Source organism: Aquarana catesbeiana, linkage group LG11, assembly GCF_042186555.1.
Source record: "Aquarana catesbeiana isolate 2022-GZ linkage group LG11, ASM4218655v1, whole genome shotgun sequence".
NCBI classification, from domain to species: domain Eukaryota; kingdom Metazoa; phylum Chordata; class Amphibia; order Anura; family Ranidae; genus Aquarana; species Aquarana catesbeiana.
Window position 1 is genome coordinate 212,200,339 of NC_133334.1, and position 72,089 is coordinate 212,272,427.

At 43.4% G+C, this 72,089-nt stretch overlaps 1 protein-coding gene across 1 annotated transcript; it reads right to left on the minus strand.

The window, feature by feature from the left end:
- Window positions 1-18,504: 18,504 nt before the first annotated feature.
- On the minus strand, window positions 18,505-32,931 carry FOSL1 (FOS like 1, AP-1 transcription factor subunit). The gene is made up of 4 exons (XM_073605268.1): window positions 32,711-32,931; window positions 21,760-21,954; window positions 20,529-20,636; window positions 18,505-19,435 (listed from the first exon to the last, which is right to left on the minus strand). Exons 1-4 carry the CDS (start codon window positions 32,864-32,866, stop codon window positions 18,995-18,997), a joined length of 900 nt encoding a protein of 299 aa, XP_073461369.1. The 5' UTR covers window positions 32,867-32,931; the 3' UTR covers window positions 18,505-18,994.
- Window positions 32,932-72,089: the final 39,158 nt, after the last annotated feature.

Consider the following 72,089-nt stretch of genomic DNA (forward strand, 5'->3'; position numbering starts at 1 on the left):
TGAGAGTTCCAGGGAAGCATGGGAGGACGAACTTGTTTGGGACTATCTTCATGTTCCTAAGCCAAAAAGGACACCTGACAGTGAGGTTTGGGTCCGATTTAAAGACATCCACCGCGAATGGAGACTTGGAAGAGCGATTCACAAAGATAGAGTGTTGGTGGTAAAGGCCGGACAAAACACCCGTAGTTATTCTATCTCAGTGAGAGGACCAGGGGACAGTCGGAAAAGGTTGCCTGACCCGAGGTACTATTTGTGAGCAGTATTGTAGGAAGTGCATTCACAAATGTATTTCACTACCCAGATTGACTGCAGATCAAAAGAAGGGGCGAGAACAGGGTGGTGGGACTTTAAATGAAGCATATGATGACGATAAAGTACAAATGGTGAAGTAATTGGAAGGATTTTTAATAATTGTCATGAGGTACAGTCAAATATAGAACATGTAAAATATACAATACATAGCATTTATAGCATAATAATGTAAAACATAAAATGTTACAAGTTCATTGTCACATTGTATAATAGGCTATAACTTCCAAAATCTCACCAAGAAAGGTAAGGGTAGAAGTTGGTAATACATAGTAATCCTTGCACGGCCTATGACCACAAGATCCAAACCAGAAAGGGTAAAGAGGGTAAACATAATATCATGGGTACTAATTGGTAATCAAAACGTGTGGCAGCTCAACGCGTTTCGTGACTAGGCGGTCACTCGTCAGGAGCAAGCACATGATGAATCTGGGGGTAAGAGGATTGGTTCAATTTAATAGGTTGTAAACATATATAAAATAGCGGGGTAAAACCCCCTATCTAAATGCCAATAGACTCACTAGGTTCGTATGGTGGCGGTATGGTGCCGTGAAGCAAAGCCATCTGGAATGGCACTCCCACCCGTGAGCCGCGGCGGACATCTCCCCCGGAGCGCCCCCCGAGGCGACAACCATGGCAGGCAAAGGAACAAGGCAACCTGGACGAAAGAATGGGTGAAGGGGTGGGGCAATTAGTACCGGGGGAAAAAAGTGTGAGGAAGAGGGTGAAAGACCCAATTGGGGAGTGAAGGTGTGAGTAAAGTGAACAGCGAAAGGGGGCTGGATGCAGAGTGGAGTGCAGCTGGGGGTGAACCAAAAGGGGGTAGTGGGTGACAGTGAGAGGAGTGAGAGTAGAGACCAGAGATAGTGGTAAAAGTGACTGCACCTGAGTATTGGGAAGGGGTGTCAGCGAGGCAGAGCCTGGACTGGCGTGCGAACAAGTGTACAGGGAGCCTTGAGTGACAGAACCTGCCCAGAAGACGCTCAAGTAGGCGCCACGGCGAGGACGCCGCCGACGTCACGCCAGCGTAACAGGATGACGGGGGGGAGGGGGGAGGAGGCAGGGCGGGCATGGACCGCTCCACCCCCCAACCGCCGCCGCCCCCCTGAACTGCTCGCGAGCGTGACTACCACGCGCCGGGCGCCGAAGTATCAGGCGTCCAGCACGGGATGCGTGACGTTGACGTGCAGTGACGGCGCCACCACCCCTCCAAGCATGAGGAAGGCAGAGGGTGGGAGGAGGCCCATCAGGCACGTCACAGCTCCCGGGAAAGGAGAACGCCCGGACGGCAAGCAGCACGGCCCAACCCACAACCAAGACGGACCAGCGCATGGCAATATTGACACTCGGTGGTATAAAGTACAAAACCAGAATAAAAAATGTGATAAAGCTGGAATTAGATAAAAAATATATATATGTAAGGAGTTGGGTAGTTAAATAACTATGATGTACACTATGGACTAGTAAAGATGAATCAAGGGAAATTGGTCATAGGATCAGGGTTGCAAAAAAGAGGGGAAAAAGGGTAATTACATGCTTCCATCCCTATATCTAGTATTTCAGCAAAGGCAAGGGGGTAGGGACTTTAAGGACATCTGGCCTGGTGAGGCTGATAGTCCATCCCTTGGGACTTTAATTGAAATTGTGGCCTGGTAAGGTCACATATTTCCATCCCTATTGTATATCAAAAGAAGGGGCGAGAACAGGGTGGTGGGACTTTAAATGAAGCATATGATGACGATAAAGTACAAATGGTGAAGTAATTGGAAGGATTTTTAATAATTGTCATGAGGTACAGTCAAATATAGAACATGTAAAATATACAATACATAGCATTTATAGCATAATAATGTAAAACATAAAATGTTACAAGTTCATTGTCACATTGTATAATAGGCTATAACTTCCAAAATTTCACCAAGAAAGGTAAGGGTAGAAGTTGGTAATACATAGTAATCCTTGCACGGCCTATGACCACAAGATCCAAACCAGAAAGGGTAAAGAGGGTAAACATAATATCATGGGTACTAATTGGTAATCAAAACGTGTGGCAGCTCAACGCGTTTCGTGACTAGGCGGTCACTCGTCAGGAGCAAGCACATGATGAATCTGGGGGTAAGAGGATTGGTTCAATTTAATAGGTTGTAAACATGTCCTTAAAGTCCCTACCCCCTTGCCTTTGCTGAAATACCAGATTGACTGCAGGATGGCAGATGGGTTAGGGTGGGTTTTCCCCAAATACTTTGCATAACAGGAGACTCACATTCATGGTGCCTAACAAGGACAAAGTTATGGACACTAGAGTGTGCTGTTTCTGCTAAGTCCCTTTGCTATACAAGTACTCCTACAAGGACTCTTGTTTAAGAGCCAAACAGAAAGTTTATTTGCCAACGGGCCAAACGGATTTAAACTGTTGAGCATGTCTGTTTAGGGTGTACTCTACAGGAGTACTGCTGGACTCCTTTTGAGGGAGCGATTATTCTAACGGAAGCGTACATGCCATAAAGAATTGTACATATCTAATTGATTACCCAATAGAGGATGATAACCCCCTCTGTTTGGTAATGTGTGTGTGTAGAAGTTAGTATTAGTTAGAAATGTTTTGTGTCTTCTTTTAGGTATATTGAAGATGTGATGGCTGTCTATCTCACAGATGAAGGCCTGTAGTAAGCAGAGTATTCCTCCTGCGGGAGCAATGCTTTGGTTCCGCTTGTATGGAATGTTAGCTACAGTCAGGCCATGTAAATTGTATAAGGAAATATGTTATGTTGCTATTGTGTACAGTAATATTGACGTTATGGTTTTTCAAGTTCATTTTCCTTTTCCCCATTCCATTTGATGTAATGAGATGCTCTTTCCTCCTTAAAACTAAGGAGGTACTCTAAATTCATTCCCCACAACTGGGGACAGTTGTGATTCAAGTGGGGGGTGTATGTAGGGGGCACCTACTTTTTAAGTATGTGACCCTTTTTGTTAGCTTCCAATTTCAGGTAAATTTAGGCAGGCTTGTACCATTACAGCAGGCCTGTTTGTTCATTTGGGATTTGAGTGGCAGGTGGTTTGTATGCGAGTCTCGGCCAATCATTAATTTGTTTGGTAATGCCCCGGGACTCTCATATAAAAGCCGGGTCACATGGTGAGTCAGGAGTTTCCTGTTCGAGCTTGGAGAAGCCAGCCTGGTTCCTGGAGGGGAGAGGTCCAACCTCCGGGGAGCCAACGGAGCCCCCCCTGCGAGGAGGGTGGGGAACCGGTCTCCACAGAGGAAGGGATGGCACCGTACAGCATGTAGTCACTGGTGTCGTTAGCCGCCCCTGCGGGGAAGGGAGCGTGCCAGACAGGAGAAAAGGGAACAAAGAATCATTGCGGAAGAAGTAGCAACTAAGCGGGGACAACTGGGCGATCGATCGTTTATGAGTGGCACATGGACTATTGATCACGTGAGTGAAAGCCCAAGGGAAGGGTACTGCCAGAGGCTGAGGGATGTTGGTACGCAAGTCAGTGAGACAGGCGGTGATGGCCTGTGACTTTGGGTTCAGCAATGCCCCGGGATTCCAATCAGTCAAGCGGGAGGAGTCATTTAGAGTGACTTTTCTTTAGCTCAACTTGAAAGTACCATGCAGATGGGAAGTAGTGGTAAAAAGGTAGCGGTAAATCTGTAAGCACACATATAGAGATACAAACTGTTCTTAAAAGTTCTGCAGATGAAGAAGTTATTCAGAGTGACTTTATCGATTATTCTCTATCAAATCTACTTCCATCTTCCCTGATTTAAGAAATTGCACAAAGTGATTTCCTATTATCCGCAATGATTCTAGTTCTTTGCAAGAGCGGCAAGTAAAAAGATGGTAAAGCAACAAAAGAGCATCTCAAAAGAAACCCTTCCCCTATCCCAGTTCATGTTACTTAATAAAGCAAAGAGAAAATTCAATATGGACTGTGTTTCTGAATTATGGGCTGCGATGGGTTAGGTGGTAAATGTGAATTACGGATATAACAATTAATCAGCTGCTCCTTCGGGGGTAAGCGATATATATATATATATATATATATATATATATATATATATATATATATATATATATATATATATATATATATATACATAAAATGTGTGTGTGTATATATATATATATATATATATATATATATTATGTAGGGGACTATTTATTTTATTAACATGAGGTGGGCTGTCTGTCCGTGTACTGAGCAGTGATAATTTATTATTGTTTCAGTATTAGTGTTAGTGAATTCCTGGTACTGTAATCTCGCTATGTCTCACGAGATTCCAGTATCAAGGGGGGCGTTCTCCACTGTTTGAAGCATTTGCAGATCACTTCACTTCACAAATGGAGAAGCGATCTACACCGCTTCATAAACTGGCACTCTGTGAATGCCGGGGAAAGGAGCAGTGAATATTTTTCACTGCTTCATAAACAGACACCTTAGCTTAGTAAATAAGGTGAAGCTGAATTCACTTTGAATAATTAAATAATGTAAAAGGTATTAAAGTGGACTCAGCTTTATCAAATTGATTAGGTTAGTAAATGTACACTTTTTAAAGGCTCATGCTAGTCTTCTGGAGAAAAATCTGACAAAGTTGCGATCCGAGGTGGATCACCTTTCAGAGGGCAGTAGAGCGGTGGCTTCAAGGCGTTCAGGAGGCATTTCCTCTCCTGAACGCCTTTGTTTTGGCCATATTTCTTTTGCTGTAGGGGGATTTTACATGTGATTACATAGCTCCCAACTGTCCCTGATTTTGAGGGACTGTCCCTGATTTGGAACAAAGTCCCTCTGTCCCTCCTCATTTGTCCCTCATTTTGGTCTGATCTTTATAGTTGTATAAAAAATGCACTATTCAGCTTTTAAAAAGTGTTTCTTAGTGCTAAACCTTTCATCCAAATTCAAAATTGCTGCATTTGTAAGTTTCAAAGGCCAGTATAAAGGAAGAGTGGCGATGAAAAAAGCACTTGTGTGTTTAATTAATCTTTTTTTCGTTAAAGCGGACCTTCAGTCATTTTTTCATCTTTCCATCTATTAAATCTTCTGCCCTTGTTGTTTTAACTTTGGATAGTAAAACACTTTTTGTCTGTCAGTAAATATCTTATACAGCCCACTTCCTGTTTCTTGTCTGGTCATTAGCCTAGGCTTATGACATCATGCAGAGCTCTCTGTCACTCTTGTGAGAGTTTGCTAGGAAGGGAGGGGGGGTGAGTCATAAGAGGGCCAATGAGAGTTGTGTGTGTCTGTGTAAATCCAGGAAGCGAACAGGCAGCAGCTTCAGCTGTCCACAGTTAAAGTGGATGCAGCCAGACTTAGTAGAGGGAGATTTCTGTAGCATATTTGGCAAGTACAGAATCACAGTATATATGAAATAATATACAAAGTGGTTGGAGGGAAGCTTCAGAACGGCAAAGATGTTTTTATTACAAATTATGTGAGCAGACTGCAGTTTCTCTCTAACCACTTCTCGCCCAGCCTATAGCAGAATGACAGCTAGGCGGTGGTTCTGTTATCCTGACTCGGCATCATATGATGTCCAGCAGGATAAGCTACGATCGCGTGCCCATGGGGGCATGCAACACAATGATCGGTGGGGTGGTGTGTCAATCTGAAACACCGCAACTCCAATCTAGGTAAAGAGCCTCTGACGGAGGCTCTTTACTACGTGATCAGCTGTGACCAATCACAGCTGATCACAGCGTGTAACCAGGAAATGCCGGTAAATGGCTTTCCTCGGTTCACGCTGACAGGGAGAGCTGATTGGCAGCTCTTCTGTCAGAGCGGGGGGGGGGGGGGGGGGGCGGGCAGCGGATTGATTATCAGCTCAGCCCCCATCAGAGGTGCCCATCACATCTGCCAATCACTGCCTATCAGCTGCCAGTCAGTGCCCACCAAAGTGCCCATTAGTGCCCATCAAAGTTCCAATCAGTGCCCATTAAAGTGCCAATCAGTGCCCTTCACAGATGCCAATCAGTGCCCATAAGTAAAGGCTGTCAGTACCTCATCATCATCGTGCTGGCTATCTTTGCCATCTATTAGTGCCCATCAGTGCCGCCTGCCAGTGCCCATCAGTGCCGCCTATTACTGCCCATCAGTGCTGCCTAATAGTGCCCATCAGTGCTGCCTATTAGTGCCCATCAGTGCCTGTCAGTGCCACCTATCATTACCCATCAGTGCTGCATATCAGTGCCGCCTACCGGTGCCCATCAGTGCTGCATATTAGTGCCTCCTCATCAGTGCCCATCAGTGCAGAGTTATCAGTGCCAACTCATCAGTGTCCATCAGTGCCGCCTCATAGGTGCCCATCAGTGAAGGAGAAAACAAAACTTTATAACAGAAACGAAGAAAAACTTTTTTTTTCAAAAATTTCGGTCCTTTTTTAGTTTGTTTAGCAAAAAATAAAAACCTCAGTGGTGATCAAATACCACCAAAAGAAAGTTCTATCTGTGGGAAGTAAATGTTAAAAATGTATTTTGAGTACAGTGTTGCTTGACCGCGAAATTGTCATTCAAAGTGTGACAGCGCTGAAAGCTGAAAATTGTCCTGGGCAGGAAGGCGGGAAAGTGCCCTGTATTGAAGTGGTTAAAGTCTCCTTTAAGGGGGCGTGGCATGGGGTGTGTCTTATGCCTACATACTTTTGCTAATATGTGTTCCTCTTTCTGACCTCAAATAGTTGGGATGTATGTGATTACCATGGATCAACCCTGAGCCAAGCGTTTGCAGTGTGGTCACCTTGACTTCAGTGGGCGTGTTTGTCAGACAGTGCCGCATGTCAAACTCCACATGCAGAGATTCATTTGCCACGGCCTCAAAACAAAGCATCAAGCCCCCTCTGGCTGCATGTTTAAGGTGGGCTGTCAAGGGGTGATAAAACCACTCCTCAACCACCTGTTTTTACCACTCCCTTGCGACCCGTGTAAATGTGGCCTAAGAGGGGAAAAAATTGCATTTTGCATGAAACATTCTCCTTAGTGCTAGGCCTACTTTAAGTTGCAGGTTGAAACTAAGTTCAGACTTCCTAAATGACAGCACATGAATATGTCTCAGCATGATTGGAAGACACTAATAGATCTAGGGAGCCATATAGTATTCATTCTAACTGATTACTATGTCTCATTTTGATGTGAGTGGCTGGGGAGGCAGCATTACAAATTTTGTACTTTGTACTTATTCCCAGTGCTGGAGTATCTCCAGTATTGTGAGTCATTAACGTTCATTGTACATTCATCTGCCACTTTACAACCGCTTTTGGCATCTATTTGTTATAATGACAGCCTCACATTTTCATCCTCTTTTTTTAAAACTTGACCAAGCTTCTTTAGAGATTACTCGTTATCTGAGATAGAGTTCTCCAGGATGTGGCTAATTTACAGCATAGAAAGTTCAGGTTTGTATTTGTAGTATTGATCCGTTTCTTTACTAATCCCTATTGTTTGTTGTAATATGCACATTGTGCATGGAAACAAGCTGTAACTGGTTACAATAAGCAGAGACAGAAAGGCTGTGGTTTAGGACCTGTTCCCACTACTCACATTTCCAAGCATTTTGCAGCTATTTGAAATCTGGCTTGTATATGTAGCCCTTACCCCTGCAGGGACCGCTGAGAGTATGCCCAGGTCTTCCTTGCCACTATAGAGGCCACCAGTCACACGCACAATCTCACGCACATCGACAATGTCTAGGAGATGCCTCTTTACTATTTATTACTGAAGAACGTTAACAGGAGAGGTTTTTAGGGTCACAGGATACTCCAAAATGGAATTAGCAATCAATGGGAGGACAATCTTCACACTAAATTGTTACCATTCCAGTCACACATGAAAGTTCAACATCAAGTCTTACAGTGTCCCCAGGAGCTGACCACCCCCTAGCTTCCACCAGGAAGGAGGTTCTCAATGAGGGAGATAAAAGATCCTTCTGCAGACCAGCACTTCATACAGTGCCTTCCTGCAAAAATCATTTAGGCTTCATGTACAAACAGCCTACTTTGATCGCTGGCTGCGGGAAAATGCGAAATGTGGTAAAATCGCTGCAAAATCGTGCCATGGTTTTGTGGCGGTTTAAGTTTTCCAGTAGTCAAATCTTTCCTATCCTGAACGTGATTTTTTCCACGTTCAGGAGGGGGAGGTTAAGGGAGGTTGAAGCTCCCCTAACTGCAGCAGCTCCTGAACTCTGATAAAAGCTTATGTGTACATTGACACATAAGCCTTTATGGAGTTAAATTTAGAAGCTTTGGCAAAGAAAAGCCAAAAGCTCCTAAACGCAAGTTTACGAGCTGGAGTGTACACGAAGCCTAAACAGTCTTCCCCAGGCCCTCAGCCCAACTTCTGCTGAAGCTCAGACTATAGCAAAGATCCTCTATTGCAGTCTTCTCCAGACCCTCAGCCTAATTCCTGCTGAGACCTAGACTGCAATCTTTGGCTTAGTAAAGCTGCCTACAGGAGCAGCAGCCCAGAGAGAACTGAAAAAGCTCCTTGGAGAGAAAAGAACACTCTCAAGGCCCCCAAACATTTATGGGGCATGATAAATTGGTCATTTGAATCTTGCTGCCCTATATTCTGTAAACTTCCAGAAGCAGGTGAGAGGAATCAAACACCCAGCTTTGCAAACCCTGGACAGACAAAACCTATAGATCAATCCAATAGAATATAGTGTAGCGCAACTCCCTTAAAAATACATGTCTCACTCAAAATAATCAATATCAAATTATAACGAATATAGTTTCAGGCCTACTTAAGAAGCGCAATCACGGGGCGCAACACGTCTAGGGATGAGCCGAGCCCATGACATCATGCCGTTCTCGTGCCCGGGTGCTGAGTCGGCTGATGATCATTATATGTATTATATATATCATTATATATATTATAGCCCTGCTATGGATGTGTGAGCTGTTCGGTGGCGTTAGAAGAATCCATCCAGAGCAAGGGGAGGAGGATTAAAGAGCTGGTCTCTGTTCATTGAAGCTTTGGGCAATATACATTGTATGCATGTTCCTTGTTCCTTTGAGGCGAGCAGGTTTTACACTTGATGAAGGATGAGCACGGAAGCATAAATATATATTGAAGACACTTGAGTTTTCGTTTTATCTTCACTAACATTGACACTATTTTATTACAGACACTGCACCGTGGATATTATTGAAAATTGGACTTTTGTGGTTTAAAATTTATTTTATGCACTTTATATATTCGTTATAATTTGATATTGATTATTTTGAGTGAGACATTTATTTTTAAGGGAGTTGCACTACACTATTCTATTGGATTAAGCTGTTTCATACAGTGGGTGAAATCACTGTTTTGGTGTTTTAGCGAGCAACTTGGGGTAAGGATAATTTGTAGACAATAATTATTTACTTTGAATGTGCTCATTGATTCTGTTCACTCAAAAAACCTATAGATCACTGCTCCACTCAATACAGTTAGGCCAAAAACTAAATTTAGCCTATCAGCCTGATTGGGAAGGGCACTGTATACACAAGGCATTGCATTGTTTTCAGTTGTGAGTGTTCACACTAGTGTGTTATACCCGATTGTGTTCATAAAAATCCTCTGCATGCAGCAATTTTCTAGCACAGTGTTTGCAGCTCCAATAAAATGCTTATTATATACCTATAAACTCTTGTTACAAGTGTTTTAATAAGGCAAAACACCATAAACTAAACTTAACTCCATAAAGCTTCAAAATGCTTTGAAATATGCTTAATATGTTTCTTGGACTCTCATTAATGATACAAAAGCTCTAAAATATCCATGAATGCCCTTAACTCAGTGTTAGTGTATGTTTAGCATTTTTAAGTGTTGTTGCCTAAAAATGTTTCCTAAACTTACTATGCCATTTTTAAAAATATAGGGGCGGTTAAGAGAGACAGGATAAACAAAAGTATTCTCAGTTTTGATTGGCTGTCTCCACTTGTGGTGACAGAGCACTTTTAGGCTGCATTCACACCTGGGCATTTTGAATCGCGGGCAGAATCGCCATGATTCTGCCCTCGATTTCAAAGCGTTCTGCTAAAATGACTAATTGCACAACGTGAATTTCATATGCCATTCATTTTAATGGCACCCAAAAAAAAGCAGTGCGGTTCTGCCACGATTGTCATGTGATAAATTGTGCGGCAAACTGCATCACGCAAGGCTTGTCCCCCGAAAGAAGCTCCTGATCCATTTTTGGGCTACAAGATTCACGCAATGCTGTTTACCGCGATTGCAGCGCAATTTATCCCATGACAATTGCGGCAGAACCACCATTAAGGTGCCATTAAAATGAATAGCATCTACAATTCACATTGTGTGATTTTTCATTTTAGCAGAGCCTTTTGAAAATGTGGGCAGAATCACGGCGATTCTGCCCGTGATTTAAACCACCCAGGTGGGAATCCAGCCTAAAAGTGTATTTATAGACAAACCTTTGTTTTTTTAGTTTTGAATATAGAGGGGAAGGCTTAGCACCCTTGTCATGTTTTACTGCTGTCTAGGGCTCCATTAGAGAAATTTCCCATTGCTCATTGTCCTGAGGACAAACTTTTCCCCAGATAGGAAGGGAAGTAAACTCTTCAACAGCAACACAGGCAATTCAGCAAAATTCACCAATTTCAAAGAGTAAAACCAACTTTATTGTTCAGTACAGCACAGACGCTCCACCAAGGATCCTCACTTTAAGGCTACATGCCCACGGACATTTTTACAGCCGCTTTCATGAGCGTTTTTTGCAGCTTAAAAATGCTTCTCCATGTTAGCCTATGGCCTCATGCCCACCAAGGCGTTTTTTAGCTGCAAGTGGCATATGCGTTTTTAAGCTCCAAAAAAAACACAGGACCAGTGCGCTCTGAGGCTCCAGCGCTAGCGCTGTAAAAACGGCAGTAAAAGGTGTTAAACACGATTTAACGAGGTGTAACGCTGTATATCCAGCGTTTCTCTGTCTCTATTCAAAATCAATGGACATTGATTTGAATAGAAGTCACACCAGAAGTCAGATCCAGATGATCCGACTTGCGGTGCGACTTGTATGCTCAGACTCTTGAAGGGGAACCCGCTGGCCTGCAGACCCCGACAACCACCGGGCAAGGGTTGTTGGGAAGAGGCCCTTGTCCTCATCAACATGGGAACAAGGTGCTTTGGGGTGGGGGGGCGCAGGGGCTTCCTCTGCCCCAAAGCACCAACCCCCCCATGTTGAGGACATGTGGCCTGGTATGGTCCAGGAGGGGGCGCTCGTTCATCCCCCCCCCTTTCCCGACCTGCCAGGCTGCGTGCTCAGATAACGGTCTGCTATGGATCTTGGGGGAACCTCACGCAAAATTTTGTCGGGGTTCCCCTTCAAGATTCTCAGCACGCAAGTCGGATCATCTTGATCCGACTTCTGGTGCGACTTCTGTAAAAATCAATAGGCTCCCTTAGGGAACCATTGATTTTGAATAGAGACAGAGAAACGCGGCTGAAAGCTAGCGTGGCTAAATGCACATTAGCGCCAATGCAAAACACGAAAATAATTGCATTTTTAACGCCGCTTTTTTTCTGGCTTCGGTACTAGCTTTGCAGCTCGTTGTTTAAAACGTCCATGGGCATGAGGCCTAAAGCATTTGACCCCTTACTTGTGCTTAATCTTAGCAGTCTAGGGACTCTCAAAAGTGGCTTTGGGCCAAATAACTTCACAAGGAATCCCCAGACATACTGGCCTGACCTAATAGCAGAGTCCTGTGCAAACTGGATGGGAGGGGTTGCCACCAACAACTGCAGGACCATTGCAGAGAGTACACCAGTATGCTTAATAAACTGGAAAAGCCTGCGCTTGTTGGCTACTGTAGAGATTTCCAGGATTTTAGTATCTACCAGTAGCTGTTGATAGTGGAAAAATCTTCCAAATGAACAGAAAAACAGCACAGCTGAAGAAAACACATTCACTCTTGTGAGGATGCTGAGCAGGTGCCAGAGATGGGAGGGGTTACATCCCTAAAAGGTGGCAGCCTTCAGTTTGCTATGTGCCTAGTGTCCATTTCTTCTGTAGGTAGCATTAAAACTCTAGGTTCCTTGCTATGAAGCTGTATCCCTAAGTAGACGATAGAGAAAAAATGTTTTGGCTATATAAACACTTTAAGTTCCTTTATGAAATGCATTTCAGTTGATGGCTTTTTACAAACATGCATTTTTATATTTTTGGGCTTATTTTTCTTTTAAAAGCTTTTTGATCATTAAAGCAGAGTTCCACCCAAAAGTGGAACTTCCTCTTTAAAGTGGATATAAACCCGAATTTTTTTTTTTGGATGTCATATTGTAGAGTATAAGATTTCCTATCATTTGAGCCCAGTCTTGCCACAAAGAGTTAATCCAGCTCTGAGCAATCCTCTTTTATTGTTCAGTGAGATAAATCTTGACAAACAGAGAAAAACTTTGTCAAATCCTCCCCCTTGCTGTGAGTGACAGGTGATTTACATATCTCGTGCACTAGCCTAAGACATGCAGTATTTTTTAATTCCCATGCCCACTCCTTTCTTTAGCAGCTCTGCTAGGATTGGCTGTTCCACACCTCAGCATGATTTGGCATACTGAAGTCATGTGGTTACTTTCCTGTCTTTTCACTGGATGTTAGAGATCATAGCAGAAGTTCAGTGTAAGAAACACACAGGAGAAAATGCATATTGACAAGGGGAGTGTAGAGGTGGGCGGGGAGTCTACTGACATCATGACTCCACCCACCGAGCTCCAGACAACAGACCCACCCACAGAATCTGCAGTTTTTGGGTTCTCATAACAGAGGGGAGACATTTGACAGGTAAAGATACATGCAGGAGGCATGTATATCCTTATAGATAACCCCTATGGCAGTAGTTTAGAAAGGATGACATTGGGTTTACATCCACTTTAAGCACTCCCTGCTCCCCTACATTCCACATTTGGCATGTAATTTTTTTTTTGGGGGGGGGGGGGGAGTGAGTACCTGATTTTCACAGGTACTTCCTGTCCCACTTTCTTTTTCCACCGTCTCGCCGCCTAGGCGACTCCTCTTCTCCCCCTAGGTTGCCCCTCCCTCTCTGCAATCTTCTGGGACATGTCACAGGTCCCAGAAGATTGCCTGGCCACTAGAAGAGCTGTCACAGCTGGGTGCCCACAGTAGTAATGACAGCGGAGCAGAGAGGAGGGGGAGAGGAGCGAGGCTTCGGGCGCCCGCATCACTGGACCGTGGGACAGGTCAGTGTCTGTTTATAAAAAGTCAGCAGGTACACTTTTTGTAGCTGCTGACTTTTAATAAACTTACAAAACAATGGAACTCCACTTTAATGTTATCCCTTGTAATAGAAGTGTGGACACAACAGAACATGCAGCCATCAAGAGTAGCTTAGGACCCTTGACCAAGGGGTTCTTTATTGAAGGCTTTGGAAAACAGAGGGGTTTATCAAAAGAGACAGTCCACAGGGTATCAATCCAGGTACAGCAAGGGATAAGCCCAGGGTAACAGGCCAACAATCCAGGCACAGCAAGGGACAGGCAATTTGGTACAGCAATGATTAGGTTGGATAACAGGACAAAGGTCCAGGCGCAGCAAGGGGTAAGCATCATTAGGATAGATTAAGTCCAGGGTCACAGGCAGAGATCTGGGCACAGCAAGAGACAAGCAGCAACAAGTAACATAGAGAATTGTGTCCAGCGTTACAAGCTTGAGTACCTCACACTGAGAGCGTTTGGCACAGCCTTGGTGGGGTAGGGGGGATCCATGCAGGATGGTCAGCAGAGGAGAAGAATTTATAAGCAGGCACAGTAGGACAACAGACTGCCTGGCACCTGCATGTAGGTGGTGAGGAAGCAGTGAGTTTCTATCTATGGGCGCTGGGGGACAGGATGGGCAGAAGTGTGACCTGTCACATCTTGCAATTATATCTATTTTATTTTCCTAATGTTGCATACATTAATTTTGATGACAAAGAAGAAAATGTAAGGAAAACAGAAAATACTGTTAGAAGGATTTTATGTTGCTAAAATCAAGATATAAGCTATAACGCCTACTCCCATAAAGATGTTTGTCTGGCAGACTGAAACTGCACTCATATATTCCCCCCAGCTGTGCATTGTTTCTCTCCTCCCTTATTAATGATCATTTACATGGTGTTCCCTCCTCCCCTGAAGACCCCTCACAAACCTTTGGCTTGGTTCACACCTAAACCGGCCACGGATCGCACAGCAATGCTGTCCCTCCCTGTTCTTCGTTTCAGGGACAAATCAGGGCAGAATCTTTGCCTGAATTCAGCCCTGCAACGGAGTCAAAGACGCACAGCGTTTCTGTGCAGTGCGCTCCGCAGCCGCAACAGAGATATGTGAACCGACTCCATAGGGAGCCAGTCACATTCTCCTGCTATGCAAATTAGATGCGGGGAAACCCGCATCTAATTCGCATAGGTGTAAACCCGGCCTCAAGAGACCAAGGGATTCCACTTTCAAGCACATCCAAACCCAAAAACCAAAATTAAAATTTATACAGGTATATTGTAGCTTACCATTTCTTAGATTTAGTGGCCATGATAGTTTTCTTTTTTCAGCCTCTTTTTCCCTTTATTTTCACCTGTTAATTCTGCAAATAACACACTTCATACCAGCCATGACTTTAAACATGACTGTGCTTGGTAATTATATCAGGGATGGGGAGATTAGTAGTACAGAGGGAAGATAACATTGTTGCATGCTTCCAGTTCAGCTCACCCATTGTCTTCATTGGATGTGAACTGTGCAATAAAGTCTTTTAATTGGTCTACACTGGTAGACCAGTTCACTTCCTGGTGCTATCTATGTGAATCCCAACATTCATCCTGCTTTTAGCAAGTGAATTAGTTGATTGGCTATGCTCTCTTTAAGTCATTAATGCGTTCAATCTCACTGCCTACCTGTCATCAATTTTACACTAATCCTGGACACTGGCAGGGGGAAATTTAGCTTGTAGCTACATATTAAAACCCATTTTATAAGGTAGTGCGAGGTGCACTGACTTTTGTACAAAGTGCAGTAACTCACAGCTACCGTTCAGATGAGGAAATATAGGATACGGTTACCATAGAATACTACACTTTGTACATAATCATTGCCTTTGTACTTTGGTTTAAATAAGCCTGAAAGAATAGCACATCAATAGGTTTTGCTTAAGATATCGACTATGTTCCTAATACTAGGCTGAGCTTTCGTTGGATACTGGTCAAAGATTTTTTAGTGTAAGAGTAACACTCTATTAGAAACAAGCCCTTCTGAATGAGTTGAGTATCGCCACTGCCTGTACTATGTACAACCCCTGGCAAAAATGATGGAATCACCAGTCCCTGAGGATGTTCCTTCAGTTGTTTATTGTTGTAGAAAAAAGCAGATCACAGACATGGCCAAAAACTAAAGGCATTTCAAATGGCAACTTTCTGCTTTAAGAAACACTAAAAGAAATCAAGAAAAATAATTGTGGTGGCCAGTAACAGTTAGATTTATAGAACAAGCACAGGGAATAAATTATGGAATCACTCAATTCTGAGGAAAAAATTATGGAATCACCCAGTAAATTTTCATTACAAACACTAACACCTGCATCAGATTAAATCTGCTTGTTAGTATGTAGGTAAAAAGGAGTGATCTCACACTGGAGAGCTGTTGCAACAAGTGGACTGACATGAAGCATGGCTCCAACACCAGAGATGTCAATTGAAAAAAAGGAGAGGATTATCAAACTCCTTAAAGAGGGTAAATCATCACACAGTGTTGCACAAGATGTTGGTTGTTCACAGTCGGCTGTGTCTAAAACATGGACCAAATACAAACAACATGGGAAGGTGGTTAAAGGCAAGCATACTGGTAGACCAAGGAAGACATCAAAGTGTCAAGACAGAAAACATAAAGCAATATGCCTTGAAAACAGAAAATATACAACAAAACAAATGAGGAACAAATGGGAGGAAACTGGAGTCAACATCTGTGACTGAACTGTAAGAAACCACCTAAAGGAAATGGGATTTACATACAGAAAAGCTAAAAGAAAGCCATCTCTAACACCTAAACACAAAAAAACAAGGTTACAATGGGCTAAGGAAAGGCAATCGTGGACTGTGGATGAAAGTCATATTCAGTGATGAATCTCGAATCTGCATTGGGCAAGGTGAATATGCTGGAACTTTTGTTTGGTGCCGTTCTAATGAGATTTATGCAGACGACTGTCTGAAGAAAACATGCAAATTTCCACAGTCAATTATGATATGGGGCTGCATGTCAGGTAAAGGCACTGGGGAGATGGCTGTCATTAAATCTTCAATAAATGCACAAGTTTACATTGAAATTTTGGACACTTTTCTTATCCCATCTATTGAAAGTATGTTTGGGGATAATGAAATCATTTATCAAGATGATAATGCATCTTGCCATAGAGCAAAAACTGCGAAAAAATTCCTTGAAGAAAGACACATAAGGTCAATGTCATGGCCTGCAAACAGTCCGGATCTCAATCCAATTGAAAATCTGTGGTGGAAGTTAAAGAAAATGGTCCATGACAAGGCTCCAACCTGCAAAGATGATTTGGCAACAGCAATCAGAGAAGGCTGGAGCCAGATTGATGAAGAGTACTGTTTATCACTCATTAAGTCAATGCCACAGAGACTGCAAGCAGTTATAAAAGCCAGAGGTGGTGCAACAAAGTACTAGTGATGTGTTGGAGTGTTATTTTGTTTGTTTGTTTTTCATGATTCCATAATTTTTTCCTCAGAGTTGAGTGATTCCATAATTTATTCCCTGTGCTTGTTCTATAAATCTAACTGTTACTGGCCACCACAATTATTTTTCTTGATTTCTTTTAGTGTTTCTTAAAGCCAGAAAGTTGCCATTTGAAATGCCTTTAGTTTTTGGCCATGTCTGTGATCTGCTTTTTTTCTACAACAATAAACAACTGAAGGAACATCCTCAGGGACTGGTGATTCCATAATTTTTGCCAGTGGTTGTATTACTTTACCTGGCCCAACAAGTTTAATGTGCTACTCACAGAGAGAAGGAAAAGCACTAAACCATAGTTTAGGGCCCAAGGAAGAAAGTATGTGTGCTGATCGTTACCATTCCGAAAAAACAGCCAACGCTTTTTTGGGGTCCCAAAAATTCCCCTTCATCAGGGCTGCAGGTTATTAAAGAGCACATAATTTGAACTGCAGTGCTTGGATAGATCTGAATAGTTTAAAGAATTATAACCATCACTTCAGCAGCTGGTTATATCTTCCATCCATACACTGTAGTCTGAATTATATTCTTGTTTTAAAAACTAAAGTCTGCATTTAGTTGGGTGGGCTTTTGCCATAATATGTGAGCATGCACAGCATACTTTCAGATTATGATACATTTTTCTTTCTGAAGTGCCTCCTTTAGAGATGTAATGTCCAGGATTTCCCTTATTGCCACCACTGATATATTTGCCTGGTCTTTTTTGGGGTTCGGCATTTTCGGCAATCTTGATTGGCTGGCTTGATTTATGAATGATGTAACTCATGCACATGAATTAATTCATCCTAGCACCCAAGGCAGGCCAATTACAACAACAGTGCTGGTAGGTAGAAAATGAGCTTTTACGGCAGAGGAGATTCCCACTTCTGCATTAAAGGCCTACATACCAGCAACTGTTTTGAAACAGCCTTTGTTCCACCTAAAGAACCTACAGCCCTGAAGAAAAAGGTTTTTCTGTGGCTCCTGAAAGGAGTTGGATTTTTAGTGTGATGGTAATGATTAATAAATAGACTTCCTTATTTGAACCCTGAACTATAGTTTGGTATTCTATTTTCTGTACAGTTACTGCATGTCTGCCTTAAGTGTCATATCCTGGTTATTCCAGGAGTAAAGCTGCCTCACCCAAGAGTCAACATACCATAATATTTGATTACAAAATCACATTAAACGCTAATGATTTCCTGAGATCCAGCAGTACTCAATCTGTATGTTTAAGTATTAGGAAAAGGAGAAGAATGAAGTACAAAACTACTAGGTTCCCGAATAAACCAATATTTTGTGTGGAGTTTTTCTGTATCCTGTCTTTAATTGTTCCAAAAACCCATGCAAACCATGCATTACTTTACTAAAATATGCATATTTTTTTTTCTGATACGTGTTGTTTATTTTATCCTCTAACACATGCTGATTTGAGAATTTACCACCAACAAATTGTACAGTAAGTCAAAAATATGAAATAAAAAATGAATTTATTTGGGATGTGCTTTATTACTATTTGATTATCAAAATGTATATGCTTTACCCCAAACAATAATCATACAAAAATATACTTTAATAAATACAAAGTAGACCGGCTCTGCCGTTACTTTTTTCCCAAATGCTTACTACGCAGTAACATAGTATAATTTCGGCTCTGCCGCTAACTTTTCTATTGACCATACCACAGTGGACATGCAGTTTTATGTTGGCTCTGCCTTTAACTGTGACCCTGTGCTCTTATATAGCTCTATTTCTGACTAAACTTGTGACCTTATATAAAAGAAGGCCACGCATCTAACAAATTATAATGAAACAAATATATTCATAACAAACAAATGTTTGGAAAAGTGATAGCATGCTTTACTGTCAAGGTGAATCTGATCCTATATAGGGGATCTACAACAAATTTTAAGACTGGCATAGGTCTACCTGAAATCAGTTTAGACATAATGTAATACTCCTGAAGGCACCCTCCTCTCTCCAAGATCATTTTAAAGAGTCAATAAAGTCGGCGAGCTAAGGGACCCTGGACTTTGATCCCCGCTGCTATTGCTACTACTAGTGCTGAGCTTGCGATGAGCTGTGGAACAAGATTCTTGAGGTCCAGGATAAGTGAACATCAAGCTTGGTGTAAAGGGTGTAATTGATGGTGTCTTCATCAAGGTAGGAGTGTGAAGAGCCTCTGGTTCAAGAAGCGTGTCGCTAATCTCTATTCTTGGAAGTTTGACTTTGGAACCTCGTGCTGGTTCTTCATGTGGCTCCTCTTTAACAAATTTAGGAGAGCCCCCTTGCTGGCTATTTTGTTGAGAGTGGGCCACTTTGCAGATTGGCTGGTGTGCTTCAAGAATCAGTTCAAGCTTATCTTTCTGTTTCTGCAGCTCTGCTATATCCTTTTGTAGAGATGACTTTTCTTCTTCCAGCTTGTCCGTTTCCTGAAAATGGTGAAAAAAATGTGTTGAGTTTGATTTTCTACAATTCCAATTTAAATACACATTCTTTCTTCTCTCTCTCTCTCTCTATACAGTATATGCAGTGCTCTCTACAGGACCTGGTTAGAACCTCTTTAAGACAAATGTACATGAGGATGCTTGTGATGGGGAGTATGGCAATTACATAAACTATTTTGCACTTCAAGGTCAAAACTCCAAATTAAAGCACCCTTTTCTGTGTATCCAAGACTATGAAAATTACTTATATGTGCCAGCATAGGGCACTGGAGTGAGTAGGAATAAATTGCATTTCCAATCAGAGAAAATTTTATTTTTAATGTATTCCTAAATGCATTAGAAAAATCAATTCTAACGTACAGTGGTACAGGATCTTTAAGTGAAATAAAGATGGGAGACTTAATTTGGACTTTAAAAACAGTATTTGTCATATCCATATAGGAAAACCTCTGTGACGCCAAGTCTAGCAGGACTGTAATTTCACCTGTGATTAGGTCTAAAAGAGAACAAGTGTAGAACCATTGCTCCTACACCCCTAACTCACAGACTGTACTTAGCTTGGCACAACTCCTCTTTGTCACCCGTAAGCCAGGGACCGTACAGAAAATATACAGGTCAATTTATAAAGCATTGCTATGGCATAACTGTGGCTATACACATTTCTAAAGCACGGATGTGTGCTTTACAAATGTGCTTTTTGCTTTGCTTGCTTGCGCACCCAAAGCAATCAAAGCCCTATGTATTCTTTTGAAAAGGTGGAAAAGTTTCAGGAGGAGGAAACTCGTCATAATACTTTAACAGGTGATGTAACCAGACTCTACCTGGGAGTGTTTTCTGCCATGATATGGCACAGGGCATCAGAGGTACCACACAGCTCTGCATTTTATAAGTAAAAATGTAAAATGCCATCGCAGTATGGGGTAATTGGAGTGATGTCCTGCAGTGTGCGAGGAGCAGATACCAATCTTTGTTTTAAAGGTATGTGTATCTACAGTTCCTGAAAGATGGCTAAAGGGAAAAGCATGACCCACACTGCTGACCACATCGCATTCCCCCCAGTCAGGCTCTCCTCACTTACCGCTTGAAGATAATCAGTTAGCTCTTTACGACGGTTTCTGCACTTGGCAGCTGCAACCTTATTCCTCTCTCTTCGTACTCTTCTCCTCTCCTCTTCTTCGGGTGATATCTGAATTAAATATCAATAAAAAACAATGCACGTGAGTAAAGCATGCACACCTAAAAGTAATTGGGAAAATTAACAAAAAGTAGATAGCTAATTGTCTGAGTAACATCTGATTCATGCATTTATAAAGATATCCTGTTGTGTTGCAATAAGAAGATTGCTCAGCTTAAATACCTATATTGCAGCTGTTCCACTATATTGAAGTATGATGGTGTCAGAAGCTGGCAGTGCCACTGCTTACCCTGTGCTTTTACTATGTACATAGGTCACAGAGTATTAAGGGATGAATGAAGTGTATTTTCTTTATGAATGGAAGGATTGGCAGTGTGTGTGACCCAATGACTCAGTCATTAATGTTTATCCCGCTCCAATCTGTGGTTTGACACTCACATCCCAGCTTTTTTTCCCCATGACTCACCCCCTACTTGGACTATGAGTCGCCCATCAACTGTTTCCGCGACATGTGCAATGCTTCTTACTGCAGGCACACACACCATTTTTTAACTCTTCAAGGGCTCGCCCATAGACAACAATACCATCAACTTTGACAATGAAAATACCTTGTCAATTTAGCAAAATGGTGAACATTACAAAGGCATGGGCTGTCATTTAACACAGGACTAGCTAAAATGTACCCATTTACTACACTAGAGAAATGTAAGAGAGATTCTATAAAGTGCTGTATATAAGAAGGTAGGGCCTATTACAGTATTGCAGTATAAAGGTAAGGCATATTACAATATTAAAAAAAAAAAAGTTTTTGCAAACTAATTCTCATTTTTAAGTATATATGAATAAAGACTTGGCCTCTTACTTGGAATAGCATAACTGGAAAGTACTGACAGCATGTAGTATTGGTAGTTTTTACTTGTTTTGGTATGGCTATACCCTCATTTGGCACTTGTCAAAGATGTCACAAGAACCATATTACCATGGTGTTCATACAGGAGCAACACCAATCAATAAGGTAATATTAGAAAAAAAATCAACCCCCCCCCCCTTAAGTTGATTACAATTTTTACTAGAATACATATCTGGTTGTTCATTATAACAGTGCTAATTTCATTAAGACCACAGTAGTCTTTGCTAATGCAAATAAAAAGTTAACAGACATGAGAATACTTACATGTTCACCACCACGTCTTCTTGCCATATTCAAGACTCCGCTCATGCTTCTGATGACACCATGACGAGGGCTAGGGTATGGCGGTAAGGCTAATGATCGAACACTAGGCTGGACCATCCAGTTGAGATCTTGACTTGAGGTTATTGCATTTAATGTTGGGATGAAAGGACTGGAAGATGTGTGAGTTGTGTATTTCTGTAAATGAGAAAGAAAATATATTAGTATATTATATACCGTATATACACATAGAACAAATGCATCAACACAGCTATGGTAGTGTGAATAGAATTCTTAGTATGTCGCCGCTATTGACAACCTGTGGCATTGTTAAAGAAACATGGAAGATACCACTGCTGACCATCTCCTTATAAAAATGGTAGCTGCCTTGCTGCCAAGCTGATCAAGGGACTTTTATACTTTTTAAGTCCTTGTCCAGTTGCAAGTATTCAGACAAGGCATTCTAACTTTATTTTGAATATACTCGTAACAGGTCACTTTGATAGTACTGAAGCCAGCCAGGAAACTAGCATTTTCAGAAGATCAGCAATGGCAAAACCCATGTTACTCCTTGTTCATGTTATGGAATGATTTATGTTAGTAAATGGGCTGACTTACTAAAGGAGTTGAGCATCTTCACACAATAAACTGTAAGAATATTCACTTTAATGTTCCAGTTATGTAAAAAGCAAATTCCTGTCTGCTTTTAATAGCCAATCATGTGCAGATGCAAGCAAAAATTTGCTTTTCACATAACTAGATAACTGAAGTGACCCCAAAATCAGTGAACTATTTTACAGGACTCCATACAATTTGTAATTACATATTTAAAGTAAAATGGTCATCCATATTTTGATTTCTGGTCAACAAATCATTCATGAGGGCCTGTGTTTCTACGTTTTCTGTGTTTCCCTTTTCACAAAAACATTCTGCTTTATTTTTTCAAAGAAATTCACAATACTCCTCAATCCTCTCACGTTTTACATTTACACAAGAGGTTAACGATGCTGCTCAAACAGTTTCCTTCACCCCTAAAACCCCTATTTCTTTTTCTCCTAAACTCCCCACTTCCTAAACTCCCCACATTTTCCCCTTCTTGGAATCATTTACTAATGTATATCTAATTATTATTTAATGTTTAGGTAAAAAATAGTAATAGCGATTTAGACTTGATATTCACTAGTAAATGATCCAGTTTTTTAACATATTGCTATGATTTATAGCATTACTTAGTAGCACTGTGCCTAAATATGTGACATTTTTTTAATGTGTATATGGATGTTTGTATGCATGCATGTGTATTTATATTTGTCTGTAATAATGTAGATATGGATGTATATATTTTTATGAATCCATTTATGAATACATATTATGGATTTATATATTTATATTTTATTATTACTACTAAATGTGTCTATAATTAGCCCTGATGAATGAAATGTAGATCCCTAAAGCGTGTCGGCTCTTCTGGAACCTTCATGACATATTCCTACTATGTAAAACTTGTCGTGGTATAGAACATTTCTTTGGACATGGGCATTGCCCATTTTAATGGTGTGAAGCCCTCGCATTCCCATTGTGTGTGTATATATATATATATATATATATATATATATATATATATATATATATATATATATATATATATATATATATATATATATATATATATATATATACACACACACACACACACACACACATACACATGGGATGCTGTGCTATATCTACATAGTGAGCAGCTTACTATTCCTACTCCAAACCGACTATAGTCAGTGCCCATAAGCACCTCATATCATCAAGGTTTTACATTAAACAGTGTAAAAAAAAAAAATCTGAATCCTCACTATAAGCAGAGAGCTTGCTATTCATTTTTTCCAATGAAAACATATTTTCCAAGTTGCTAAGAAAAACGACCCTAAAATGAATCTACAATGATGTAAATGGCTCCTTATGTAATACAAATCTCAAACAGAAAAATGTCATAACTATAAATAGGTATAGAATGTTCTGGGTGAATTTTTCAGTTATATAAAGATATTGTTAAAGTAAACTTTTCCTTTCATTGTAATATATCAGTCTAAATACAATGCCATACTTAGGTGCCTACAGATACCCTTAAATAGCATATCAAAGGCCCCGGAAGCCTTTAAACCTGGGGCATTCTAACAAGCAAATCTTGACTTTTGCAGGGAAAGACTATGGCTGCCTTTCTACTCTGACCTCTCATAGCATGTCGCTGAATATTGAGATCGCATATCACATTCAAGGGCCCATAAAGAGTTACAGAAGACTGGAGAGTGAAGACCAGCCGTCAACTTTCTTGGTTAAAGTCAACATTCACAAAGTAGAGTTCCTCTGGGTTGGAGGTTAGGGTGCCCAAGGTGCTGTTTAAAAGTATGTGCAGACACCTGAGGATTTATATTGCATTTACGTCTCTATAGCAGTGTTTCTCAACCTTTTTTCAGTCAAGGAACCCTATAAAATTCTACACAATATTGAGGCAACCCATTCTAAAATGTAAAAAATGTAAGTTTTTACATAATGCAGCAGCATTCACACATGTAGGACACCCAATGTTAGATGTGATTTATTCTTCCAGAGCAAACACACCTTTGCACACTGGTACTGACTAGTATTCTAGTGTTTCTCTTCTTTTTCAGTTTCTTTCCCTCACTCGGCTAATGTGACCCCAGTGTTGATGGGGAGGGGCAAACAAGGATGCTGTGCAGGGCCCAACGTCTCCCGTACACACCAATGAAGTCAAGCAGGCCTGATCCACCCACTGGCTTGAATACAATTTTTGGGCAATTTTTAGGCATTATTCCAAGGCACCCCTGATGAAACCTGAAGGTACCCCAGGGTGCCTGGGCACCCTTGTTGAAAAAGGCTGCTCTTTATTTAGAAAAAGGAAATATTCTTGCTAAGAAAAATATTACAATTATTAACCTAAGTATATGTTTGTGTGCGTACATGCATTCTACATTCCGTTTTAGGTTCATTCCCTTATGCTGGTCTTACGTTAAAAAAAGATTTGATAAGATAGTGAAACAAGGGGCAGTCTGATGCCTCAGTCCTCTGCCTATGTTGCCAATCTTCAATAAGTTTTGGTATGGTTAATAAAAAAAATCATGATTGTACAGTAACCCATAGTAAATAGGAGAGTTGCCTGATTGCCAGAACAGGCCTGAGTATGGAGGCAGGCTTATTAACGCACCAGAGTATGTGTATTAATCTGATTGAGTACTATATGGCAATCCTGTGTATGGATACTCGGGATGACACGTAGGATCAGCAACAGAAGACTTATGGAAAATTACTAAAACATACTGAAAATCAAGAACATGTCTTCTGATCGCGTTGTAAATTCTTATTTTGTGAGTCGCATATGTATGCAGATAATGCAGATAATGTATTTAGGACATTCTGTACAAAATGTTTATGTCACCAGCAATGAGTCATGAACAGTATGTATCACCTTGGGCTGGGAGGAAGACCCTAGTCATAAGAACATTACACATGAAAATAATAGTGTTCAAGTTGCTATAGAATCAGATATGGATCCACCAAATTTATTACAGACCATATTCCAATCAACAATAAAAAAACCCAGAATTTAACCTTAAAGGAGAAGTATGGCCAAAACTTTTTTGGCCATACTTCTCGTGTGGGTCACAGAAGTGCACTTAGTTCTGCACTCCTGTGACCCAGATTCAGCCAACAGCTGTCCGCTGACTTCACAGAGACAGTCTAGGCTCTGCAGGGATCCCGACAATAATGTCAGGATCCACTCTGTTTCCTGACCAGCAGCTGGCACAGCCTCTCAGCCCACCCCTGGGAGCCTGAGCCTGCCAATCCCACCCCCTCCACAGCCAGGCGCTCCAGTGAGCACTGGAAAGGGTGGAGTAGAGAGCTGGTGACTGACAGTCACCGCTCTTTGGTTACTGAAGGACAAGAACTGAGTGATAAGTGATCTTTGATTGCTCGGTTCTGAGTCTTAGCCCATGTTCACATGGGCTGATTTGGCATGCGATTTATGTCAAATTGCCTGCCAAAATTGTCGGCTATTGCCGGCAATGACACCATCTGAATCGGGGCAACGCCGCACCAATTCCCAACAGTAGTTCCTGAACTACTTTTGGTGACTTCAGGGGGCATTTTGAATAGATATCTGTGCATGAACCTGCACAGATGTCTGTCAAATAGTTCCCAAAGTCAGACTGCATTGCCTGTTTGAAATCGTGCAAGGTCAGCTGAACTCGTATGATTTCTAACCCACATCAGTGTGAACCTGGGCTCAGAGGTGGCGGGGGATAGATGCAGCATCGCTCTGAAGCTGCATCTACCCCCCCCTGCCTCTAAAACTGCTGTGAGTAGGATTTTTTTTTTTTTTTTAACCCGCACTTCTCTTTTAATATTTTATGAAAAGGATACACTGGACAGCATCATTCTGGTTTTAATAGTGTCCAGAGAACATTTTGCAAGCAGTTTACAAACATAATTATTTATGTAATATACAGTATATTTTCTACTTTAATAAATAAAAGAATCTGAAAGGAATTTAACGACCAGCACCACCAAATGAGTGCCGTCATATGGCCGCTGGAACTCTATGGTGAGCTCTATAATCATTTGTACCTTACAGCATTCTCATATAGCCCATTTGTATTTAATACTACACATATTCAGTTGCGGCTGTTTTTTTTTGTGGGGGGGGGCGGCGGCAAACAACCACCCCCCTCAGTCGAACGGCACCCCCCCAACACTCCCCTCCCTGCGGTCGGTTGGGTCACCCGCACATCCCCTACCCCCCCACTGGGTCAATTGGTAGGTCATCCAGCTCTGCACTTACCCCATCTAGGTCACCGGCAGGCAGTGTGCTTCTACAAGCGGTGGCTTCGATTGCTTCTCATCCTCCTCTGCATCACAGCGGCTTCCGATGTGCATCTCCTCCCTCCTCCTCCTCCTAGGGGTCCAATAGGATCGTCTGTCCTTTCAGCCAAACGGGTGACGGGTCTCAGGACCCGCTTTCTGATTAACGGGGAGGAGAATTAGCGTGACAACAGCGAATATTCATTCACTATTGTCACACAAGTGGACCTGCTCTGGGCGCAGTGCTCTGCGCCCCGAGTCCACCCTTTTTTGAAGCCTATTAGAGCCTCTGGCTCTAATCACATGCTTAAAAAAAAACCATTGGAATCCATGCGTCTGGCGCCCCGCATGTAGATAAGGGGCCGGACGCATGGATGGGGGGGCACCCCTACACCCCTTATGGAAGGGCTGCCGCTGCATATATTTATGTGTAAAGGAAATCCTATGAGCCTGATTTATTAGAATGTGTGAAATAAACCCTTTGTGTAACCTTACAACAGCCAATCAGGATTGACATAATGAAGTATTTAACCACTTTCTAACGTGGCAATTTTATCATTTTTCACCCACATGTTAAAATCTCCATTTGTTGCTAAAAAATGTTTTTTAACCCCAAACAAATCTATATTTTCTGAAAGCGGAAGCCCTGTAGAATAAAATGGTGGCAGTTGCATTTTTTTATGTTGCAGATACTTGCAAAACTGTTTACTTAAATGCATACATTTAGAAAAACCCCACTAAAATTAGTTTTAGTACACATAAACACAATATAATACCCATTTTATTTAGCAAAATATAAAATATGGGTTGGGATGAGTAAATAGATACCATACATCTCAAACCTTACAATTGTACAAACCTGTTATATGGTGACTAATTATGCTACCCAAAATTGTCCAATGGTAAATAAATACCATTACAGGTTATCAATTTAGAGTTAACCACAAATTATGGAGATGGGGTAGCATCTCCTTGGAACTGTTTTAACTCCTTGAACACTAGGACATTTATAAATGTACCTTAGTAGACAGGGGGTATAATGCCACCAAAATAAAAAAAATACAAACTATTACACTGTTGAATGTTAAAAACATAGTATTAGGAGGGAAGACTTCCTTAAAGAAAATCTGTTCTGTCTACTAGCAAATGTATAAGGGGTTTAATGAAGGAATCAGTCATTATTTATGCACTATGTAATATGAATCTTCTAGATTGTAAGCTCTAACGAGCAGGGCCCTCTGATCCCTCCTGTATTGATTTGTATTGTAACTGTACTGTCTGCCCTCACGTTGTAAAGTGCTGTGCAAACTGTTGGCGCTATATAAATCTTGTATAATAATATAATAATAATAGGAATACAAACCTAAAATATCCATTCAATTTGTATGAAATTAGGCAGTCCCCAATAGTAGAGCTAAAGGAGATTATACAATCAAATGGTATAGTATTGTCAGCTCCACAATGAAGCTGGGTCAGACCACCCACAATTAATTTCATCCAATAAATATCCAATTCCTAGTGTAATCACTTGGAAATTCCAGACATGTGATCACCCATCAAAGGTTCTCACACTGCCCTCCTACTAAGACATTATAAGACTAAACGAACAAAGGGGACCCAATACTGGAAAAGAATCCCAGTATAATGGCTACATTGGGTCATCCCAGTTATACATTCAGTGCAGTGATCTTCAATGTATTTTTAAGTGATGTATGAAGCCAGGGGTAACTCAGCCTAGCAGTATCCACACAAAACTGAAATATCATCTTATATAAAAAGATTGCTAAAAGCCTTCTGAACTCTGATAAATTTAAATTTAAATCAGCAATTATCTTATTATTTGTATTAAATACTTTTAAATTGGGGTTAAGAAGGTTTTGTAACTGTTGGCTGAGTGTGATACTCTGTGAATGTAATCCCGTCTGGAAAATCATATGTATAGTTCGGGTTGATTTAAGTTACACCTCAGTATTACATTTTGAAACACAACTGACACTTGTTATAAACATATTGATATGAATGCTTTTCATAGTTAAGAATGTCTCTATTTATTTCTGTCCAGATGACTGTAACCCAATGGGATTTGTTCTGTGGGCTTCAGCTATAATTTAAAGGGCATGAGTGGAATTCAACATGCTTGGTGCAGCTTGATTCTCACTGTATATATAAATTTATAATCCCTTACCAATCATCATTAAGTGGCTAACCACATATGTAAATGGATAACAGTGTTAAGGTGATTGGAGTGTGCATTGTTAATGACACTTCCCTTAGCACTACACAGTTATAAGCATACATATGCCATTTTTTTTATTAGCAAGGCCATCCCACCAACAGCAGATTTATAAATGATTTGACTTTATGAATTAATAAAGGTCAACTTCAGCCCACCCCCCCTTAACTTTTTAAGCTGAGTAATCCACAAAAAAAATGCTCACATGCCCAGCGATCCAGAGGTATTCTATAGATATTTGACATTTTGCTGCACACTGATTCTCACAACGCCTTCTACTTCTGTGACGTCGTCAGAGGGCGAGCTGTCTATTCCAGGTTCTTGCAGCTGGCCTCCTGATGACGGGCAAAGGGAAGTTGGCCTTCGGATGACACAGCACATGTGCAGAAGAATAACCTGTGACCTACTGGGCTGTGTGGATATCTCAATATGCTGTGCCAGAAAAACTTCATTCTTGCCCAAGTGAGAATCCAAAAAATGTTGGGTGAGAGAATAAAAAAAAATAAAAATATGATTTTGATTTTGAGATGAGATGGCAGAAGTCCACTTTAAGGGAAGCTTACCCCAAAAGGGTATCCCAATTTTTAGTTATATTCCTGTAAATTATATCACCCACCATCTTCCTCATGGTCTCCCACTGGATGCTGGCATCACAAGGGGATCACCCTTTTGTTAATTGTATCCATAGGAGTACATAACAAGAGAAGCTAGATCAGGCTTTCTCAACCAGGGTTCCTTCAGAGCAGTGGCGTAGCGTGGATTGCCAGCACCCGGGGCAAGGCAAGTAATTTGCGCCCCCTAACCTGCGGACAATTCGCACTCCCTGAGTCCCTTCCCTTCCTACAATAATACTGACCTACCTGACCACTAATATGATTCCTATACTGACCACTACACTATACTACTACACTATACAATACACTGACCTATCTCATTCCTATACTGACCCTTACACTGACCTACCCGATTCCTACAAGGACCACTACACTACACACTGACCTACCTGATTCCTATACTGACCACTACACACCCCACCAACCTACACGATTCCTACATCGACCACTACACTACACACTGACCACTACACTATACAATCCAGTACACAATCGACTATACACTGACCACTACACTACACACCACACCAACCTACCTGATTCCTATACTGACCACTACACTATACTACTACACTACCCACTACACAATACACTATCCACTGACCACTACACACCACACTAACCACTACACTAAACACCACACACTGACCTACCTGATTCCTATACTGACCACTACACTATACTACTACACAATACACTACACTATCCACTGACCACTACACTACACACCACTAAACACTGACCACTACACACCACTAACCACTACACACTGACCACTACACACCACTAACCACTACACACTGACCACTACACACCACTAACCACTACACACTGACCACTAACCACTACACACCACTAACCACTACACACTGACCACTACACACCACTAACCACTACACACTGACCACTACACACTGACCACACTACACACTGACCACTACACACTGACCACTACACACCACACTGACTACTACACTACACACTGACCACTACACGCTGACCACACACCACACTGACCACTACACTACACCCTGACCACTACACTACACACTGACCACTACACTACACACTGACCACTAACCACTACACACTGACCACTACACACAACACTGACCACTACACACCACACTGACCACCACTAACCACTACACACCACTAACCACTACACACCACACTGACCACTACACTACACACCACACTGACCACTACACTACACTACACACTGACCACTACACTACACACCAACCACACACCACTACACTACACACTGACCACTACACTACACTACACACCAACCACACACCACACTGACCACTACACACCACTACACTACACACTGACCACTACACTACACACTGACCACTACACAATACACTAGACACAGACCACTACTACTCAATACACTACATACTGACTGCTACACAACACTCTACCCACAGACCAATACACTACACACAATACATTATACACTACCTACAACACTATACATTACACTATACGCTAACTTTCTGGCTGCTCACTCTCCTCAGACCATATCTACTCCCCCCCGGGCCGAGTGAGTCTCTTACCTTTTTTTCTTCCATCTGCTGTGCCTCTGCCCCGCCGACTGTCACACTGCCTGCCCCGGCGGGGACATGATGATCAGTGACCCGGGCCAGAGAGGAGGAGAGGAGGAGAAGACAGCGGCCACAGACTGCCTGCCGCGACGGCCGACAGGGTCATGATGTTCAGTGACCCGGGCCGGAGAGGAGGAGGAGAGGAGGAGAAGACGGCGGCCACAGACTGCCTTCCGCAACGGCCGTCATGATTGGTGACCCGGGCTGGAGAGGAGGAGCAGGAGAAGACGGCGGCCACAACAAAGGCCAGCCCCGCCCCCCCCCCCCCATTGAGTACAGGCCAGCCCCACCTGCCGCACATGACCCCTTTCGCCCAATCACAGGGCGCCAGGGGCCGGCCTGAGAATTATCATGGCGGCCGGAGCGCGGGGTCACAGAACAGAATTTAGCTGTATGGAGAGAGGGTGACACATACTGGAGCAGGATGTCGCCCCCCCCAAATGTTGCGCCCGGGGCCTATGCCCCCCTCGCACCCCCCACGCTACGCCACTGCTTCAGAGTTTGCTAGGGGTTCTTTGAGTAATTTTTGCTGCTCAAATAAGTAACCACTGACACCAATTATCTTTTTATCTATCTGTAAGGTGGGATTCTTCCCAATGACCACCAATGTAAGGAGTTTTCTCCCTGGTGACCATTACACTAATGTACTGTAAGCTTTAGATATAACAATTATTAGCAGGGGCTCCCTGACTCCAGTAACGTTAGTTCAAGGGTTCCTCCATGTGAAAAAGGTTAGGAAAGGCAGAGCTAGACCCTTCTGCTGGATGAGGACTGAGACTCCAAAATGTGTCAGAGCGGGGTCATAAGAAATGGGGGCTGGACTAAGAAATACATCCGGGAGAACAAACTGTGGATGAATGTAGTTTTAGGAATCTGCCAAAAACTTGGGTGGAGTGATCCTTTAAGTGCAAGTCATTCCTCGTCAGTGCAACAAAACTATTAGTCTGTAAACTATATATAGTATATAAACTAGATAGACTATAGAACATATATAATATATAAACTATAATAAATAGACTATATATATAGTATATAAACAATAATATTTAGACTATATATAGTATATAAACTATAATATATAGACTATATATAATATATAAACTATATTATATCGACTATAGACCTTAATATATAAGCTTTATTATGTAGACTACAATATAGACTATATATAATATATAAACTATAATGTATAGACTAGAAATTATATATATTTAAACTATAATATCCAGACAATCAACTATAAATCACATATAAACTATAATATATAGTCTAAACTAAATATAATATATAAACTATAATATATAAACTATAATATATAGACTATAAACTTTAATATATATATATATATATATATATATATATATATATATTACACATAGTATCATATAAAAGTGTAAAAAAGGATAAAAATATCTTAGTAATGTATAATAAATAACGTGTAGATAGCCATGATCAGTTCATTATAATAGTGACAGCTTAGAATCATCACCATCATTTACTATAATCATCTAAATTGCTCTAAACCAAACACATAGAAATTTCTGAACTAGAATAATAATAATAGAATATATATCTGTATATAATATTGTATCCATTGTACATATGGAGGTAGAAGTTACCTGCTGCTGGTGGTGGTGGTCCTGTGGAGGTGTGGCTCTCATGCTGTGCCCCATACTGGCAGCCCCGTAGTGTGAGCTCCCAGAGTCCGGGCTGTGACTGCCGCTGCTGCACCCTAAGTCCTGCTGAGGGTAAGTCCCGGAGAAATCCCTGTACATGGTCCGCACAGCCAGCCTTCTCCTGATCACACTGACTCAGACATCAGCGCCGCTTCATTTTATCAATGGGAACCTGGAAATCCAAAGCGATAGGGGAGCCTTTCACCCCGAACACTTTCACACTTGTGTATTATGGCAGCGACAAGCCCCTGTTTATGACAGCGCCCATTACTGTAAAAATCGATCCAGTTTGAAGTTTTATTGGTCTGGAAGTTTTCTTTTATTTGTGTTAAAAGCAAAGGAAGAATAAAGCAATCCACCCTTTTACTGGTGTCTTAGTTGGTACGATCCGGGTTTACCATCAGGCAGTGACGCAGATGCCCTTATATGGTTCGTGTACTTCCTCCGAGAGGAAAGCCCTGTATCTAGCGCTGAGTGTTTTTTTTAACTCTGCTCTTTCCAGTGTGGAACGGAAAGTCGAGGTGACCTGATACAGGAGACACCGAGACACACCGACTTCGGGGAAATGATGCTTGTTTACTTATCAATCAGCCTATTTATCCTCTTTATTATTTCTAACCGGTCGGTTTATGGGAAACATGTCTCCGTCCTATAGAGAATATTGATACAATTCTGGTATAGAACATTCAGTCATTCCACTGTTCAGGGATGGTGTTTGTTTATCTTTCTTACATCTATTACTGTTACATGTATTATTGTTACATCTATTACTGTTACATGTATTATTGTTGCATCTATTACTGTTACATTTATGATTGTTACTATTCCTGACTTTGTTTTAGGTTAAAGTGTAACTAAAGGCAAAACATTTTTATTTTGGTTTGGTACAGAGCAGAGAGGGATTAGAACCCATCAGGTTTCATGCCTAGTACACACAATGACAAAATGGGACATAAAATACCGCTTTCTCAGCGATCTTCCAATAATCGTATCATTAGTACACAGCTTTCGAGAGCCGATCATGACAGTTCATGCAAAATTATCCGAAAGGACAAACACATAAAATTTTCTCGAAGGATAACAGAATGTTACAATTTTAGTTTAATCAGCACAGTATTTATCTAAAAAAAAACATAAATCAGAAGACCAAGACTACGCATGCTTAAAAACATCAGAATACATTACAATACGATACAACACATTACATCACTTTTGAAGTTGTATTCTGTCCTACGAGAATTTTTGTAGCTTTAGTAATCTCTTCATTTTCGATATGCCACTAACCTAGTCTCAAAATACCAACCAAATCGTTCTCTTTGCTCCCCCCAACACCTCCTGCTCTCTAGCTCCCTTGTCACCTCATCCCATGCTCGCTTCCAGGACTTCTCCAGAGCCTCTCCCATCCTCTGGAATGCTCTACCCCAATCTGTCCGACTTTCTCCTACTTTATCCACTTTCAGACAATTCCTGAAAACTCATCTCTTTAGAAAAGCCTATCTGGCCCCCACCTAACAACTGTACATTTATTTTCTCCATCAGCACATCCCCCACAGTCATTACCTCTTGTATCTCTTGACCTTCCATCTTCGATTGTAAACTCTAAGGTGCAGGGCCCTCTGATTCCTACTGTATTAAAGTGTATTGTATTTGTACTGTCTACCCTCAAGTTGTAAAGAGCTGCGTAAAACTATTGGCTCTATATAAATCCTTAATAATAATAATAATAAGAGACTAGCATGCAAAAAAAAAAAAAGAATGAACGATCATTCGTCTAATATTCTCATCGTGTTTACGAGGCTTAAAGTGGTTGTAAACCCACTTTGAAAAAAAAAAAAAAATAACGAACATCTGCAAGACAAAGGCATAATGAGCTAGTATGCATAGCATACTAGCTCATTATGTAATACTCCCCTGAGATCCAAGCCCTCGCTGCGGTGCCTGTACATAGCACCGGCCGGCGACATCACTCCCGGGGGTTACTTCCGGGTATCGTGGCTCCGGCCAATCAAAGCGCCGGGAGCCGCCGGTAACGGCACATTTACTGAAGCAAAGGGCATGTACGTGCCATTACTTCAGTGCGCATGTGCCGATGACGTTGGCACATGCTATTACAGGGGATATCTCCTAAACCGTGCAGGTTTAGGAGATATCCTGGGTAGCTACAGGTAAGCCTTAATATAGGCTTACCTGTAGCAAAAAGTGGTCTGTAAGGTTTACAACCACTTTAAGGCCCCATTCACACTTGGCGATTTGGAATCACAAGCAGAATCAGCGCAATTCTGTCCATAATTCCAAATCGCAAATAGCAAACAAATAGCAGACACTGCAAAACACATTAACTCTAAAGGGCACCCCAAATACAGTGCAATCTTCCTGTGACTGTCAATTGCAGCAAACACACACACAGGAGCATCTTTTGGGCGACAAACGCACATCGGGCAGCCCATTCACTTCAACGTGTGACACACGGAATCTCATAACAATCAGCCACACAAAATCATGAGTGGGAACACCAGTTCACAATACGTAAAGTGTGAATGAGACTTAGGGTAGATTCACACTAGATGCGGTGGGACTGCATTGGGTGGCCTTATCTTGCCTTATCTGCTGTGTGTCCGGTTTACACCACTGCGTTGTGATGGTGTGGGGGAACAGTGCGCTAAGAAAAAGTACTGTATGCACTACTTTTTCTCAGTGCAGCACAATGCGAGACAATACACTGCCTCGCACTGCATGGCTGGCAACTAAACTTTATGAGCTGTCTGTGTGACATCTCAATAAAGTTCTGTAAAAAAAAAAGAAAAAAAGAAACCATGCGATCCGCCGAGCTCAGTGCATCAGCACTGTGCTGATCTCAGCTGGATCGCACTGCACACCAACCAATGCGCTGCAATGCAGTAGCTGGTGTAAACAAGCCCCTAATTGTTGTGTTCTTACATATCTGCAGGGGAGAACACACATTCCTGACCCTCAGAGAAGTGCACTGATCTTTAGCAGATGCACAGACGGTGACATTAATTCTTAATGGCATCCCCACGCATTGACAAATATGGCACATTTTCACATGCACCAAACCGGTGTTACACGATAATAAAAAAAAAAAAAAAGGGTCATGTACTTCTTTCTCGACATCTCTGCAGGTAGGGCAGCCCATTGAAATGAAAGAATAAATGCAGCTGCACAGATCGGAACAGAGCTTTGTGCCTTGTACACACTATAAGGCCCCTTTCACACTGGGGCGGGGGTGGTGTTGGCGGTAATTTTTTTTTAGCGGCGCTTTACCTTCATATTTGCGGAGGTATTCGGCTGCTAGCGGGGCACTTTTAACCCCCGCTAGTGGCCGAAAAAGGGTTAAAACCACCCGAAAAGCGCTGCTGCAGTAGCGCTTCGCCGGCGGTATAGCCGCACTGCCCATTGATTTCAATGGGCAGAAGCGGTGGAGGAGCAGTATACACACCGCTCCTTCACCGCTCCAAAGATGCTGCTAGCAGGACTTTTTTTTACCGGTATGCCAGCGTACTGCTACAGTGTGAAAGCCCTCGGTTACACTACTTTCGTAAATGTTGGCTAACAATTACGAAAGTAGTGACGTACAAGACGTACGTTATGTCTCCATTACGAACACTGGTTTTACAAGACCGAGTGCTTCTGGCTCGTCCTTGATTATGAGCATGCGTGTTTGTACCTTGGACTTTTGTCTGACGGACTTGTGTACACACGATTGGAAAGTCCGACAACACACATTTGTTGGCGGAAAATTTGAGAGCATGCCTGCCAAAATTTGTTGGTGGAAAAGTCCGACAACAAATGTCTGATGGAGCATACACACGGTCAGACTTACAGTACCGCCAACAAGCTCACATCCAACATTTCCCATCATAAAAATCCGATCGTGTGTACGCGGCATTATTGTAGCATCCAACTTTCCTTTAATTAGTACAGTATTCATCCTAAAAAAAAATTAAATGAGCAAGTCTGTGCATAATCTGAAACAAAGTACGACAATATACTAGACATAGACCGTAGCTACATATGTGGAAAGTTGTCCTCTGTCGTTTTCATACCATTTTAGGCATTCTTGTTTTTAACAGGATGAGGACACAGAAAAATGTGAATGATCGTTCGTCCAATTTTCTAATAGTGTGTACAAGACTTTAGGGAGATTCATGTTCTATATTTGTTCTGATGTCAGATATCACCAAGAGTGGAAGTGAAAGAAAATCACACATTTTGGGTTGTCCCTAGAACAAGAATAGAGGGGAAATCTTCCAATGGGGACATTAGTTCTGGTGAAAACCAGGGATCTCCTCACTTTGGTGGGATTTCCTCTCACTTCCTGCTGTGGCTATGGGGCGGGAAGTGAAGAGAAATCTCCTCAATGGGACACAGATAGCACAAAAAGACCTGACGCAGGTTATAACCCTCCCTTAGACCCTTTTTACACAGGCAGTGGGGGGGGGGGGAGCTGTAAACACAAGCACTTGAGGTGCAGTTTTATTGCCTCCTGACCACCCTTTACTACAGCGAGGGGCTGTTCACATGCTGTTGCAGCAATCCTTTACGTCACGGCCACAGAAAAGTTTACACAGCAAGACAAGTTGCCAGGCGGTACAACTTGTTGAGGCCTCATTCAGTGTTTTGTAGCTCGGAAACTCCAAAATGCTCAAGGAGAAAAAATCAATTATTCCATATGGAGATGGTTCACATCTCCACGTCAAGTCGCCTGCATCCAAATGCTTGAAGCTCAAAAAGGTTTTCGATCTACTCTTGTAGCTTAAAGTGGTTGTAAACCTAGTTACACCACTTGGACCTACAGGTAAGCCTATAATAAGGCTTACCTGTAGGTACTGTAAATAATTCTTAAACCTTGTACGGTTTAGGAGATATTTACCATATACGATCAGTGCCGTTTCTTCACTAGCATGTGCCGTGACTGATGGCTCCCGTGTGCATGCGCGGGAGTGACGTCACGCAACTCCGACCAGTCACAGAGTTCGCGGCCCCGGAAGGAAGAGGGGCAGATATGGATGTGGCCACCAGTGGGGACAACGCAGGCTTTGATTGCAGGTAAGTGCCACATAATTATGGTGGCAATACACGCTTCATTATCCAATTGATGTGCAATTAGATCTTAATCAAAGTCTAATGCCCCGTACACACGGTCGGATTTTCCGATGGAAAATGTCCGATCGGAGCGTGTTGTCGGAAATTCCGACCGTGTGTGGGCTCCATTGGACATTTTCCATCGGATTTTCCGACACACAAAGTTGGAGAGCAGGAGATAAAATTTTCCGACAACAAAATCCGTTGTCGGAAATTCCGATCGTTTTTTTCACAAATCCGACGGACAAAGTGCCACGCATGCTCAGAATAAATAAAGAGATGAAAGCTATTGGCCACTGCCCCGTTTATAGTCCCAACGTACGTGTTTTACGTCACCGCGTTTAAAACGATCGGATTTTCCGACAACTTTGTGTGACCGTGTGTATGCAAGACAAGTTTGAGCCAACATCCGTCGGAAAAAATCCTAGGATTTTGTTGTCGGAATGTCCGAACAAAGTCCGACCGTGTGTACGGGGCATTAGACTTGATTAAGATCTAATTCATCAAACTGAGTTGATCAGCAAGGGCAGGAAAATTATCAATTGGTTGCATCAATCTCCATCACCGAGATACTTTGTTCATGAATACGATCGCATTTTCGCTCAGATTATGAGATTACATTGTGGATAAAGAGATGTGATCAACAATTTATGATCATAAATCATGAACATATCTCAACTATCTATCAAAATCCTCAATCTCAGTGTGTAGCATATTGATTGAATAGGTTGTCAACTACAAATAGATTAATCCTATTTGAAAAGAGCAATCAGAAAAGAAACTGATTGTTTATGAAAGTGTGTATAGCCACAAGTACTTTATCCAATATGAAAAAAAAAATTTGCCTCAGTTGTCCTTTATTTCATAGTGTACACTGCTATATGTCTTTTTTTCTTTTAGAGTTTAATATGAATTTATTTACTAAGCAACCCACAGACTGTAGAACTGATGAGAAATATATAAATCATTCCGCAGATACACGGTATTTGTGTAAACTTTTCTATATACAAGTTGTGTTGAATAGTGGTCTTGCGAATAAAGAGATTGATTTATTAGGGGTCCAGTTACATTTTTGTGTTGCAGGAACCTGTGTGTTAAACCGTAGGTTTCATGTATTGTTGTGCCATTCATTTAGACTGACACCCCAACACACTAAGGCAGCACAGATGTGTTGCAATGTGCCACGGCACGCTGCAATGTACCGCAGAGTGTATGGGTCTTTTGCTTTAAAACTTTTGGGGCATGTCCAAATTTTGGGATGTTTTTGCGGCTTTTGCAACATTTGATTTTAAGGGGCTGTTTAACACAATGCATGTTAAAGACGTGTAACATAACATGTATTAGGGCTCGCTCACACCAGAACACCCGCGATTTGTGCGCGTTTCCCACACTGCGTTCAAAAGGCACTGCACTTGCGATCTGCAGCAGGTGTCAATGCAATGCTAACAACACCCCAAATGCAAATACAGAAGTGTACTATGCGATCTAGTTGCAGTGCATTTTTTTAAGAAGTGCACACGCTGCTTTTGGTGCATGGCAGTGTGATTTTAGCCAATGAGAATGTACTGCACTCAAATTGCATAGGAATTGCACAGGAACACAAGAGCGTTCCTGTGCGTTTCCTGGTGCGAACCAATCCTTAAAGTGGATCTAACTTGTAGAAAACTGCCAGCAGGCAGATCTTTTTTGCTAAGTCTCCTCTGCAATAATACACACCTACCTGCCTGATCACGGTTTTATATTGAATGTACACTTAGCTGCTCATGCGCAGCTCAGTGTGCATTCCACACACACTTTTGCGGTGCTGGTGTTCTGCCGAGAAAGTTCCGCTCGGCGGATAAGGACCCCCCTCTACTGCACAGGCGCTGCGCCTGCGCAGTAGGATCCGGCAGAAATAGCCGAAGCCGAATAGTTGTAAATCAGCTGTACACGGTGCCTGTAAAAGGGCCCCTCGCGGGCTCGCTTCGCTCGCCACGCTTCAGGGCAACGGCCTCGCTTCGCTCGGCTCTTTTTGATTCCCCCTCTAGGTCCACTTGGATGGTGGGGAAGGATCCTGGACCTAGGGCGCAGGCGCCATGTACAGCTGATTGAAAAGTTAGAGCTTCGGCTATCTCCGGCGGATGACAGTAGTTCGTGCTGCTCCTGCGCAGTACGGGGGGGGAACTTATCCGCCGAGGGAACTTTCTCGGCAAGACACCGGAATGAGAGACTCCCATACACATGTGCAGGACGACTGTCAGTCAAGATGCTGAAAACCCAGCACCCGGGGAGAAGATGACAGTGACCGGCTAGGTGTGTAACCAGCACATCGCTGGAAAATGGAGGTGAATACTGTATATTCCAGAGTTTAGTTCTGCTTTAATGCACCACACAAATGTAAATGGGCCCTAAAAGAGTAAAGGCTGTTCACTTAGTAAAGTCAATGTTCACAACTGAGTGAATGTAAGTAAATAAGGCAAACCTGTATTCACTTTCAATAACCAATCATGTGCAAGGTTTAAACAGCACAGGATTATTGCTAGCACATGATTGGTTGGTTGAAGTGAATAAAACGTCACCTTATTTACTAAGCTCAGTGAATATTCACTTTGCTAAGTGAACAGTCAGTATTTCTGTACTAAATCAACCTTTGTCCCAGAGCATCAACTTCCCCAATGCAAAGGTCATGTAAATCAGGACAAGATAACATAATGGGAAGGTGAAGGAAAGTGGATTTGTTTTCTGTAGTCACCAGTTGGAATCACTGTTTCATTATTTCCATTACAGCATTTCAGGGCTCATGTAGATGACCTGCTTATCAAACATTGCCTTTTCCATTTGAATGCAGTGCTGCTCAAATGCATGTGTTCAAATGGGACTTTAATAGGATATGCTGGGCTTGAAGAAAACAGGTGAAAAGCAGCCTCTGATTTGTTATTGACACTGCCGTTTAAAGTGGAAGTCCATCCTAAAACTAAAAACACTGCATCTATAGACACCCGTGATCTAGCACTGACCTATCTAGCCCTGTAAAGAAAAAATTAGCATACATACATTTTCTGAAGCCGGTCTAACCCGATCTCCAGCGGCGGAAGCTCTGCAGAGGACACGGCCGACAACGGCTGTGAAATGAATGGGGAGTGACGTCACCTGTAGAGTTACTATGGGGCTTCCATTGTCGGACGTATCCTCTGCACCCACCTCCACAGTGAAGCCGCAGCTGACAGCTCAGTGTGGGATCGGGTCCGATCAGTTTAGAAAAGGTATTTATACTAATTTTTGATAGGTTATTGTTAGATTGTGGGTGTCTATACATGCAGGGATTTTAGTTTTAGCATGGACTTCCACTTTAAGTCAAGCGATATCTGCTGACCTGTGTTTGACATGCATTTCAAAAGCAGGTAAAGCAACGCCCATCTACATGAGACCTAATAGTAACAATGGTGACACATAGCACAATCTGATTGAGCAAATTTACCAACAGCTTTGCAGCATAAATTCCTGTATGATTGGATATATATTTGTATGGGTTATCATGCCCTAGCACTAAACCTCCTTTCAGTACCAGGGGCTCCTTTAATAATGGCTATGTATATAGTTAACCACAATTAGATCATTGTTCTTGGGGACCAAGGCGCATTGAATAGGCTTGCATTAAATGCCATCTGAATTCTGAATGAGGCCGGCCATACACGGAGCAAATGTCTTTCTGCAAACCCAGGTTGCAGGGGGGCGGTGGAAGCGGTGGAAGCCATCCTCGCCGGGAGAAGGAGGTGATTATCGCTAGCAGCTGCTATAGCCGCTAGTGATAATCAGAAGACAGTGATTCTTGCTAGGGGCTAAAGCAGCCACTAGCAAAAATCGCAAGAGAATTTGGCAGGTTGGTTATACCAAAGTTGATCGATCAATCAACTTGGTATATTCAACCTGTCCATTAACGGTTGGAACCATGTATGGCCGGCCTTAGGCCCATGTCACACTTGTGGTACTGCTATTGGCGACTCATCTCTAGTGCAGTTGCCAGTCTGCCTAATGGAAGGTACTTTCAGCAGGCTGAAACACTGCAGACTGCTATCACCGAATCAACAACTTGTTTGTTCAGCCAGGGAAGGACTGACACCATTAGAAAAAAAGTAGACTCTTAGGACTCATTTACTCTTGCAGTTGAGCTATGTTTTTACTATCCCCCCCCCCCCATGGTTTCCCCTTAAAGGAAAAAGGGGGGATAGCGCGGAGAGGGATTGGAACATCTGCCAGTCTTTATTTCTGTTTGTGCCCCCTTTAGGGAGAATCACTCTCTATTGGTCATGGTTACAGTTATTTCTGAAAGTGAAAAAAACAAACAAATTTTGAGTTGTCCCTAAAACAGGAATAGAGGGGAAATGTTCCAATGGGTACACTAATTCTGGTGATAACCAGGGAATCCCTTATTTTGGAGGGATTTCCTCTCAGTTCATGATTTGGCTATTGGACAAGAAGTGAAGGGAAATCTTCCCAATGGGTCACAGATGGCAAGAAAAGTGGGAAGGGTTATAATTATAACTGTCCTTTAATCTACCCAAAATGAAAAAAAAAAATGTTTTGCTTTTAGTTCTACTTTAAGTTGCAAAGGCAACAGATGGGAGTGTACTCATGCCGCAGCACGAAATAAACCCTGTGTCCAAGTGAATGAAGCTGTGCTGCAATCACCCTACAACCACATGCAATGTATATGGTTGGGGTTCAGTGGTGCAGCATTTAGAAGGTTAAACAGGAAGTGAGGAGGTGACACAACACCTCCTCACTGCCTGTCAAACACCTCTAAAAAGGGATCCAATTGTAGATTGCTTTTTCCTAGGTGTAGCAGTGACAACCACATGTTTAAAAGTAGCTTTATGCCGCGTACGCACGTCTGGACTTCCCGACAGAAAAAGTCCAATGGGAGCTTTTGGTCGGACATTCCGACCTTGTGTATGCCCCATCGGACTTTTTCAGTCAGCATTTCCGATGGACTCAGATATAGAACATGTTCGAAATCTTTCCATCGGAAATGCCGACGGAGTTTAGCCCGTTGGCGAGTCCGGCCGTGTGTACTCGGCATTAGGGATACTTTTGTTGCCATGTTCCCACCAGTAACAGAGACTTTGGGGTAGTTATACTGATTGAAGGTATGAGGAGCAGATGGGTATGGGAAAATATCTATAAATATTGTTTTAAATGTTGCTAGATTAGATTAATAATTTGTTACCCTAATGCATTCCCTGCATTAGATAGGTAGTAAACCGCAGTTGATGGAATAAAAAAAAATCCCCTGCAAGGCAATGTCATAATGTGTTAGTATGCATCACATTATTTTTATTATTACTATACAGGATTTATATAGCGCCGACAGTTTACGCAGCACTTTACAACTTGAGGGTAGACAGTACAAATACAATACACTTTAATACAGTAGGAATCAGAGGGCCCTGCATGCTAGTACATTATGAGACTTACGGTAGAAAAAGCCTTCCAGCGCCGTGCTGACATCTTCCCCCAGTCTTCCTTTCAGGTTCACGTCCTCCGGCTACATGAGTGGCCTGGGGCGCGATCACGTCACTTCTGCGCATGCGCGTGAGAGCTGCAGTTTACGACATGGGCTCTGAAGGTCTGGCACTGTATGCTGGACCTTCAGAACGCATGCGCCAGTAACGTCACAAATTTCGGAGATATTCACAGTACCTACAGGTAAGCCTTGCTATAGGCTTGACTGTAGGTACAAGTTGTAGAAAAGAGTTTACTACCACTTTAAGGTAAAAAAATGTTCCACCAAAAGTATTGCCATTGGTTCCTGCTGCTGTCAATACAATGCCGTGAGCAAAGCCGAGTCAGCCTGCAGGTGCACCCCCAAAAGGAAGCAACTTCCTATGGGGGCACACAGAGAAGAAGAGTTGAGAGTGCCAGCAGGGGGACCACATAAGAGGAGGTTCAGGGCCATTCTGTGCAATACCATTGTACAGAGCAGGTGAGTATAACATGTTTGTTATTAAGCCTCTCCTCCCTACCACCACTCAGATTCTGGGTGCAGGGGGCTGAAAGAGCCGTCCATGCTCACAGACCCAATGCAGGGAAAAGAAGCCACCACACACCAAACAGGATCACTGATGTCCTTGTTTAATGGTGTTAAGAGTCCACAAACATGTCTATGACAGGTCCTGACTCTAAGAGGACTGTCATAGGTATGTTTGTGGATTCTTCACGCTAAAAAGCATGGATATTAGTGATGCGGTGTGCGGGGGCTTAATTTTCCTGTATTAACTATCATTGTTATGAGACTGAGGTGGGGAGGCCGCTAACCAATCAGTGATCAGATCACTCAAAACATAAACCTTTGTACATACCAGTGTCACCGTAAAACGTTTGCATGGTCAGAGTTATCATTCCTTGAATCTATGCTTTGACTGTGCAAAACAACAACAATCTTGCTAGTTGTAATTACTTTGTATATTTGTGATTTGCTGATGTCACAGGTAAAAATATGGTAAAATCCTTGTCATTTTTTTTCCAGCTGTTTGGTTTCTAGCTATCTATATGTAAAGTAAAACCCAGTCATTGACATACTGTATTTTGAAGTCATACAGGTATCCAATAAAAGCAAGTCTAGAAGGGTAGTGAGTACTGCATTCTATTTTTAATGAAGGTGTCATATGATGCTTGTGTGCTTCCTGTTTATTCTATAGTCTTTAAAGTAGTTGTAAAGGCTAGACCTTTACCTTAATAGAGTCCCCGTATTAAGGTAAAATGTCCTAGTAATAGTATTAATAATATAGTATTGTGTAATCACAATTACAAAAGAGGATTTTTACCTGGAAAGGACATATTCCTAAATTTCTCTGCAGTAAGATTGTATCCTTTTTTCACTGTATCTAATTGTAGTATTTCTTGAAGGTTGTAGCTTGAAAAAGTGCATGAGCTCCCCATTCACACCTCAGCGTTTTGTAGCTTGAAATTAAAATAAATTGATAAGATTTAATAATAAATAAATGATAATTAACCCCTAACCTTAAAAAAAAAAAAAAAAATTAAATAAATAAATAAATAAATAAATAAATAATAATAATAATCATTTATTTAGTTTGTACTAGGGTTAGGGTGTTTATTTATTATTATTATTTTATTTTTAAGGTTTAATTATTTATTTTTTATTTATATGTGTATTTATTTTACAAGTATTTATTCATTTATTATTATTAGTAGTAGTAGACCCTAACCCTAACAAAAAAAATAAAATAATAAGATAATAAATAAAATATTAACCCATAATCCTAACCCTAACCACAACCCTAACCTTACCCTTACCCTAACAAAAAAATGTATGATAATAAATGATTAATAATAATTAGAAAATAAATAAAAGCTGATGGAAAAGCTAAAAAAGCTGAAAAACCTAGCAACAAATGATGCAATGATGGTTTTCTCTATTGGCTAATAACAAAATGCCAAAGCTCAAAAACTCTGTAGAGAAAACGCACATAAAAATGCCGGAAAACTGCTCAAAGACGCTATGCCAGTTGTGAATGCAGTCTGAACTACAAGCTTCAAGCATTTTTGGCACCAATAGACTTCAGTAGGAACACTGGAAAAATATGCAAAAACACGCGTATTACATATTTTTTTCCCCTTGTAACTAGCTCAACCTGCCTGTTCACAATACTCTGCAGGGTATATACAAAGGTGTGCATGCAAAGCTCTATTTACATTTCGCGCACAGTGGAAGTGTGCCGGGATCATCATCCTGCACTGGCCAATCAAGATGGCTGAAGACCAACACCCGGAAGAAGCCAGGATGAGGATGCCGGTGTTCTGCAGAGGAAGTTCCCCTCCGCGGATAAGGACCCCCCTGTACTGCGCAGGCGCAGCGCTTGCGCAGTACGAGCCGGCGGAAATAGCCGAATAGTTGTAAATCAGCTGTACACGGTGCCTGTAAGAGGGCCCCTCGCGGGCTCGCTTCGCTCGCCACGCTTCAGGGCACTGCCTCGCTTTGCTCGGCACTTTTTTATTCTACCTCTAGGTCCACTTGGATGGTGGGGCTTGAACCTGGCCTGCAGGCGCCGTGTACAGCTGATTGAAGGTTTTGAGCTTTGGCTATTTTCGGTGGCTCCTTAGTCGTTCGTACTGCGCAAGTGCTGCGCCTGCGCAGTACAGAGGGGTCCTTATCCGCCGGGGGAACTTTCTCGGCAAGACACCGGCGCCGACAAGGGACCTCATTGGTCTGTTGGTGCGTAGGTAAGTATTCTTGCCTTTAGTTCCTCTTTAATGATTGCTATAGAGCAGGGCTCTCGAAACTATGGCACACGGGCCAAATGTGGCTTACTGCAAGATTTAATCAGCTCCCTGATGTAAGAAGGACTCTGATGTGGACTCTCCCGTAAGGGGGACTCTGATGTAAGGTGGATACTGATGTAAGGGTGTCTTTGATGGGCACTCAGATGTAAGTGGGGCTCTGATGGGGACCCTAATGTAAGTGGGGACTCTGATTTAAGGGTTGCTCTGAAGGGGCCCTGATGTAAGGAGGGATGCTGATGGAAACCTGATGTAAGGAGGGATCCTGATAGGACCCTGATGTAAGGGGGGACTCTGATTTAAAGGGTGCTGATATGTGGCCCTGATGTAGGAGGGGAATTTGATAGGACCCTGATGTAAGGGGGGACACTGATGGGACCCTGATGTAAGGGGGACGCTGATGGGACCCTGATGTAAAGGGGATGGTGATGGGACCCTGATGTAATGGGGGACTCTGATTTAAAGGGTGCTATGATGTGGCCCTGATGTAAGAGGGGACTCTGATGTAAGGGGGGATGCTGATGCTGAGTTCCTCTTTAATGATTGCTATAGAGCAGGGCTCTCCAAACTATGGCACATGGGCCAAATGTGGCTCACTGCAAGATTTAATCAGCTCCCTGATGTAAGAATGACTCTAATGTGGACTCTCCCGTAAGGGGGACTCTGATGTAAGGTGGATACTGATGTAAGGGTATCTTTGATGGGCACTCTGATGTAAGGGGGACGCTGATGGGGACCCTGATGTAAGGGGGGCTCTGATTTAAGGGGTGCTCTGATGGGGCCCCGATGTAAGGGGGGACACTGATGGGACCCTGATGTAAGGGGGGATGCTGATGGGACCCTGATGTAAGGGGGACTCTGATTTAAAGGGTGCTATGATGTGGCCCTGATGTAAGAGGGGACTCTGATGGGACTCTGATGTAAGGGGTATGCTGATGGGACCCTGATGTAAGGGGGGCTCTGATTTAAAGGGTGCTATGATGTGGCCCTGATGTAAGAGGGGACTCTGATGGGACTCTGATGTAAGGGGGATGCTGATGGGACCCTGATGTAAGGGGGATGCTGATCGGACCCTGATGTAAGGGGGGACTCTGATTTAAAGGGTGCTGTGATGTGGCCCTGATGTAGGAGGGGACTTTGATGGGGCCCCAATGTAAAGGGGGATGCTGATGGGACCCTGATGTAAGGGGGACTCTGATTTAATGGGTGGTATGATGTGGCCCTGATGTAAGGGGGGACTCTGATGGGACTCTGTAGTAAGTACCACAGGGCACCAGAGCACCAGAGCTCTAAATATTGGGCAGCACAGTAGCTTAGTGGTTAGCACTTGTAGCTTACAGCATTGGGGTCCCCGGATTCTATCCCAGTCAGAACACTATCTGCATGGAGTTTGCATGTTCTTGTTTGTGTGGATTTCCTCCTGCACTCCAAAAATATGTTGGTAGGTTAATTGATGCTATTGTGTATGTTAGATAGGGACCTCAGATTGGAAGCTCCTAGAGCACAGACATATCAGTAGCATAACCACTTACAATAGTAGATACACCAGGGGCTATTGTTTGCCCTTCTATGACCAGAAATGTTCTCAGTTACAGAGATCTGCAATTAAATTGCCTGTAAACAACTGGGGCCCTAAACGATTGCATAACCAATTCCGTTCCCCTTCATAGCTAATCTGATTACACAACAGCCCTTCCTAAGTTCATGTGTGTAGTCAGGTTCTAGGAGGTAACCGATGCTTCACGGCAAGCGACGCATGACAGCACATGTTAGAACAGGACCCTGTGTACGCAATCATTACACAATCCAACAATTCTACATCACTGTATAGACAAGTCACACCATCCACCAGGGACCAGCTTCTGGTGGTAACATTCACCTAATTTCTAGGTGAGACGGCCCCATCCCTGCTGCTCCATACACAATGAGGGGAATTTACTAAAACTGGAGCAGAAAGAATCTGGCAACCAATCATCTTCAAGCTTTCATTTTCAAAAGTTTAACTTAACCCCTTCAAGCCCAGCCTCGGTGTCCATTTAACAGGGTTTTTACATGGAGACCAGAAAGCATTGGCCGATTGCATGACCACTGTGATTGTCTGTCACATGATCAGGAGTCGATCTCGCTGCCTACCGATCAGTTGTCTGTGACAGCTCAGTCACTGTGCTCTCAGCACAGAAAGCTCTGCCACCCGTGGACGCACATGTGAGGCCTTTGGGCGTTAACCCTTTCGCTGCTAGAGCCCTTTTTGTGTTTTTTTGTTTACATGTTTAAAAAAAAATCATTTTAGGCCTGAAGATTACGTAAAACCCCCAAAACACTGTATATTTTCTGAAAGCAGACACCCTAGAGAATTAAATAGTGTAAGTTCCAATTTCTTTATGTCACATGATATTAGCCTTAATCACTTGCCTACTGGGTACTCAAACCCCCTTCCTGCCCAGACCAATTTTCAGCTTTAAGTGCTGTCACTCTCTGAATGACAATTGCGCGGTCATGCAACACTGTACCCCAATGAAGTTTTTATCATTTTTTTTCACATAAATAGAGCTTTCTTTTGGTGGTATTTAATCACTGCTGGGCTTTTTATTTTTTGCTAAAAAGACAGAAAATTACTGTTTCATAGTTTGTTATAACATTTTGAAAACAGGTAATTTTTCTCCTTCATTGATGTGCACTGATGGGGCTGTACTAATAGATACTGATGGGCACTGATAGGCTGCACTGATAAGGCAGCACTAATGGGCACTGATAAGTGGCACTGATAAGCACTGATGAGGTGGCACTGATGAGAACTGAGAGGTGGCACTGATGAGTGGTACTGACGGTTGGCACTGAAGGGCACTGATAGGTGGCACTGATGGGTGGCACTGGTAGGTGACACTGATAGGCAGCACTGATCAGTTGCACTGATGATGAGGCACTGATGGGCAAAGGTAGGTGGCACTGTGGGCACTGGTAGGTGGCACGATGGGCACTGGTAGGTGGCACTGGTGGGTACTGATAGGTTGCACTGGCAGGTGGCACGTGTGGTTTCAGATGAAGCAACCGCAGCTCTCTGTTTGAGGTACCGATGTCCCTCTGACAGAAGGCCGTGATTGGCTTTTTTTCCCCTCACGCTGTCTTCTGTTTACATCACGTGATCAGCTCTCATTGGCTGACAGCAGATCATGTGGTAAGGGGCCAAGATCGACCTCTTACTCTGATCTGTGATCAGCTGAGTCGCATAGACTAGGTGATCACAGAGCGTGCCCTGTGCGACCCGCAGGGAGGCGCATGCTCAGGAGGACGCTTATAGCTGCCCTCCTGGCAGTTAAGGCCCACGCTGTAGCCATCTCTCGGCTATAGCGCTCAGCAGTGGATCTCTCCGCTTATCTCCGCTGAGCAGGCGGATGAGAGGTCCATGTTTGCTCTGCTAATGCTCCGCTGTTCTCTATGGGGCAGTCAGATGGAAACAGACCGCCTGTCCATTTCCATCCGATCTGTTGTGCGGGGAACAGATCCCCATCCGTCTGTCTTTAGCGGACCAGATGCTGGTGGGTGTCAGCGGACACACATCCGCTGACATCCGCCGTTCCATAGAGAAGAATGTAGGTTCTGATCAAGTCCACCTAAAAAACTGACAGGTCGACCCAATCAGAATGTCCTTGTGATAGAGGCCTAAACGTCCCTACAGTTCATCAGTTTAGAGTTAACCATTAGTACTGAGTCTAGAACTATTGATCTCACTTTGGTTTGCGCAGCCATATGTAACAATTGACATTTTTGTGAGCAGATTCCCTGACACAAGCATTTACATTTGTACGTGCGTGTTTGGGGGGCTCACCGTTTTTTGGAGGTGAATTTAAAGGGTTTGTGTGTAACTTTAGCTTTTTAGTTTTAGTCTGACTTTTTTTTTTACTAAAGTTTTTTTTTCATCACATAGGTGACAAAAAGTCCCCTATGTGATACATTTTTTTGTGACAGGTTCTCTCTAATGACACATCTAAAAGACCCCTGATGTCTCACCTGTGCTCCTATGAAGCTGACGGCACACAGATCACTTTCCATTAGCTTTTCCCCCAGCTTTACTGGCTGCGGAAAGTGACATGGGGACCCGGAAGTGACGTTTTACAAGTCGCTTCTGGCTCAGTAACAGGAAGGGGAGATCAGTGAATGATGTTCGTTGCTCTCCTTTCCTTCTAACTGGCAGCATCTGCCATGCTTGTCCTGGGTCTACTGATAGGTTTATGGGAATTATTGCAGGGGTGGCGGTTACTGGGGGGGGGATCGTGAAGGAATCTTTTCCCCTGCTGGAGCAAATTGGATCATACTTTGCCTTCCTCTGGATCAACTTTGGGTATAGGATTGTGCCGTGGCGGTGCGTCCATAAGGGCGCACGGGCGCCGCCCCCTCTCTAGCACCAATAGATAGATTCATGCATTGCATGAATCCATCCATGGCCACTGCTGCCACCCCCTATTTAGGCGCCCGGCCCCTTATTGGGCACAGGGCGCCTGAATTACAGCGGCGGGGGGTGGTTTTGAAGCACCTGATTAGAGCCATAGGCTCTAATAGGTGTCAAAAAAGGAGACCTGCGAGCGCCATGCTGGGCGCTCGCAGGTCACTCAGCTGTGTTAGAAAAGCAAATGAATCTTCGCTTTCCAAACCCTAAACCGCCTCTCCGCCAATCAGGTGCTCGGATCTGTTACCCATCACCTGATTGGCTGAGACGTCAGGCGTCCAATCATAGCAGAGGACGGGAAGAGAGGACGGGAGAAGACATCGAGGAGCTGTCCCACCGAGACAGGCAAGTGCAGACGGCCGGCGGGGGGCATATGGGCAGCATTTGATATGGCACAATGGCTGCGTTTGATGGGGCATAGTGGGAGCAATTGATGGGCACAGTGGCGGCAATTGATGGGCACAGTGGGAGCAATTGATGGGCACAGTGGAGGCAATTGATGGCACAGTGGCGGCGATTGATGGACACAGTGGCTGCGTTTGATGGCACAGTGGATGCGTTTGATGGCACAGTGGATGCGTTTGATGGCACAGTGGTTGTGTTTGATGGGCACAGCGGCTGCGTTTGATGGCACAGTGGTTGCGTTTGATGGCACAGTGGTTGCGTTTGATGGGCACAGTAGTTGCGTTTGATGGGAACAGTGGCTGCGTTTGATGGCACAGTGGTTGCGTTTGATGGGCACAGTGGCTGCGTTTGATGGGCACAGTGGCTGCGTTTGATGGCACAGTGGTTGCGTTTGATGGACACAGTGGTTGCGTTTGATGGGAACAGTGGCTGCGTGTGATGGCACAGTGGCTGCGTTTGATGGGCACAGTGGCTGCGTTTGATGGGCACAGTGGCTGCGTTTGATGGGCACAGTGGCTGCGTTTGATGGCACAGTGGCTGCGTTTGATGGGCACAGTGGCTGCGTTTGATGGTACAGTGGTGGCAATTGATGGGCACAGTGGCTGCGTTTGATGGCACAGTGGTTGTGTTTGATGGGCACAGTGGTTGCGTTTGATGGCACAGTGGCTGCGATTGATGGCACAGTGGCTGCGTTTGATGGGCACAGTGGCAGCGTTTGATGGCACAGTGGTTGCGTTTGATGGGCACAGTGGTTGCGTTTGATGGCACAGTGGCTGCGATTGATGGCACAGTGGCTGCGTTTGATGGGCACAGTGGCTGCGTTTGATGGCACAGTGGTGGCAATTGATGGGCACAGTGGCTGCGTTTGATGGGCACAGTGGTTGCGTTTGATGGCACAGTGGCTGCGAATCGATTGATGGGCACAGTGGCTGCGATTGATAGTACAGTGGCTGCGATTGATAGTACAGTGGCTGCAATTGATAGGCACAGTGGCTGCGATTGATGTCACAGTGGTTGCGATTGATGGGCACAGTGGTTGCGATTGATGGGCACAGTGGTTGCGTTTGATGGGCACAGTGGTTGCGATTGATGGGCACAGTGGTTGCGTTTGATGGGCACAGTGGTTGCGATTGATGGGCACAGTGGTTGCGATTGATGGGCACAGTGGCTGCGTTTGATGGGCACAGTGGTTGCGTTTGATGGGCACAGTGGTTGCGATTGATGGGCACAGTGGTTGCGTTTGATGGGCACAGTGGTTGCGATTGATGGGCACAGTGGTTGCGATTGATGGGCACAGTGGCTGCGTTTGATGGGCACAGTGGTTGCGTTTGATGGCACAGTGGCTGCGATTGATGGCACAGTGGCTGCGAATCGATTGATGGGCACAGTGGCTGCGATTGATGGCACAGTAGCTGCAAATTGATTGATGGCACAGTGGCTGCGATTGATGTCACAGTGGTTGCGATTGATGTCACAGTGGCTGCGATTGATGTCACAGTGGTTGCGATTGATGTCACAGTGGCTGCGATTGATGTCACAGTGGTTGCGATTGATGTCACAGTGGTTGCGTTTGATGGGCACAGTGGCTGCGATTGATAGTACAGTGAGGCTGCAATTGTTTTTTTCAGAATTTTTCAGTTCGTTTGTGCCCCCCTCAAAAATTTGGAGCACCAGCCACCGCTGGGATTGTATATATGGGATTTTTCCCTTTTATAGGTAGAACTAGATGGACTTGTGTCTTTTTTGTACCCAGACTATGTAACCCCCGCTTTGCCGCCACACATATACGTTACACGGACAGCTGAGGATAAGAGATGACTGCTTACTAGGCACAGCTCTCCCAGTTTTAATAAACTCCTCTCATGCTGTCTAGTGGGATTGCTGGTGCCCGGTGTATAAAGAGTTAACCGAGCACGGTCCAGCAGCACGAGGTCAATGCCGTCTTTCTGGAACGTTAATAGATTCGGTGTTTTCCCGTAAATTCTTCTCTCTTCCAGCAAAATCTTCTCTGCCCGGAGCAGGGAGAGCACTGCCTGAACGGCCCCGCCCCTTTCCCCACTCTGCCCCCAGGCCCCGCCCTCCCCCTCCGTGCTTTTCCTCACACGGAGCCCCGCCGCTCCCAGCTGCCTGCTTGTGCTGTGTCACCGTCACGTGCGTCTATCTTGTTTCCCGTAAATGATGAGTCAGCTCTCTGTCACCTCGCTCGGCTCTTTGTCTTAAAGCGGTAGAGAGGTGACCCGGTACGGGAGGGGCGGCGGTGTCTGCTCTATGGAGTGAAAGAGAAACTCGGGGTGGAGTGGAGAGATCACGTGGCGTTATGTATACAATTATAGAGAATTCGAGTGACGTCTGTTCCCATGAAATGACGTCAGAGCCGGGAATGGCAAGCAGAGCTTTGAATGCAGAATAGAGCTGACTTTATTGCGGAAGACCCCTGCAAATCAATATCAAGTATCAGGGAATCCCTCTTAACCTTAATTATAGGAACATATGGCAGTACAAGGCATGAGCAGACCATAATATACAAGGTGTATTTAGTGAATGTGACACCCATGGAGGATCATTTCTAACAATCTCCTTCTATCTAAAATGAAACATCATAATAATAAGAGAAGAAGACAATGACAAGTGTAATGTCCCCTCACATTGGTGGAGGAGCTCCCCCTTTATATTGGGGATCAGTAGAAAGTGTGTCCCCTAGAATGATAGAGGAGAAAGGTCCCCTTTGCATTCCTCCTCAAGAGAAGTGTGCCCCAAAGTGAACGTTAGAGGAGAAAGCCCCCTCCACCCTTTCATTGGGGATCAGAAGTGTGCCCCCTAGATTGATAATCAGAGGAGAAAGGCCCCCCACTCCTTTACATTGATGGTCAATAGACGTGTGCCTCCTGGAATGATAATCAGAGGAGAAAGCCCCCCCACTCCTTTACATTGATGGTTAATAGAAGTGTGCCCCCTAGAATGATAATCAGAGGAGAAAGGCTCACCACCCCTTTATATTGATGGTCGATAGAAGTGTGCCCCCTAGAATGATGATCAGAGGAGAAAGGCCCCCCGCTCCTTTACATTGATGGTCAATAGAAGTGTGCCCCCTAGAATGATAATCAGAGGAGAAAGGCTCCCCACCCCTTTATATTGATGGTCGATAGAAGTGTGCCCCCTAGAATGATAATCAGAGGAGAAAGCCCCCCCACTCCTTTACATTGATGGTCAATAGAAGTGTGCCCCCTAGAATGATAATCAGAGGAGAAAGGCCCCCCACCCCTTTATATTGATGGTCGATAGAAGTGTGCCCCCTAGAATGATGATCAGAGGAAAAAGGCCCCCCGCTCCTTTACATTGATGGTCAATAGAAGTGTGCCCCCTGGAATGATGATCAGAGGAGAAAGGCCCCCACTTGTTTAAATTGATGATCAATAGAAGTGTGCCCCCTAGAATTATAATCAGAGGAGAAAGGCCCCCCACCCCTTTACATTGATGGTCAATAGGATTGTACCCCCTAGAATGATGATCAGAGGAGAAAGGCCCCCCACTCCTTTACATTAATGGTCAATACGAGTGTTGCCCCCTAGAATGATGATCAGAGGAGAAACGCCCCCCACTCCTTTACATTGATGGTCAATAGACGTGTGCCCCCTAGAATGATGATCAGAGGAGAAACGCCTCCCACTCCTTTACATTGATGATCAATAGACGTGTGTCCCCTAGAATGATGATCAGAGGAGAAAGGCCCCCCACCCCTTTACATTAATGGTCAATAGACGTGTGTCCCCTAGAATGATGATCAGAGGAGAAAGGCCCCCCACCTCTTTACATTAATGGTCAATAGAAGTGTGCCCCCTAGAATGATGATCAAAGGAGAAAGGCCCCCCACCCCTTTACAATGATGGTCAATAGAAGTGTGCCCCCCAGAATGATGATCAGAGGAGAAAGGCCCCCACTCCTTGACAATGATGGTCAATAGAATTGTGCCCCCTAGAATGATAATCCGAGGAGAAAAGCCCCCACCCCTTTACATTGATGGTCAATAGAAGTGTGCCACTATAGTGATGATCAGAGGAGAAAGGCCCCCCCACCCCTTTACAATGATGGTCAATAGAAGTGTGCCCCCTAGAATGATGATCAGAGGAGAAACGCCCCCCACTCCTTTACATTGATGGTCAATAGACGTGTGTCCCCTAGAATGATGATCAGAGGAGAAAGGCCCCCCACCCCTTTACATTGATGGTCAATAGAAGTGTGCCCCCTAGAATGATGATCAAAGGAGAAAGGCCCCCCACCCCTTTACAATGATGGTCAATAGAAGTGTGCCCCCCAGAATGATGATCAGAGGAGAAAGGCCCCCACTCCTTGACAATGATGGTCAATAGACGTGTGCCCCCTAGAATGATGATCAGAGGAGAAACGCCCCCCACTCCTTTACATTGATGGTCAATAGACGTGTGTCCCCTAGAATGATGATCAGAGGAGAAAGGCCCCCCACCCCTTTACATTGATGGTCAATAGAAGTGTGCCCCCTAGAATGATGATCAAAGGAGAAAGGCCCCCCACCCCTTTACAATGATGGTCAATAGAAGTGTGCCCCCCAGAATGATGATCAGAGGAGAAAGGCCCCCACTCCTTGACAATGATGGTCAATAGAATTGTGCCCCCTAGAATGATAATCAGAGGAGAAAAGCCCCCACCCCTTTACATTGATGGTCAATAGAAGTGTGTCACTATAGTGATGATCAGAGAAAACCTTCCCCCTTTTATATTGGTGGTCAATAGAGGTGTGCCCCCTATACAGTGAGGGGAAAAAGTATTTGAACCCCTGCTGATTTTGTACGTTTGCCCACTGACAAAGAAATGATCTAAAATTTTAATGGTAGGTTTATTTTAACAGTGAGAGACAGATTAACAACACAAATATCCAGAAAATTGCATTTCAAAAAAAGTTATACAATGATTTTCATTTTAATGGGTGAAATAAGTATTTGATTCCCTATCAATTAGCAAGATTTCTGGCTCCCAGGTGTCTTCTTTACAGGTAATGAGCTGAGATTAGAAGCACTTTCTTAAAGGGAGTGCTCCTAATCTCAGTTTGTTACCTTTATAAAAGACACCTGTCCACAGACTCAATCAATCAGAATACAATCTCTCCACCATGGCCAAGACCAAAGAGCTGTCCAAGGATGTCAGGGACAAGATTGTAGACCTACACAAGGCTGGAATGGGCTACAAAACCATCGCCAAGCAGCTTGGTGAGAGGCTAATAATAGTTGGTGCGATTATTCGCAAATGGAAGAAACACAAAATAACTGTCAGTCTCCCTCGGTCTGGGGCTCCATGCAAGATCTCATCTCGTGGAGTTTCAATGATTTTGAGAACGGTGAAGAATCAGCCCAGCAGTACACAGGAGAATCTTGTCAATGATCTCAAGGCAGCTGGGACCATAGTCACCAAGAAAACAATTGGTAACGCACTACACCATGAAGGACTGAAATCTTGCAGCAAGGTTCCCCCTGCTCAAGAAAGCACATGTACAGGCCCGTCTGAAGTTTGCTAATGAACATCTAAATTATTCAGAGGACAACTGGGTGAAAGTGTTGTGGTCAGATCAAGCTCTTTGGCATCAACTCAACTCGCCATGTTTGGAGGAGGAATGCTGCCTATGACCCAAAAAACACCATCCCCACCGTCAAACATGGAGGTGGAAACATTATGCTTTGGGGGTGTTTTTCTGCTAAGGGGATAGGACAACTTCACCGCATGAAAGGGACGATGGACGGGGCCATGTACCATCAAATCTTGGGTGAGTACCTCCTTCCCTTATCCAGGGCATTGAAAATGGGTCGTGGATGGGTATTCCAGCATCACTGGCGTCGCTGGGGGGGTGCAGGGGGTGCGGCCCGCACCCAGGTGACACCCGCAGAGGGGTGATGCCATCTCGAGGGTGGTGGAGGGTCCTGGGTCCTGAAGGCAGGGCTCTTTTCAGCTGGAACATGCTGGCGCTGCACTAGCCCTGAGTGAGACTGCTCACTCTCACTGCTGATGCGGCTGCCTCCTGTCACAAGCCCGCCGCCCGGAGAGTGACAGTCTAAGCAAGCAACTCTTTGGGTGGCTGCACACTGAATCCTCCTCCACCCGCCGCCCAGGTGCATAAGGGGAAGGGGGGTCTGTACTGATGGAGGAGGGGGGTGGTTTATCCTGAGGGGGGTCTGTACTGATGGAGGAGGGGGGTGGTTTATCCTGAGGGGGGTCTGTACTGATGGAGGAGGGGGTGGTTTATCCTGAGGGGGGTCTGTACTGATGGAGGAGGGGGGTGGTTTATCCTGAGGGGGGTCTGTACTGATGGAGGAGGGGGGTGGTTTATTGGTTTATCCTGAGGGGGGTCTGTACTAATGGATGAGGGGGGTGGTTTGTCCTGAGGGGGGTCTGTACTGATGGAGGAGGGGGTGGTTTATCCTGAGGGGGGTCTGTACTGATGGAGGAGGGGGTGGTTTATTCTGAGGGGGGTCTAAAGTGATGGAGGAAGGGTTGGTGTATCCTGGGGGGGGGGTCTGTACTGATGGAGGGGGTGGTTTATCCTGAGGGGCATCTGTACTGATGGAGGGGGGTGATTTATCCTGAGGGGGGGTCTGTACTGATGGAGGGGGTGGCTTATCCTGAGGGGGGGTCTGTACTGATGGAGGAGGGAGGTGATTTGTCCTGAGGGGGAGGTCTGTACTGATGGAGGGGGGTGGTTTGTCCTGAGGGGGGTGGTTTGTCCTGAGGGGGGGTCTGTACTGATGGAGGGGGGGTTTGTCCTGAGGGGGGTCTGCACTAATAGACAGGGGGGTCTATACTTAGTGGAGGGGGGTTCTGTACTGAGGGGCAACTATAGTTGGTGGGGGGGTTGACACCATATTTTGCCACACCGGTTGACACCAACCCTAGTGACGCCACTATTCAGCATGACAATGACCCAAAACACACAGCCAAGTCAACAAAGGAGTGGCTTAAGAAGAAGCACATTAAGGTCCTGGAGTGGTCCAGCCAGTCTCCAGACCATAATCCCATAGAAAATATGTGGAGGGAGCTGAAGGTTCGAGTTACCAAACGTCAGCCTCAAAACCTTAATAATTTGGAGAGGATCTGCAAAGAGGAGTGGGACAAAATCCCTTCGGAGATGTGTGCAAACCTGGTAGCCAAGTACAAGAAATGTCTGACCTCTGTGATTGCCAACAAGGGTTTTGCCACCAAGTACTAAGTCATGTTTTGTGAAGGGGTCAAATACTTATTTCACTCATTAAAATGCAAATTAATTGATAACTTTTTTGAAATGTGTTTTTCTGGATATTTATATTGTTATTCTGTACCTCACTGTTAAAATAAACCTACCATTAAAATTATAGACTGATCATTTCTTTGTCAGTGGGCAAACATACAAAATCAGCAAGGCAAGTTTTCCCTCACTGTATTGGTGGTTACAGAAGAAAAGCCCCCCTTTACACTGGTGGTAAATACAAGTCTGCTAACTATAATGATGTTCAGAGTTTAAAGGCCCCCCTTACATTGGTCAATAGAAGTGTGCCCCTATATTGATAGTCAGAGGTAAAAGCCCCCATTTTTATTGATAGTCAGTAAAGGTGTGTACCTATATTGATGTCTAGAGGCGAAAGACACCCATTTACATTGGTGGTCAATAGAATTGTGCCCCCATAGTGATGATCAGGGAAGAAAGCCACCCTCCCCTTTATATTGGTGGTCAATAGAGGTGTGCCCTTTATATTGGTAGTCACAAGAGAAAACCCCTCCTTTACACTGGTAGTCAATAGAAGGCAACCCACTATAATGATGATCAGTGTAAATTTTAATTATAAAATTTGTTCATAGCAAAAAAAAGCTAACACATTTTAAGGGCGAAACACACTCCCCCTTCATCAGGGCTCAGGAATGTTGAAACTGACTCAGATAGGCAGATACTAGATCTTTAATGTTGTTCTTTACATGTAACAGTTTCGGAAGGCAGGTCATGCCAGTGTTTAAGAGTTCATTTTAGCGGCGCTATTCGGCCGAAAAGGGATTAAATCCGCCCGCAAAATGCCGCCGCATCGGCGGTTTGCCGGCGGTATCGCAGCGCTGCCCCATTGATTTCACCGTGAGTTCACCGCTCCTTCTCCGCTCCAAAGAAGCTGCTGGCAGGACTTTTTCTGACCCCCTGCCAGCGCGCCGCTCCAGTGTGAAAGGAGTGCATTGAGCAGCTGTTTTAGGGCGATTTGCAGGCGCTATTTTTAACGCTATAGCGCCTGCAAAACGCTCCAGTGTGAAAGGGGTCTTAAACAGGTGGTGAGGCAGCAACATATCACCTCCCAGCCACCTGTCAAGTGACCTCTGAAAAGCGTTCTGTGATGGGAGGCGAGGGCTACTGCAGGTGTGAACGTGCCCTTAGGCCCCATTCACCCTTGGGCGTTTGCGATTGTGGACACAATTACCACAATTCTGCTTGCAATTAGGGATGAGCTTCGTGTTCGAGTCGAACCCATGTTCGACTCGAACATCGGCTGTTCGATCGTTCGCCGAATTGCGAACGTTATGGGCCGTTCGCGCTAAATTCGTGTGGCGCGTCACGGCCCATAATTCACTGCGGCATCGCAGTGCATTGCTGGCTGATGATTGGCCAAGCATGCACTATGACCCGCATGCTTGGCCAATCACAGCGCTGTCAGTAGAGAGAGCTGTAATTGGCCAAAGCCAGGGTGGCTTTGGCCAATTACGGCTCAGGGCATTTAGTACACACCCCACACTATATAAGGCCGCCTGCACGGCGGCCCTGTGTAGTGTGTGTTCCGGTGTGCTGAGAGATAGAGAGAGAGAGAGACAGTGTCATTTGATTTGAGTTAGATAGATTAGGCAGAACAGTCAGTCAGTTAGCTGCACTTACAGTGTATTGTGTATATATATGCATCCCAGGTGTTGCATATATATATATACACTGTATTCAGTTTAGCTAGATCCGTTCCTGTTATCTTCTATCTAGACTATTTACATTTAATGCAGTGCGTCCTGCTCACAGTGTTCAGCTAGATCCGTTCCTGTTATCTTCTAGACTATTTACATTTAGTGCAGTGCGTCCTGCTCACAGTGTTCAGCTAGATCCGTTCCTGCTATTTACATTTAGTGCAGTGCGTCCTGCTCACAGTGTTCAGCTAGATCCGTTCCTGTTAAATTCCTACTGACCGGCAGGCTTGTCTGGTTACAGTATATAAAGCTACCTGAAGAAAATTACAGGTGTTCTATTTGATCCTATTAGTACCACGGTCAGGCAGCTAGACTATTTACATTTAGTACAGTGCGTCCTGCTCACAGTGTTCAGCTAGATCCGTTCCTGTTATCTTCCTACTGACAGGCAGGCTTGTCTGGTTACAGTATATAAAGCTACCTGAAGAAAATTACAGGTGTTCTATTTGATCCTATTAGTACCACGGTCAGGCAGCTAGACTATTTACATTTAGTACAGTGCGTCCTGCTCACAGTGTACAGCTAGATCCGTTCCTGTTATCTTCCTACTGACAGGCAGGCTTGTCTGGTTACAGTATATAAAGCTACCTGAAGAAAATTACAGGTGTTCTATTTGATCCTATTAGTACCACGGTCAGGCAGCTAGACTATTTACATTTAGTACAGTGCGTCCTGCTCACAGTGTACAGCTAGATCCGTTCCTGTTATCTTCCTACTGACAGGCAGGCTTGTCTGGTTACAGTATATAAAGCTACCTGAAGAAAATTACAGGTGTTCTATTTGATCCTATTAGTACCACGGTCAGGCAGCTAGACTATTTACATTTAGTACAGTGCGTCCTGCTCACAGTGTTCAGCTAGATCCGTTCCTGTTATCTTCCTACTGACAGGCAGGCTTGTCTGGTTACAGTATATAAAGCTACTTGAAGAAAATTACAGGTGTTCTATCCCAGCTTAGTGCAGCTACAGGCCATTAGTATGTCTGGAAGGCCAAGAAGGAGAGGCAGACAGTCACAAGCCAATAAGAGAGGGCAAGCAGGCTCTGTGTCTAGTGCTGGTCGTGGAGACGGTGCATCCTCATCAGCACGTGGCCATTTTTCATTGGGACAAAAAAGTGAGGTGAAATCTTCTGAAGAGGAGGAAAGACAGCAAAACAAATGTCACAGGGGTGATAACCCTTCCCTATGTTTTCCAAAAAGCTTAGAAAAGATTTTTTGGCTGGAGCTAAACACGTTAAAAATGTTCAAAATTACAAACAGATTCTACTTAACAACAAACCTACAGTCCCTGTCTTGTTTGCACCGCCTGTATACTGCTGTTCAGAGTATATAGGGCCTGGTGGCCCCACACCTTTCCTTATTTTAATTTGGGTGCGGGGTTCCCCTTAATATCCATACAAGACCCAAAGGGCCTGGTAATGGACTGGGGGGTACCCATGCCGTTTGTCTCACTGATTTTCATCCATATTGCCATGACCCGACATGACATTAAACCCGCAAGCAGTTTTAAATGAGATTTTTTCCTTTAAAAATGACATTTGGTGCAGGGACTGTTCTAAACATGGGAAACACGCGTCACTTTACAGGCATACTATAGACACCCCCCAGGTACGATATTTAAAGGAATATTTCACTTTTTTTTTTTTACTTTAAGCATCATTAAAATCACTGCTCCCGAAAAAACGGCCGTTTTTAAAAGTTTTTTTTGCATTGATACATGTCCCCTGGGGTAGGACCCGGGTCCCCAAACCCTTTTTAGGACAATACCATGCAAATTAGCCTTTAAAATGAGCACTTTTGATTTCGAACGTTCGAGTCCCATAGACGTCAATGGGGTTCTAACGTTCGTGCGAACTTTCGGTCCGTTCGCGGGTTCTGGTGCGAACCGAACCGGGGGGTGTTCGGCTCATCCCTACTTGCAATCCTAAAACGCTCTGCAAAACTGACAAAGCACACCACTGTTCAGGTGCCATTCATTTTCAATGGCACCAATGGCAAACGCGAGTATGGTTCTGCATCAATTGTCACTCAATAAATTATGCTGCAATCGCAGCAAACTGCATTGCCTGAAGTTTGTCGCCCAAAAGAAGCTCATGCTCCTTTTTAAGCGACAAGCTATGCATGAAGAGGTTTGCCGCAATTGCAGTGTGATTTTTTTGCGCGGCAATCGCGGCAGAACTGCACCCAGGTTTAGCTTCCATTAAAAATGAATGGCCCCTAAAACAAGCATTGTGCGATTTGTCAGTTTTGCAGAGCGGTTGGGATCACGGGCAGAATTGTGGCGATTCTGTCCACCGTCCCAAACGCCCAGGGGTTAAAAGGGCCTTAATTTCATATAAGATTTAATAAGTCAATGTAAATACAAAAGTCAATTTCAGCATTTTCTATCTGCAGCTTTCAGTAAAGTAATACTTAGTGATCCTGCCATGAAGCAGGTTCAGACACTTCCTGTTACAGGGTGACACCTTTCTGTTCCTGTAATGTTGCCATACGGGACTACAACTGCCCATTTCAGCAGACATTAGGAAGGCACAGTGCTGGTGCAAGGATTTTTGACACCCTAGGCGAAACTTCATTTTGCCGCCCCCCCCCCCCCCGGCTCCATCCCTGACTCCACCCCTTTTCCCTGCCCATGTATACCCCACCTTTTTAATGAAGTGCCCATCAAATGCAGCCTGCCAGCCCCCATAAAATGCAGCTTTACCAGCGCCCATCAAATGCAGCCTACCAGCACCCATCAATCCAGCCACACCAGCACCCATCAATGAATATTTGCTTGTTTCTATTCATTCATGTTGTCACTATCAGGAAGCCAGTCTTGGGAAATGGCAAGCAGCCATCGTTGGCGTGCTTGTATGTAGACACCAAATGGCTCTGAAAGAACTGGAGGTGGTCAGCAACACTAAAATGCAACAAAGCTGCATTATTATTATTTTTTTTTAAATAGCAATTGCTTACAACAAACAGTGCTTTAGCAAATAGCATGTCAATCAGAATTCACATCCATTTTAATGACCTAAACATTTGCTTAGCCAAGACCTCACAACTAGAGTCATCGAAGAATGTGGACAGCCAGTATGTGATGTAATACAGTGTCTCCATTCAGAGAAAAAAAAACTCAAGCTGCAACTCAGTATAAACTTTTTTAAATAGAAAGACGTTAGGCATACTGTCCAGGGGTGAGTCCAGCCCTCTGTTAAAAATCCATTGTTAAAAGAGGGGTCTTTGTATCATCTCGGCTGCAGTACTAAGTGTAATCTATATGAGCATGCCTAGAATGCAACAAAACAGGATTGCAAACATTCCTCATCCCTGTTCAAAGAGCAGAGCTTGCCATGAAAAACAATAATTGTATAGTTATTTTCTGCAGCTGCACGTGTACAAAGCACATAGTAAATATTATTTTCCTTCTTTTTCTGAATCAAGGAAGATTACAGGTATTGCATCATATGGAGTTTCACTAATGGGTTGCTGAAATAGTATACATATTATGATTTCAGCAAATAGTAAGTGAAACCATGAATGCTTGTTGTGTCATATAAACTGATAGAGCAAATGTATTATATTGTACAAGGAAAGTATCATGACACCATAGCACTATGGGATTCCAGAGATGGGACAGACTGCCACAAGTGATATCTATTGTTGCACAACCCGGACTGGATGTTGGAGCCGATGTAGTCTTCTTAAAATCGGGGTATCTTGCAACTGTATAAACATAATAGAACAAAAGGGCGCAAACACTTAGTGCATTATCCACAGCACTTTATTATAGGATTAAAAGAATACATATATACAAAACGAATGGTAGTAACAGCATTGTACGTCAACCAAGGAACCAAAGCACCATCTTTGCTAAGGAACTCTTCTGATTCAAATGGATGTCATGATAACAGCTGACAGGTTTCAAGGGACATTCCCCCCTCTTCTGAGCATAAACTCTGAAGAAGGTGGCATGTCCCCTGAAACTCATCACCTGTTATTATAACGTCCTTTTGAACCAGAAGATTTCCTTTGCATGTTAGACGCTTCAGTTCCTTGGTTGACGTACAATGTTGTTACTACCTTTCAATTTGTGAGTATGTACTGTATTATTTTAATCCTATAATAAAGTGTTGTGGATCATGCACTAGGCGTTTGCGCCCTTTCGTTTTACTCCAATTATAATGTATATAATACCAAAAGGTGAATCTCCCCAGTATATACACAGACAATAAAAACCACACAGAGGTTCTAACCCTTCCAGACAGAATACAAAATAAAAGTAACATTTCTTTAGATACACTTAAACTCTAAAAGACACGATCACCCTGCCCATGCCGGACAAAGTGAAAATATCTCTGGAAAGGGCATCCCCTGAACCCCATATACTGCATTCCTTCACAGCTACTCTGCAGCAGCAGACACCACCTCCAGAAACTTCAGGGTATGAAGCAGTATGTGACCTGCTCCCCTGTGGCAGTGCTGGGGCCTGGCAGCCAATTGCTGCACCTGAGACTTGTCATAATACTGCCAGGAGTGATCTCAACATTCCTCTTAATCACCAGCAATGTCAGCGCCAACAGCACTGCAATGGATCACAGGTAAGGAAAGAATATGGGGTCAGAAATGCCTCTTCCAGAGAAACTGTCATCTTACAATGCATTGGCATGATGACAGGGCCTCTTTAGGCCTGGGGCGAAGAGCAGAAGATTATTAAAATGGTTGAAATAACTTTACAGGAGAAAATTTAGCTTTTGGGCTCCTTCCTGTGCTGGCCACTTCATCAGAAGCCTATGCATTTAGTCACATGATTTCTGTAGAAGGGAAGGATCTGCCAATATAGTCCCTATAATTCCCTTCAGCAGAAATCACATAAACAATTGTGTAGGTGTATGGCCTATAACTGGCATAGGAGAGATTGCTGTCGGGGAAATGTAGATTTTATTACAAAAAGTAGGCTTACCCAACCCAGCATGACTTGGTAATAAAGTTTTAACATTTTTATTAATGCGCTAATTACAGCTATCCTTGATTATAACAGGCAAAGAAATTACTCAGTACACTCAGGTGTTATGGAGAACCAAAATGTATGAGTCAGTGGCTGACTCACCTGTTTCACCATAGATATCCTTATGTTAGGACTTGCCTGGTGGGTACACTAGGTAGACTTTGATGTCTCTGGCCCAAGTTTATGATTACACACCCTCTGCATAGATTATATGCCCTCTGCAAAGCAGAATAATAAACATAAAGCATTGTGAACAGTTCTTTCTAGAATACTCTAAAGACGGTTTTGTTACCAGCACAATTATTGTTGAGATTAAAGTAAAGTAAAACCACTTGCAGTTTTTCAATGATATAACTGACTTGTGGTTTCTATATTAACACTGTTACCTCGTCCTGTGGTCTGTCACAGATTCCAGTGGTGTTTTTATAGGCCAGTGTAAAAATCCCCTTTGCTCTCCTGGATAAGAAGCACATTCCAGTTTGATGAGGGTACCCCGTCCCTCACAGGAGTGGAATCATTTGTATCCTCTTGACGTTTTAATCTTCTGCCAACATGAGTATGAGTAACCTAAAGGGAAACCAAGGAAAGGAAGAGAAATCTGGCAGCAGTAGCATACATGACTGTTATATATATAACTGCTTCTTTTACTACATTTTGTCACTGTAAAACTTCAGTGTTAATGAGATTTCAGGGGTGAGCAAACCCCATGTTTCTATTAAAGAAACACAGTTAACAACAGATTTAATTTTCCCTCTGAGGTGTATAAGAGCAGAACATTGTCTCCCCATCAGGGCTTCCCTGATATCAGAGCACACAGCAGGGATATCTACTTGCACCGCTCTCACATGCAAGGGCTCAGAGATCAGTTGAGAAGCCAGGATATGGGCTATCCCTGAATTTAGTATTCTTGTGTGGTGCATACACTAGGAGGTACCTGCATGGGAAGCAGGCTTTCCTGCTGAAAAAAAGAAATCATTGTCCTTAAAGTGTTTGTAACCCTAAAAAAAAAAATGGATCCTGTTACTTTAAAGCATGCTATGCAGCACAGTGCTTGTGCTGTATAATTTGGCCCCCTGTGACACCTGAAATACCTGGCTGATCCTGCCTGGTTCTGCCCCCCCCCCTGTAAACTGACCGCAGTTTATCATGGCTGCTGAGCCCTGACACCGTGGTCAGTTTACATGCCTCCGTCATCCGCAGCTTTCCTCTGTCCTTCTCTGTCCTCTCCCCTGTCCTCTCCCTCCTCCCATCCCTGCCTGTCAGCTTTTACCAGTGCCCGCCCTCTCCCTCCTGTTGCTGAAATAACTGTAGAAAAAACATACAATCCCCAAAATATGCCTATTATTACCTGATTTCAAAGCGCGTGACTCCTAGCTGCTCCCCTTCTCCCTGGCTGATGTCTCGGCTCTTTCTGCCTCTCCTCCCTTCCTCCTGACTGACATCAGCAGGGGGGGAATCTCAGCCCCTCCTGCTCTAGCCAGGGGCGGACTGACCATTCAGGCACATGGGCACTACCCGAGGGCCCCATGCCACTAAGGGGCCCCATCAGGGTTGCCAGCCTCAATAAAACCAGGGACAGTATGTAAAAATCTGTATTTTTTAAAAAATCCCAAGATTATAGCTGCCCCGCCTCTCCAGTGCCTTTTCAGTGTGTGTATTCTGTGTGTGTATACTGTGTGTGTCTGTGTGTGTATACTGTGTGGCCCCATAATCTATTGCCTGGGGGCCCCATAATCTCCTATTGCCCGGGGGCCCCATAATCTCCTATTGCCCGGGGGCCCTATGAGTTGTCAGTCCGCCCCTAGCTCTAGATGTCAGATCGTGAGAGGGAGCAGCGAGGAGTCAGGTGAGCGCCAAGCGGTGCTGTGAAGTCAAATAGAAATGGCCATTTTTTTTTTATAAAGAACATACAGAGGGAATTGTGTGTAGTTTACAAAGTGGCCTAACAACCACTTTAAAGGAGAAGCTTGGGGTTTATAAAAAAACAAACATCTATTCTCACCTCTATGTTGCATCATCGGTGTAATGCTGCAGCTGTCTCACGTTGGCTCTAAGACTGAGAACTGAGCAATCACATGACTGCCGATAGCTCAGTTCTCAGTCTTCTTGGAGCGCAGAATGATGACTGTCAGTTACCACTCTCCGCTCTGCTCCTTCAGTGCTCTCTGGAGCACTGGGCTGGAAAGGAGTGGGCGCAGCTGGCTTCGGCTCTAAGCTGCACACTGAGAGCTGGAGCCAACTGTCAATAAGGCAGCTAGGTGGATCCTGACAATATTCTTTCTGAATCCTTCCAGACCCTGGGGCAGCTCTACCACATCAGCTGACAGCAAGCAATAGCTCGCTATAAGCTGACTCTGGGTTACAGGAAAGCAAAAGTAAGTGCACTCCTGTGACCCACAAGAGAAGTATGGCCAAAAAAGATTAGGCCATACTTCTCTTGTAAAAGATAAGGACAAAGGGTCCCAGTAGTTTAAAATGCACTGACTTATTTCCAGGAAATGGCAGATGTTAGGAGCTCACCCCCAACATCACAGGAACATGTGTGCGTCGTATGTCAAAAGCTTCAAATGTTCATTGAGCCCTTCTTCTCCTATCCAAGCAACGTTGCGTGCACACTGTGCATGTGCAGCACGTGCACCTTTTGAATCAAGAAAAGCGCTCATTCTTGTGAGTCCCTAACATCTGTCATGTCCTGAAAATAAGATCTCATGTTGTAATGTAAACATGGAAGTATTTCAGGCAGGTTTCATGGATAACAGAAAAATCTTACAGGTATGGCATTTGCATTAAACAATACTTATACAAATGACACAGTGTAATTTAAACCACAGAGACCCGTTGCATGGACCAGTTTATGTAAAAGGAACTTGGCATATATAGCAAACTTAGAAAATCTAGTATGGTATATTCAATTTCTTTAATCATGATATATTTTGAATATTTTAAACTTATAAGAATCTTTGAAAAAGCTTACTTTTCACATGCATGCAGTAGGTTATGTCATTTTATGAAACATTACTATAATCTTCTAGTCTATTAGGAAGCGGTGACATCACAGCGATACATAGCACAAAGAACCACACTGCCAGATAACTTGATTTTTAAAAAAACACAGTCAAAAGTGGGATACACACTCTGTCAGATTTTTCTTGTTGTTTAACAACAAAATCGTACAAAAACGGTACACATTAAATGAAAATCGTTCGTTCTGTTCCTGTACAAGAACATTTTTGGAGTTTGCCCCTTCGGATAATTTTCGTTCCGAAGGTCTGAGTCGGATGACGAAATTTGTGTATACACTATCAGAAAACCATACAATCATTCCTCGGATGAAAATGTTCACCCGATTTTCTTATAGTGTATACGAGTCTTAACTCTAATGCCCTGTACACACGGTCGGACATTGATCGGACATTCCGACAACAAAATCTATGGATTTTTTCCGACTGATTTTTTCCAAACTTGTCTTGCATACACACGGTCACACAAAGTTGTCAGAAAATCCGATTATTCTGAACGCGGTGACGTAAAACACGTACGTCAGGACTATAAATGGGTCAGTAGCCAATAACTTTCGGCTCTTAATTTATTCTGAACATGCGTGGCACTTTGTCTGTCAGATTTGTGTACACACAAATTAACCGATCGGATTTTGTTGTAGGAAAATTTTATAGTCTGCTTTCAAACTTTGTGTGTCTCGGAAATTCCTATGGAAAATGTGTGATGGATCCCACACACGGTCGGAATTTCGGACAACAAGGTCCTATCACACATTTTCCATCGGAAAATCCTATCATGTGTACAGGGAATAACATGTTGGATTAGATGTAAACCTCTACAGACCCTTTAAGCCTCCATTCAACTAATCCTTACCCACTAACACTATATACTAAAAAAAAAAAAAAAAAAAAGTTGAGGCTGGACATACACTTTATGTATCTACCAAAGATTTTAAGGTACTTACCTGTCTAAATCGAAGAGCACAGGGCTTCACAATGTCATCAAGACATAACTATAGCATACCAGGCAACACTGTTGCCTAAAATTAAGTTAATATTAACAAATGTTGAGCCATATAAAAATTTCTGTCAAAATATAGACCAACAGTACAATTTTTCAAAAAAGTTTTCTGTGGAAAATGGGGTGGTGGGGACATTTTACATGAGGGCAAACTTACCTCTGGGTTTTTCCTGATCGGGATGACAGTTCTGCGCTCTCTCCCTCACTGATCCACAGCCACCAGTGACATCTTTTTGGAAGCACCGCCATGTTGCCAGCATCTTCATCTATATGGTGGACAGTGATGATGTAACTTACAAACACGTATGACAAGTTTGCACCATCCCAGCACTGGACTCCACTTTTCAGTATTACAAAGTGTGTAGAGTGTGCATGTGCAGCAGAAAAGGTTAGGGAAAATATGCTAGCTAAAAGGGTAAGTCCCTTCTCTCAAACAAAACAGTATAAGCTAGAAATAATTATAGGGTTAAGTTCTGCTTTAAAAAACAGGCCTTGAGCTCCAGTCCAATGATTTTGCTTAGGCTAACATGTCATCAATCTGCTGAAAGGAGAAAAAGTCCTTTCCTTAATTCTTCTGATGAGAAAAGCAGATGAAAGGAATTGTCAAGGGAAGTACTCTGATCTCTATATGGTTATACATACCTCTAATGCCCCGTACACGCGATCAGAATGTCCGACAGAAAAAGTCAGATGGGAGCTTTTCATCGTATATTCCAATCGTGTGTATGCCTCATTGGACTTTTTACATAGAAAATTCTGATGGACCTAGAAAGAGAACATGTTCTAAATATTTCAGACGGAACCAATTCCTATCGGGAACACTGCTCGTCTGTATGCTGTTCCGACGTACCAAAAACGACGCATGCTCTGAAGCAAGTACGAGACGGAAGCTATTGGCTACTGGCTATTGAACTTCCTTTTTCTAGTCCTGTCTTACGCGTTGTACGCCACCACGTTCTTGACGGTCGGACTGGTGTGATCGTGTGTACGCAAGACAGTTTCAGCGGAATTCCGTCGGAACTCCGTCGGAAAAACCTTCAGAGTTTATTCCGACGGGAAAACCGGTCGTGTGTACAGGGCATACAGTCAGGTCCATAAATATTGGGACATTGACACAATTCTAATCTTTTTGGCTCTATACACCACCACAATGGATTTGAAATGAAACAAACAAGATGTGCTTTAACCTCCGACTTTCAGCTTTAATTTGAGGGTATTTACATCCAAATCAGGTGAACGGTGTAGGAATTACAACAGTTTGTATATGTGCCTCCAACTTTTAAGGGACCAAAAGTAATGGGACAATTGGCTGCTCAGCTGTTCCATTGCCAGTTGTGTGTTATTCCCTCATTATCCCATTTACAAGGAGCAGATAAAAGGTCCAAAGTTCATTTCAAGTGTGCTATTTGCATTTGGAATCTGTTGCTGTCAACTCTCAATATGAGATCCAAAGAGCTGTCACTATCAGTGAAGCAAGCCATCATTAGACTGAAAAAACAAAACAAACCCATCAGACAGATAGCAAAAACATTAGAACGCACCGGTGAGCTCAGCAACACCAAAAGACCCGGAAGACCACGGAAAACAACCGTGGTGGATGACCGAAGAATTCTTTCCCTGGTGAAGAAAACACCCTTCACAACAGTTGGCCAGATCAAGAACACTCTCCAGGAGGTAGGTGTATGTGTGTCAAAGTCAACAATAAAGAGCATACTTCAGCAGAGTGAATACAGAAGGTTCACCACTAGACATGTGCATTCGTTTTCGTCCAAATGCATTTTCGTCCGAATTTCAGGTATTTTCGTTATCATTTTAACAAACGATAATGAAAGCGCAGAATACGAAAACCGAAAGATCCGACATAAACAAATGCTTTATTTTCGTTTTCGTTGCGACAACAGTTCGATATAGATAGGAGATTCGACATGACGCTGACAATAACAATCTGTGTCTATCGAACCTGTGGTCGAATGTGCCTAACCTTAACTCTATTAGTCCAAGATTATTCTACATAGAGAGAAAAGATTCGACACAGAGAGAAAAGATCGCTGCTGGAATTGGGTGGGGGAAGTAAAATAAAAATAATGATGATGATGAATGTTATTGGCCGATTGTAACCAAAGAGAAGGGGCAGTAAAATAGCTAGAACTAAGTACACACATACAGCCAACTTACTTTCACTTACGATTTGCTAGCAGAGAGAGACACACACACTCTGAATCATTTTAGAAGACAGTCAATCTTAGCTGGTCCGTTTGTCAGAGAACCTGAATTATTTAGCAATTAAGCATAAGCACAGCAGCAGAACAATAGTGAAGCAAGCTACAGTTCAACTTAACTTTTTCATAATAATCTGCTAATATTGTGTTAGTATTGTGAACTTGAAACAGATACTAGTGTTGCTAGTGTTGTGATAGCCTCAGAGGCTGCCCGTGTTGTGTGTGGGGGGGGGGGGGTTTATTATTATAGCTTCTATATTATAATGCCATATCAATATCTGACACAACGTTGGATGCCGCGCCCGCCATTGCACTTCGAGATTGAGAAACGAATGTGAAAGTTGGCTGACTGTTGGGGTAGAGTAGACCATTCAACATGAATGACGAAGATTCGACAAAGCAACGAAAAACATACAAACGTCAGATCTTTGGCTTATGGTGTCTGACGAAAGTTCTAAAAAGATTCGATGGAGCAGCTAAACTGTACGATGCTGCAGTCGTACATTTCCGGTCAAATGCATCCGCCCATAGGCTATAGAAAAATTCTAATGTTGGTTGACTAGTAAAATAAATAATAAATATAATTATTACTAGTCATACAACATTAGAATTCTACTACAGCTAGCTTGTAGGCAGAAAATTTGAAATGTATGATTGTGGCGTCGTACAGTTTAGCTGCTCCGTCGAATCTTCTTTGTACATTCGACATACACCATAAGCCTTCAATGACAGATTGGACCTTAATTCATTTGGATTTTCGGACGAATGCAATTTTGTAACGAAAAACAAAATAAATAAAAACAAATTTTATTTTTCAGACGAAAATTTATTTTTCAGACGAAAACAAAATTCCGAAACGAAATATTTCAGTGTGCACATGTCTA

What these genes read in the sequence shown, in the direction of transcription:
- FOSL1 (XM_073605268.1), bottom strand. Translation starts at nt 32,866, where the DNA reads ATGTACAGGGATTTCTCCGGGACTTACCCTCAGCAGGACTTAGGGTGC. An exon ending in ACCACCACCACCAGCAGCAG is followed by an intron (nt 21,955 to 32,710) that starts GTAACTTCTACC and finishes TCTCATTTACAG; the next exon opens with AAATACACAACTCACACATC. An exon ending in TAACTGATTATCTTCAAGCG is followed by an intron (nt 19,436 to 20,528) that starts GTAAGTGAGGAG and finishes CACCATTTTCAG; the next exon opens with GAAACGGACAAGCTGGAAGA.